Source organism: Oreochromis aureus, linkage group 5, assembly GCF_013358895.1.
Source record: "Oreochromis aureus strain Israel breed Guangdong linkage group 5, ZZ_aureus, whole genome shotgun sequence".
NCBI lineage: Eukaryota > Metazoa > Chordata > Actinopteri > Cichliformes > Cichlidae > Oreochromis > Oreochromis aureus.
Window position 1 is genome coordinate 26,981,028 of NC_052946.1, and position 72,089 is coordinate 27,053,116.

General features: G+C 38.1%; 1 protein-coding gene and 3 long non-coding RNA genes across 7 annotated transcripts; 1 reads left to right on the plus strand and 3 right to left on the minus strand.

The window, feature by feature from the left end:
* Positions 1-5,879: 5,879 nt before the first annotated feature.
* LOC116317138 (tripartite motif-containing protein 35-like) lies at positions 5,880-8,073 on the minus strand. Its single transcript, XM_031735818.2, has 2 exons — positions 6,957-8,073; positions 5,880-5,884 (listed from the first exon to the last, which is right to left on the minus strand). The coding sequence occupies exons 1-2, from the start codon at positions 8,071-8,073 to the stop codon at positions 5,880-5,882; spliced, it is 1,122 nt and encodes a 373-aa protein (XP_031591678.2).
* Positions 8,074-10,380: 2,307 nt separating this feature from the next.
* LOC120440378 lies at positions 10,381-13,076 on the plus strand. Of its 2 annotated transcripts, none has more exons than XR_005613218.1 (4): positions 10,381-10,430; positions 11,576-11,676; positions 12,429-12,586; positions 13,018-13,076. It is a non-coding gene; the product is annotated as an uncharacterized LOC120440378 (long non-coding RNA). The 2 variants fall into 2 exon arrangements; XR_005613219.1 differs by having other exon boundaries at positions 11,576-11,669.
* A 5,908-nt stretch (positions 13,077-18,984) lies between these two features.
* On the minus strand, positions 18,985-23,279 carry LOC120440173. 3 transcript variants are annotated; one of them, XR_005613039.1, is made up of 8 exons: positions 23,260-23,279; positions 21,226-21,420; positions 21,014-21,127; positions 20,654-20,859; positions 20,414-20,536; positions 19,766-19,955; positions 19,561-19,661; positions 18,985-19,419 (listed from the first exon to the last, which is right to left on the minus strand). It is a non-coding gene; the product is annotated as an uncharacterized LOC120440173 (long non-coding RNA). The 3 variants fall into 3 exon arrangements; XR_005613038.1 differs by having other exon boundaries at positions 20,654-21,127; XR_005613040.1 differs by lacking the exon at positions 20,414-20,536 and having other exon boundaries at positions 20,654-21,127.
* Positions 23,280-40,195: 16,916 nt separating this feature from the next.
* On the minus strand, positions 40,196-42,419 carry LOC120440400. The gene is made up of 3 exons (XR_005613235.1): positions 42,402-42,419; positions 41,380-41,600; positions 40,196-40,218 (listed from the first exon to the last, which is right to left on the minus strand). It is a non-coding gene; the product is annotated as an uncharacterized LOC120440400 (long non-coding RNA).
* Positions 42,420-72,089: the final 29,670 nt, after the last annotated feature.

A 72,089-nucleotide genomic window follows, 5' to 3' on the forward strand; every position in this document is an offset into this window, starting at 1 on the left:
CATTAATGGTACTATGTTTTTTTTTAATGGTTTTTGCTTGCAACTAGTTTTCTCTGGTTTTTGTCCCATAAGTCCACAATTTTTAGTTTGAATTTTTGGTGGAAGTTGCTTTTAATATCCACTAGATTTTAAAAACATGCCAAACCAAAAAATATACATGTTTTCATATACCCAGTGTCTCTTGTTTGTTTCTATGGAAATTGATAAATGCTGTAAATGTCAAAGCGACATTTCCTCTGGATCCTGGTGTACAAGCTTAAAAGGAAGTCTAAAATAACCACACACAAAAAACAACACGCACAAAAAAACATGTAATGCACATTATGGATAATGAGTACCAAATGTACTTTTATTGCTCTGAGGCCAGAAAAGTCACTGCCGCTGGATCCTCAGGGGTGTCCTTTGTTTGAAGTTGCGCTGTGTTTTTGTGCTCAGTCCCTGTCATTTGGATCAAAGACAAGATTACTGAGAGCCATTAGCTCATCATTACACTAATGCATGATTTCTTATCTGTAATTTTGTTTTTTTGTCTTTGTATATTCTCTGACAGGCCTGTTTCATATCACTTAATCATATTTTGGCTGACCTGCTCTGTCTTAGAAGTCGTTGTTTTCTCAGGGGTTTTTTTGTTTTTGTTTTTAGTCACCAAAGATTTTCCACCGCTCACATTTTGATATTCACAATATTGCAATATTGATACCTCTTTCATAAATTATGGACTTCACAGAGCTTTGGTTCTAATGTACTATGCCATGTTATGCACATGGGTATATAAGCTGAATTTTTTATAAGTGAGCCCTGAACAGCATTCGTATGCATGTTCATCCGTGACTGTCTATCAGCGCCTGATGTGAGTACTTAATTAGAAAGGGTAGGGCAAAGTGACACCAACTGTTTCTCAAGATAAGTTTTTGTTTGCTTCCAGCACAGCATTATGCAGCTGATATGCTGATGTCTATGTATTTGAAACGATTTGATTCACAGCAATTTTTTTTTTAGCTATGACTTTTCAAAGTTACAGTGTTCTCGAGGCTCTTTGCCATCTGTGCCTGATTGATGGTTGGGTGGATTTAAAGTCACATAAGGTTACCAACAAAGTTACCAATCACAACACAGCCATCTACCTGATCCATCTGAGTGTCAAACATCTCTCACTTTCCGCAGCACTGAATCTATGTTACACACATGTTCCTTAAAGGGAAAGGCTGGGTCAGCAGAAAGGGAATCAGAGCTCATGAGTTAAACATGAGCATCGCGTGCATGTTGTCACATGGATAAATGAAAGCTTGACTAGAGGAATCTTGAGTGATGCTTCAAAGCATCAGTTTTCAACTCTCAGCATGTCAGTCGGTGATATTTAAATGTGTCAGGGGAAGCACGTGTTTCCACTTGTGAGCAGTCTTTAGAAAAAGGTAAGCTAGCGAGTCGCTTCTAAGCTTCACATCCATACAACCGCTCTACCGGCCATATGGGGAAAGGAGTGGTTTTGATCTTCTGTTTGTCCTTTGAGTGCATTGTTACAGCTCTACAGCAGTAAAAAGGAGGTTGGATGGAAAGATTGAGCGTATAGCAAAATCGGATTTGTTTTCACTTAAATGCTTGTACAAATATATACATCCTCATACATACACATGTACCTCATACTTACTCATACCAGTGACTTTACATGACTTTCTGATGATTTATGCAGCCATCAAAGTGGCACAGCACACAGGATCAGTGAATTTATTAACAAGCAGTGTAGACTGAGCTGTGTTAACCACCCAACATCTTGGAAACTCACAAGCAGGTCATTCTGTGTTTGTGACCTTGGTGGATTCTTAATTCAGACGTGTAGAGCAGGCATCAAACTGTCTCCTTCACCTCCCATATCACTGAATAATTAAACTTTGAGCTTTTAGGGATGAACATCATGTGGCAGAGGAGACAGGGAGCAAAGGGAGAGGGGAGAAGTGGCTGGTGGGAAAGGCTTAGATGGCTTCAGGGTGGAGGGGTGGAGATGAATTGAGAAGAGTGTCGCAGTTGTTTCTCAGCTCTAAATTTTTTTTGTTGTTGTTATTTTCCATTAAGAGCATGTTTTTGTTATAATTCTAGTAGGAACATGTTTAATTGGGGAACTAGCATGTTTAAAAGAACATGGGAACATAATGTGAGTCTCCAGCAGAGATTAAACATGTTTTCTCAGTTTCTGTGCAATCCAATGGTTTGTATTAGTCTCGGCAGTTTAACGTTGCACCTGCTGCGGCTTTAGCAGGCCTACCGCGTGCCGGTGCTTCACACCCACCGATTCAGCTGCCATCCATTTCTCCTGAGAAACCAGCCCACGCAGCAATTAACTACACAGCTATAAAAGCTGAGAAGACGAGCTGCCCGGTTTCAGAGTGTGAGTGCCAGTACTGTGGTGATCTTGAGGTGTGTTTCTAAACTACCAGTGAGTAGCTGTGTTTGTTTGCCTGTAGAAAATTCCTCAGTAGTGCGCTTTGCTTTAGTGCTTTGAGCAGCTGTGAGCAGCAGTTACCTCCTGTTAGTAGAAGTGCTTTTCAGTGAACCATTTGTTAACACCTTGGGCTTGCTAATGTTTTGTTTTAGACTGACATAAAACAATACATATATTTGTGTTGCATACAAATGTTCATTATTTGGATCTTAAATTAATTCTTGTTTGGATTCTGGGCCCTTCTGAATTGCAAAGATGCCAACTGACAGATAGATATGTTTTTTTAAATTAACTCTTTACAGTGAAAAAAAAAAGCTGGGATAAACACACTGACACAAATAACCACTTATATCTACATATCTTTACATATGTATTGTAACCCATGTCCAAAAAACATGTAACAGAAATTTGGCAGTGTCCTTGTGCTCTTATAGACTTCCTGCATAGCTTCATCTTCTATTTCTGGGAGTCTTGTTCTGACCACATTTACTAGTTTTCCTTATTTGCACTGTAGCTCTCATTAACAGTGATTGTCCTCGACATTAAGACTGGATCTATTTCCCGTAGAGGTTGATGTTTGCTCTCAGTGCAAGTTTAAAGTTTGAAATGGCAGACGTGTAAGTGCAAGTGGTGACACCAGAAATTCAAGGATCAGAACAGAAGTTCAGGGACACGGTCCTCAAGGCATGCTCAAGACATATTAAATACAAAAGACGACACGCTCCTGTGACACACGGCAGCATTATCTCATCATCTCATCAAGATATGTAAATATTTATATATATTTTATATTTACACAAGATATAAAATCATTGACAGTGTCAATTACCACGATTGGTCCCTACGTATCCACATTTTGGCTCCCATATCTAAAGACCATCTCTTGCTCAAAATCTACTAAACAGTAATTTGCCTATAAAGCAATTTTGTAGTAATTAAATAATGGTGATTTGCAGAAATATTAAATCGACTGGAGTTCAAAACTATAGAGGAAATCCAGCTGTGTCTTGGTCTCCTGCCCACTGATGCACTTTCAACTTGAACCTATTACACCTCCACCCATGTAGGACTGAACAGGTGAGTTTTAAATGTAACACTCACAGAGCAAACTGAAGCTGAGAGCAGAATGAACCACCACTGTGATGTGCTGGTTGTTTCCATTACACGGAGCATTATTGCTGTCACAGTCTATTTGCCTCACCTGTTCATACACATACTCTAACACACACTCTGGCCCTCAGGCCACAGTGCTTATAAAGATTAAAGGCTTAAATGCAACTCACAGACAGAGAAACAGAATGGTTTGATACATAAATACAGAGGATGGACATCATTACTTTGAAATTTTATACCATTTTATCTCAGTAGTAGAATAATCAAAACACCCTCATTTTTTATTCTAATACTGCACATAAATTAACTGCATATATTCTAAAAACACCATGGGGTCTTTAGTTACCATAGTGCTGTTGTTACTGGCTGGTAAACCCATGTATTGTAAATCCATTATAAATCCAATAAGTAATAATTTCTGATTTCTGGGAATTTCTGCTAATAAACTAAAAAAATGTTCTCGATTGTAGTATTTTCTCTAGAGCTCAGAAATGGCAGAAAATCATAGAAAAGAAGAAGCAGGAATCCAATTTCAAAGAAATTTGCATTATTCATCAAAACCTATTGCTAACTGCTGGAGGGATGGCTCCGGGTTTATAACCAACTAATCAGAATATTACTTAAAGAATAATGCAAATTACCATATGCTGCAACTTTTCCAAAGGATAGTGGGCACAGCTTGAGCCAATGAAGTAAAGTCTAAGGTCAGCCTTTCCTTCCTCCCATATCTCCTCCTGACTCAATGTCTTTATAACTACATTATAATTTCTGCATGGATGGAAGAAGTTCGGTGGTTAGCACTTTTGCCTCAGAGCACGAAGCTTCAGAGTCCAGAGAGTACATAGCCTCAGGTTCAGTTTCAGCTGAGATGGGCTCCAACTTCCCATAACCATAGTTAGATAAACAGTTAAGAAAAATGATGGACAGGTGGATGACAGATGTAGAGGGATTTACAGCAACAAATGTTACCGTAGGTTGTAATAACCTCCAGAAGCCTTTGGGGTTCGTTTTTCTCATACGACTGTTAGAGTGCAGAAAGCGTCAGTCACTTTTTTGTAAGCATTTGGGGGAAACTGATGCAAGACAACACTGTTGGCTGAAATCTATATCCCATTAACACAAAAGTTGCTAATATAATACTGTATAAACAGTGGAGACGGGTACATCAGTGAGACAGCTCAGGCTGAGTTGGTTTGGACATGTGAAAAGGAGGAATACTGGATATGTTGGATAAAGGATCTTGAATATGGAGCTGCCAGGAAGGAAGAAAAGAAGAAGACCACAGTGGAGGTTGAAGGATGTAGTGGAGGACGTCATGCAGAGTGTTGCTGTAGGGGCAGGTGATTCACTGAGGTGACCATTAACAGGAGCAGCTGAAAGATATAACTGGTCACTTTTATGAATCATGATTCACAAATACTGAATTTTCTGGTAACTGTTTTCTGCAGTGGATTGTGCAGTGTCAATCACTACACAGAATCAGCCTGATCAAAGCCCAGTTAAGATGGGTTAGGGCGCGGCCAACAGTGGGTGACACAGTGTGTCATAATGCACTAAAACATGGATGCTGCATCTGGGAGGTCACAGTATGGTAGGAGTCATACCTGACTGCTCTCTCAAGTCTGGCATGGTTGACCAGTATGAGCGCAGAGCGCTCTGCCAAACGCCTTTTTTCCTACCACTCACCTACGTACAACTGCATGAATAACGCTGCCAGTGTCTGTTAGGCAGAACTGTGAAATTAAGTAACACAACACAGCCAGTGTCGAACACACCCCTGCAGTTGCCATTGTCTATTTACATTAAAATCTTGTAAGCATGATTGATCAAGGGGCAATATTTAGTCTGTCACATCTCTCAGACATTTAAAGGGATATAATAATTAGATGAGACACAATGATCATTGATACTTTGAATGTCTTGATTACCTTCATGTACTTCATAATATAATGGTATGGAGAGTACACATTCTTTAGGACTCAAGAAAGAAACTGCAATTAGAAACAATGAGAAACATTGCTTTACCCTCTGCTGCATCTTCTCAGAGCTTTCCAAATTTATTTTGCTATGCCCCCTGGGTGGAACGAGTGCTGTAATTGGTGAGAACTGTCCCATTTACACACTTAGGCGCACAGCAGGAAGGAGGAAGCTGCTGTGATGTCGATAGCAATTACAGCTACAGGTTAAATCTCCCGAGCTGCAGATCGACTGAACCCGAAGCTCTCTGCTGGCTGTTGTCACCTTAAATGCAATCCGACAAGAATGAGCAGCAAAGGAGAGAAAGACAAAGTTTCACCATGCAGCTGCCAATGTTTGGTCTCTGCTGCGTCTATGCTAAGAGAATAAAAAATGAAAGGAGTCATGTTCAGACAGTCAGCTGAAATCTGTTTCATCTGCACATCAGGTATTTATTTATTTTTGCATTATACATCATAACCAGATGACTGTTTACTTTGCAGCTTAACACAGACGTAAACAAACCATACAGCACACAGATTGATATTTAGCCATTTTAGGTCAAGGAAGTAAGGTTACTTCCTTTAATGCTTCCTTACATAAATAAAAGAGCAAAAGCATAAAGGGTCATCTTTTTCTGATCACTCTTATTCCCATTAGAAAAAATAATTAACATACAAATAATTATTATGAGCATATCTATAATAATAAAAGCCCCATCTGTATATGAAGATCAACATATGGGTAAAAAAATGAAGCTAAAAAACCTTTTACATGGAACATGACTAATGTACCACTCTGCTGTTACACCCATTTTTAAGAAAGAATGGTTTCCTGCTGTATGTAGCAGACTGCAGTGTGGCATAAGCAGGTGGGGAACACTTTGACCACACATTGGTGGACATACATGCATGTGACCAATAGAAACGCAGAGTGACAGGAGTGGGCATTTATAGCACACATAAAAACCTTAAAAAAAAAAATACAAAAATGACTTTTTTTTGGGTCCCCTCAAACCTAGTGGTCAGTGCAGTGCATGACACTTTTTATTGTGAAAGGGCTTTAATGCTGGCATCTCTTAAACCTGCATTAATGGGTACCAAACAAGTCTTCTTGGTGCGTCAGGAAAATAACCTAAAAAGATGAAAGATTATCGCCAACAACGACCATCACACATGTTACGTAACTACACGGAGAGGACATTGTGATATCTTTAGTGGGTGTGGATTCACCGAGTTAAAATATGGAAACTGTGTCTCAGTAAAAGTGTGTCTGAAGGTGTGTATGTGTGTGTCAGTATCAGGATCAGAGAATGACAGTTTTCCTTTGTCCCAGTCCAGATGAACTCTGATCCTCTGAAATCTCTTTCTTATTGAGAGAACAGTTGGGGGGCCGTCACTGGAGTTTGCTGTGTACTCACCATCACAGAAAACAAGTTTTAATAAGTTACATTTTTTGTCTTCACTGTTGGCAGATCTCAAAAAGACTCCCAGTGCCCAGACTGGACTGTCTCCAACTTCAACATCCCAGCTGTGAATTTCTGAGTTAAAGCCCTCAGAGCCGAGGACAGAAGGATAGAGATAAATCCTTTCGGGGTTTTCGGGAACCTTCTGTTTCCTTGCACGTCTCACACTGGTCAGATTTTCAGACAAGATGAGATCTGGATGAGCAGTGTTTGGATCCAGAATCACAGGAGTATATGAAATAATGTCCTTCATGTTGCTCCAGATGTTGAAGGACAAGTTGCCCAGGTGTTCAGCAACATCAATCAGAGCACCTGAGACCAGTTGAGGAACATCAAGCATGGATAGCTGCTGGACTCTTTTTACTGCAGCTTTGTAGTTTTGTAGGAAAGAGATGTCTTCAGCTCTCACCTCCCTCTCTGTGGCTCTGATTGTGCCTGAAAGATCTGCAATCTTTCTGCTCAGAGTTTCAATCTTTACCTTCATCTTCTGACACTTTTGCTTCTCTTCATCTTTTAGAGCAGTGATCTTGGCATTCTCTTCGTTTTGTAGAAACTGGCGAAGCTTTGTAAACTGCTGCTTAATCTGCTTTTCTGTCTTCTGGGTCTGAACCCTAATGTGTTCTGCAGTTTGAACACATTTCCCTTTAACTTCCTCATAAAGCTTCAGTTTATCCTTTAAAGGCTTCAGACATTCCTGGAGCTCCTGTTTGTGAATGTGCGCAGCTTCATTGATGGGGCTGAATCTGTGGTTGATGTGCACTGCTGAATCTTGACAGACAACACACGCTGGCTCCTGATGGTCCAGACAGAAGAGCCTGAGATTCTCAGAATGCACAGTGCAAAGTGTCTGGGAACCTCTTGAAGCTCTCTGATCTGTGTTCTGTAAATAGGCCTCACATAGGTTCTTCAAAGCCAGGTTACGGGGTGGATTACTCTGTAAAGATATCGTCTTACAAACCGGACACTGCTTTATTGGTTTGTCAAGCCACCATCTCTGCAGACAGGCTTTACAAAAGCTGTGGCTGCATGACAGGATAACAGGATCTTCAAAGATGTCATGGCAGACAGGACAGGAGAGATGGTCCTCTGACTGTGTGGTCATTTTCTCTCTGAAAGAAGCTTTAAGCAGAGCAGATACACAGATAAAAAAAAATCTTAAGGTTCCCTTATCCACCTAATCCTTTTTTCCCCTCAGTGACCTCCACAAACATTCTAGTACTCACAGTATCAGGAGCTCTTTTCTGCAGCTCGTTTCCAGACTTCGTAGTTTTATGCTGAAAGTGAAAGTAATTGTCTGTCAGTGTGTGTCTGTATTCTCTGCACAACAGCTCAAATGAATCTGTGAATTCACATTTATTGGTTGTCTCAGGTCGAGGAAGTCAGCAATGGGGTGGAGTTTTATTTCACCCCGTTGTTCTGGCTTTGTCCTTTTGCTGATGCTTTCACAGATGAGGAAACCCAGCTTTTGTGCTCTGGTACAACTGCAATGTACTTTCAGTTTTGGAAAATAAGTTAATCAGAGTTCATTCATGTTCTCTATGTTATCAAAAAAAGTTATGCTGTGAGTGAACATTTTATCACTCTTTAAGTCTGTGCACACTCTGCCCTATCAAGGAACAGTATTAAAACCATAAAGGTAAAGCACTTCTTATTATGTGTCTTATATATAATATCATATATATTATGTTAGCTGTAACTGATTGCCCAACTTAACTTTAGCACTCTCAAGCTCTCTCTTAACGCTCTCTTAACATAGTGAAATTGGGTCATTCTTTGTGTTTTTTTCCCTGTATTATTATCCACAGGTAGTTATTTTAAGAGTATATTTGTTAAAAAAAAATATCTAGATAGCTATGAAGAGGTCATTTTCATGACTGATGTGTTCTGCAAGAAAACTCTTGCCTTTAGGTAAAGGTGGTGATGTCTCTTGTTGTCTCAGTTGACACTAACCTGTATTTCATGACTGGCCTCAGGTGAGGCAGATGAAAGGAGGATCTTTGTAATGTGCATTAATATTTTCAAATACAGTTTTAACCCTTTAAACCTAAACCATGAACCTGGAATGTCCACTAAACCTTCTGATGAATAAAAAACACAAAAAAACATAGAAAACTAAACATCAGTTCACATATGAGTTTGAATTTGTATCAAATTTCTAGCATTTTTTTTTTATGCAATTTATTGCTTAAAAATGTTTTGTACAATTTATTCATATTTTTAAGGTGGAAAAAAATCCCACTGATGATGCAGAGGTCTCTAAAACGCATAAAATTTCATGTATCAAATGTGTTACACATCACAATAGATAAATGTATGTATAATATTTCTCTGCTATGGTTCTTTCTACTTCCTGATGCAAATATTGCATTTTCCATTTATTTTAAATCTTTGAAAACATATATCTACAAATTTATTGTGCTGCTATATTATAAATAAAGCTGCCCTGCAGTATATAAATAATAAAATGATCCACAGTTATATACAAATTAATTAATTCACATGTTTGATCTGTTGTATTGTATAAGATTATGCATGCTTTTAAGATTCGTTTGCTTTAAGAGTACTTTTACTTTAGGTACGTCAACTCTATTTTGATGCTAAAATATACTTTGACTTTACTACAAATATGAATTTTACTTATATTTATTTATATTTAATTTATAAATAAACTTATAATAAAACTATATGCTTATAAATAAACACTACTGCTGTAATGGAATCTGAAGATTCATGTAAATTCATGCATTGAAACATTACAATTATTCTGACGGACAGTTGTTAGTTAAGAAAGCATGCTGTAATTGTAACTTGTGCATGTTCTGACTTTTCCATTCACTTGTAATTCAAACAAAGAGAACAATGCTCTCTTTACCTTGACTGTAGTCAACACGTTCTCACTCCCAACTCGTCAAATGTGTGACGCATGGTCAGGCTCCCCCTGCTTCACTTATCGACGCGCAGGGTACCCCCCTCGCGTCGAGAATTGACGTGCAGGGTCCTCCTATTGAATACTATGCTGCTCCCTAATCGTTGTTTATCGACGAAAAGAGATTTCCGCGCAAGAGCCTGTTGTTCGTATATTTATATATTTCCGAAATCACATTGTAGTGACGTATACTGAACACAATATATTAAATAATATAAGCAACTACCTGAGAAACAGCAGATACAGCAGATAAATTAATTATAGGCTATTACTTTTGCATTTATGGAGGGAGAGGTGTATGCTGGGTAATGGCACAGCTAGCGACTGGGTGACTTTATTCACCCGCTTCGGCTGTTATCAGTCCATACAATGGGCGTTATTAGCAGAAATCAGTCCCATAGATATGGGCCATCCACCTGCTAGATTGTTCAGAAGGTTGTTATCATCCATCCAGATGGAGGATCAGTAACAGGAGCGTGGAAGACTCCAGAATCCACTCTGGCTGGAATCCGGTGGATACAGCAGTGTTACAGGTAAGACCATTTAAACGGACAGCATTTATAGAATGACTATTAAAAGTCAGCGAGTGTCAATAATGTTAATGTGGTTATGTTAGTAATACACCGAGTGCTAATATAACAGCTTTAAGATACATTTGTAGATATTATTACGTGTTTTACCGTCTTTATGGTGCTAGCTTAAAGTTACGGTGTAAACGTTAGCTTATATTGTAGTAAAGCTGTTACTGTTTAAACGATGTTGGGACAGAAATATTAGCTTCTGTCATGACTGATGAAGTTACTACTTAATTAAGTTTCCAGTAAAGTGATTAATCGCAGCCACAGATTGACAGTAAATATGCCGATTAGCTTCAATGCATCTGTAATAAATATGTGCAAGTTTCAGTGCTTCGTTTAAACTGTATGATACTTATACTGACCCAGGGTCAGTGTAAATACAATCCTAGCTGTGTGAACAAAGCCTGGCTCCTTTAATCCTGCATGACAAACCTCAGGATGCAGGTTATTATGACTCTTTCCTGCTGGCACACCTGTCACACCTGAGAGTCAGCTAGAAGCTTACAGTGACGTGGACATCATGCAAAGACTGCCAGACTCTGTAATACTGTAAATGATCAGTGACTCAGGTTAACACTAAACTTTAAACAGTCCCTCTGTGTCTCTGTGTGTGCTGAACATTTAGAATTGAGTCAGACTGCATTGACTGTGGGACTTTTCTGTGTTAAAAGCAGGTTGAAGACGGCTCAGAAACATTTGAAGATTAAAATTTACATTTATTTATTAATTAATTAATTTATGGCTGCTGGTGATTTGTAAAGCCTCTACTCAGCTGTATTTTTGTTACTAATTTATGTTTGTTGTTGTTTAACAAAGATTTCAGAAGAGCAAAGATGAGGACTCCTACTTCATCCTTAATAGTTTAACCTGATTGGAAATCAAAAAAATCCTGATTCTTCTTCCACAGAAGTTTCATTTGTCAGTGTGGGTCTGCTGAGTCACCTGAAGAAGTCATTTCATTCTCCACGATGTTGATTTACAGAAATGTTTCACAGGAGCTGATTCCTCCCAAAGGGTGAACTAGTGTGTTTCCATAGATTATCTCTGTATGAATGTACTTCTTAAATGAAGGCAAGTGTTTGTCCTGTTTTGTTCCTCAGGTACAGTACGTGATATTAAGGGCAGGCGGTCATCACTGGGGGAAGACAAGAAGCAGACGTACTTTCAAGAGGGAGCTGCAGTGAGGACACTGAGGTCAGAGGTCAGAATCTGAAACGGCTCAGGTTTATATTCTAGGGGTTATAAAAAAATTTGAATGTATTTATAGAGAAACCTTTAAATAATATTTCAAATAATAGTCATAATTATGATTATTATTAGAAATATCAAACATCTAAGTGGATTTTCTGTTACACGTATTGTCTTAGCCCTGCGATAACTAGCAGCCTGTCTTTGTCCTGTATCAGCTGGGATAGGCTTCATCCTCCCGCGACCTTGAATTGGGTACATGAATTTTATTGAATTGTATCCCAATTATGTAATCTGATCTTTTACAAACTCAAGGTATCCAATCAAAATGTAAGTAATAATGATAAAAATGAGAAAGCAGAAATAAGTGTGACATGAATGTAAATGTGTTCGCTGACATAGAGGACAGTTACATGTAGTCTGAAAAACCTTTGTTGTCAAGTTTGTAGGTCTATCAGCACGAGACATTCTTACATAGAAGAGACTGTTAAAGTCTCTAACTCAGTGAAGCATTATTGGTCCTGTCTGTTTGGATAAATATAGTAAGCTGATGTTTGTCCATTTATTGACACATTTTCTTAAGTGCTTATCCAGTTCAGGATCACAGTGGAGCTGCAGTTGGATATGTTCAGTAAAGAAACCTTACAAAAGTTAACATAAACCTGCATCTCTGTACGTTGTTGTCCACAGGATGAGAAAATCAAACTGGAAGACTGTGGAACATGTTAATAAATGTTTGTGTGTTTATGCCTGTGTCTTTCACAGGAGGCGCTGAAAGGTTTCACTAATAGTTCCTGGTGAATCAAAGCAGGACCATAAAGGTTGCTGGACTGCATGATGGCCTTACCCCTGAGCAGTCATCCTGTTAAAGGAGGAACCAGTTAGAAGCTGTTTTCAAAGTAGCTGAGCAGATTTCACCTCAAGTAAGCGATTAACTGTTTGTTCATTTGTTCTGCCACTTAAAGAGCATTTAAGGACGTCTTTTGAGTGTTTAGTTGAATTAATTCTACTGGCTCTCATGGTCATTTGTGATTATGGACATATTTTTCATGTTCATCAACCATTCAGTAAATTCTATCTATTTAGTAATATCTGTCAGCTATAAAATGTAATATAAATATAAAATATCTAAATATCTCCTGCCCTTTATATTTTAATGATGTAAGACCAGACGTCTGTTATCCTGTTACATAAGCATTCCTCACATATCAATGAGATGCTGTACAGTACAATCCTACTGACACAGCAGAGGGATAACGACGGCTATTCAACATCGTTACACGACACATTCGAGCTGCATAATACAGACAAAGTGACTAAATCATCTTTTTGTGGTTTATTGTCTTCAAACCAGCAGACAAAGCCGATGGCAGAAGATGTTTGGAGAAGAACTTCAGGCCGTGTACTGACAAGGTATTTTTTCTTGTTATCAAAAGACATTTGGAGTGGCGACTTCTACAGCTGTGCTGATGTAAAGCTTACAGTCTAAGAAGTCACAGTGTTGATATTCAGCACAAAGTTTGAATTTATTTACAATCATAGTTTTATAAATTCTGACTGTAAACAGCTTTTACAGCTTTGATATTGTTTGACACTCGATATCAGGTGATGGTATTTAATTTAAAGGTTTCTGTGTCCCAATGAGCCATTTACACTGACCAGTGTCAGTTTAACTGTAACACATTCATTATTTAGATCCAACATTTCTAAGAGAAATAACTGAATGTAAAAATGGCAGCCCTCAGGCCAGGTTTAATTGATAGAGATATATGCATGCATTATGAAATTTATGTATCCCAGATCATTTTTATTCATCTAGTCATGGCAGACCCACCCCTTCCTCCCAAGTTAACTGCAACCCAAAAGAACTAGTGGGGCTATTTACACACTCACAACCAGTGTGGGTAGAAAGAGCCACCAAAAACCTGTCAGCCTGCACAGCTACAGATGTGCTAAAAGCTATAAGAGTTAGAAGCTCTGTTTATGGAGAAACCTTCTAAGCCTAACAGGGGACAGGTACTCCTGCCCAATTAACATGATATAACATACAGCCCAGCCATAAGGAGAACCAAGTCATTTGTTTAAAGACAGCATGGGACCAAATGCATGTAACCAGCCTGCACCAACCTGACATTTCTTCCTCCTGAATTAAATGAATGAATGGATGAAAGTTAAATGACTACAAACCTAAAGCCACTAGTTCCCACACTGGAGGTCCCCAACACTGTGTGTTAACCATATTTAGCTTGTATCAACAGTTGTAACAGGCTAAGCTACGTGAGACTGCATTGAGCGATTGTTTCCATCTTATTGGTTTCAGCTCATATGTTCTTTTTCCTTTCTGTAGATCAAAGCAGCTCGTGCTCTGTCTGCTTCCATTTTGATGGCAAGAAGAAGAAGAAGAAGAAGACTTCAGCGAAGTGGCGTTCATGGTCTCAGTGGAAAGTCATGGTCACACACTGCATGTGGTTTTAAAAGCAACATGTCTGTTCACCACAACAATGGAGATGTGTAATATTAGTGCAGCTACGGTTTGTTCTTGAACATCAGTTCTGTTTTCTACTTTGACCACTTAGACCAAAAAGTGTTGTTTTCAGATTCTTTCTTATAAATCTGTAAATCACCTGTTCATTTTTATTACAATTAGTTTCACATAAATGTTAGTGTTTCCTTTATGGTCTTTTAATGCTTACACTAGACTGTACACGTCTACATTAGAGACATTTCTGTTACCTATTTATGAGACTGGGCTGCTTTACTACAATTTGGAAATGGATGCAAAATCGTGCTATTGTTTGTTTTTAATATGATTCAATTCAATTCAATAAAACTTTATTGATCCTGAAGGTTGACCCCGAGGAAATTTGGGTTAAGGCCAACACAGGAGGTGTCTGACTAAGCAAAGATTAATCTGATCCCATTTCTACCTGTCTCTACTGTTTCAACTGTAACTGTCAGGATATATATTTATTCCAGCTCTCACAGGACAAAGGAATGACTCAGACTTGTCAAATGTTCTTTGATTTGATACACAATATGAAGTTCACAATTTTCTTACAAATAAAACTTTAATGACAAACATGAACAGCTGTGCTTATTTATGATTTTTTGAACGTGTTCATATTTAACAGTGTGCATCTGTATGCTGAAACTGTAATGGTGAACCTGAGGTGATGGTCAACAGAAGGCAAATATATATAAATAGAAAACAATATTGAAGTAATGTCTTTACCCTCTGCAGCGTGTGGACGCTGTGCACACAATCACCTTATTCACTGTAGTAAACATGCACCGCTAGCTCACGTGACTGACTGTCTCCATGGTTACATCGTATATTATTAGCTATGCAAACAGCTTCCAAAGATGCCGCCATAGCTCTCTGCAGCTGTAACACTTTCATGCTTTACAAATTATTTCACGTTTTTGATAGTTATGAAGACAGAATATGTTTTTAAAGTCATGCTAGGCGGTTGCTATGGTGGTTACTGTGGACTAGGGTGGACCGCGCGTCCGATTCCTGTTATTAGCTGTCCGCCGTAGGAAGGCTGCGTTCCGTTTAGAAGTAGCGCCAGTCTGCCGTAACTCGAACTCAAACCCCGCTTTGTTCAATTAAAGGCCTTTTACAGCCGTTCATGACACACACGCACACACACATAAAGCACTTTGCCTCACCATGAGAATGCAACTTTACTAAAACCTTTAAAGTATCTGATATAGGATAGAAAAATGAAGCAACCAGAGATTTAGTGATGAAGACTCTGGGTCTCTGTAGTTCACGTTTACAGTCCTGAATGACTCACTGCACATCCATATACTTTATTGAAGAGGAGTTTAGAATGCACTTTACATTTAGACTGTTGCTGTTTAATTTTTTACATTGTTACCGTGTTATGTCATCATAAGGTTCACCTGCTGGCAGGGCTGGACTGGGACAAAAAATCGGCCCGGGCATTTTGACTAGAGACCGGCCCACCAGGATAGAGATTGAAAATGTGAAGTCATTCAGGGGTAAAACCGCAAAGGATTCTGGGAACTTGAGGCAAGAGGTACTAGTGCACGCAGGCTTTCAATTGAACTCAGTCACACAGCGATAAAAAGAAACCCAAAAAATGGCAAGAAGCTGTTGTATTATTAACTGCAATAGCCGGTCGCATGACAGCCACGGGAAGCCGACGGGTAAAGAGATCGTTTTTTTTATTGAATTACATCGTTGAAGAGAAATTTTTTAAGCCATGTTTCTGAAGTAAGAGCAGACGGATGGTCTGGATATACCAAATATAACGTCCCAGAACACTCCAGCTCACATGTTAGTCTGCTCCAAGCATTCCCACAAAGGTCAGTGTTTTGTAGCAGTTAATACGTCATTTTTCTTAACATAATTGGTGATATAGGTTACAATCAAGTCTGTCGCTGAACAGAAATTGTCGCACTATGCTCCTTTATTTATTGTGCATAAATAGTGAATTGTCCTGACACAATATTGCGTTTCGCTTCTGTTATTACCACGGTACATTGACAAAAACATATACTTTTATTCACAGGATAAAACAGTTGATTTGTATCACTAATTGTTGTTATAATTACTAATTACTAATTACTGCTCTGGCGGGAGACAGTATGAGCGTGCAGCGTTTAAAGCGTGGAAGTACTGACCTTACTTTGAGTTTGATTCTGTAAAAAGTGACAAAAACATTAGTGTCCGCTGTTCACTGCATGGGAAGAAAACTTCTTTTTACAGCAAAAAAACCCCTTAACTTCCGAGCAAGCACCGAGTGCGCTGCTACAGAATGGGAAATTCACAGACAAACTCGCGAATTCTTCCACTGACATGCGGCACACCTGCACCAGGGCAAATATCCGCCTGCTATACAGGTGAAAATAGAGTAACGGGACCGCTGAGTCTTTGATTTTATTTATTTTCTGCTGTGTTACACTTGCATTTATTTGAAAGACTGAGTGTAAACACCAAAAAATATTAAATTTTTTGTGCTGGAATGTGCAGAAAATAGGTTTAAATGTTAAACAAATTTCTTCCAGTCAGAGAATGTTGCATATAATTAAATTTTTTGCTTGATGCATAAAGTTAAAAGATTAAAACTAATAAAACAAGTTTTAAAAAGAGACGTTTCCATTTGATTCCATTTAGTATGATGGATTATGCATTGTCCAGTGCGATTACAGCATACAATATTATTGTCACTGCTACATTTCTGTAATGCGTACCAGAAATTATTTCCACTACTAATTAATTACCGTTGAGCTCAAAGGTTATATTAATAAACGGTTAACGAATGTGTATTTATGACGACGATTTGTGAGACTGGTAAACTTACCTTTGTTTGTACGATGGTCTTTCGTTCTACACGGTGCATTTCAAGGTCCTGTACCCATCCGTCGGTAAACTGTACCTGGGCTTGTTGCAGTGACCTGAAGTTACTAAAAACTTCATGAGTGTATGCACTCACTCCAAGAACCGTATAATTATACATCTGAGCGTGGTGAAAGTTGGGCAGCACGCTAATGTCTTTTGTCCACTCTGCGTGCTCATAAGGGTCTGACCCTCTCACTCCTTTGATTTTTTCCTCGTATCTTTTCTTTGCCTTTTCGTCGAGTCTGTCTTTGTACGGACCGGCATTATTCTCCGTAGTTTTGTACATTCCTTTTTTGTACGGCAAAGAAAAACCAAGAAGGTATTGGAACCGGAGAATGAACTTTTTGCGGTGCTGCAAATGCTTGCATTTGATGCGGTACTTGGATTGTTTTGCCTCGAGTTCCCGGCATACAATGCGCGAAATTCACGTGATCTGTCAATCGCTATAGGAAAAACCTTAAATTAAGAACAAGAACACTAGAGGTGAGACATGATCATTAATTAATATTAAAATTAATAAATGACAGATTTAGTGATATTTTCATAAACACCTCCTTTCCTTTTTTTGTTCTCCATTTTCTGTAGTTCGTCTATAAGATTACTAAACAAGGGGGAGGGTGCATCCGGCCTCCTCGGCTGTAATTGGTCCAGCCCAGAGTCGATCATGACCAATTGGCCAATCCAACACCTTTCATTATATATGCCCTTCCTAAAAAAAAAAAAAAAAAAAATCCATCGGCCCATAAAAACAAAAAATCGCCAGCGGCCCACCGGGCAAATGCCCGGTATGCCCGATGGCCAGTCCAGCTCTGCCTGCTGGGGGTTTGATGGATCAGCTGGACAATACAGTCAAAGACAGACTTCATCCATCATATGCAAGAATCCTAGTTGGATTTTTGTTTTCACTCATATTTTAGAACCAAATATTGAAAACAACTGTGACAGACTGGATACCTGGTCAGGGTGTACATTACCTTTCACTCAAGCATCCCAGGACAGAGCCCTGCCCCACCATGAGCCTGGGTGGATACGTGGTTATAATATAAAATGACTGATACTGAATATGAATATTTCATGAAAATCAAATTATAATATGAATTCCTAGGTGTTTGTTATATCCAGTAAGAGATCGATTACATATGTCTGAATTGCTAACCCTAACCCTAGCTCAACAGACCACAATGCCCTGGACTGTCACTATTATTACATGCTGTGAACATAAGTAGCTTTGATCACAGTTCATGTTGTAAAAGAGAAGGAATATTGAAAAAAAGATCAACATTGTGATAATATTTCTTCCAAACTGACCAGAAACATGCTTATCAGACTCTCACAGCACAGGATCAGACTCACTGTGCATGACGGCTCAGGCCAATAATGTTTGTTAGATTGTCAGTTGTTTAGTGCTTCTGTACAGTTAGGGTCACCATCTCTATTTCAGTATAATTAATATGCAGAAAACACTAAAAGTTGATTGTCTTCCAATATTGTAACATAATTAAAAAACTTTGACTTTGTAAGTACATATTGTTACAGTCCTAATGCCAATATGATTCCTCATAACTCCTGCTTTGAAATACTGAACTTTAAAATTGACCTGATGAAAGATAATTTACAGTGGCAGTCTGTCAGGATAATTCTGACTGTAAGATCAGTGTATTAATCTGAATCCTTCTGCAATGTGCTGTGAATGAATGCTGATGCAACTCACTGTGGGAAAGCTGTTAATAAATGAATCTGTGTGTTACATGACACACGCAACACATTCACAGAGGAAGAGGACACAAAGGGAGGACACGCAGAGGCTGTGTTAAAGTCAGAAATCCAAATCTTTAGTCAAAAACAGGCGGCGGTTACAAACAGGAAGACAAGCAGTCCATCAAACAGTCTACAGGGTCAAACATACAGAGAATTCAAACAACAGTAAAAATAACTGAACACTGAAAACTTAAAGCAATGTGAGACGCAATAAAAGGAAGCAGCGCAGTATATTCACTGAATTATCATCAATTACAAAAGAGAAATCTAAGGATTATTTTCTTAATTGCGGGTAGAGTGTGGCTGGTAAAGATGGAAACATACAGAATGTAAACTGTGTGAGTTTGGTGAACTTTGTTAGTAACAAATGAAGTAAAAAAACAGACAAAACACAGAAAGAGGCTCTCAGTATTCATTAATAATTAGAAAGCATCTAAACATTCTGATTTTTACAGTCTTAGTTCCGCTCGCTGTCATCATTATAATCATCATGATCAATGGCGAGGTCATGAGGTGGGCGGGGCCGTCTCTGGTGATGTCACCATGAAGGAACAGCGTCTGGCACGTGTTGGTGAACCATCCCAGTACACTGGTGTAGTTTCCTCTCCAGCTGTTTGACATTTGACACTTCAACATTAAGGGAAGAAGAAGAAATAGCGTTAGGTCAGGTGACCACATGGTTTCTAACATAACTGACAGGAAGTAACCAGGCCGTTAGAAATGGATGGCATGTGTTTATAGTTACTGTAGTTAGGTAACTCTACTTACCAAAAGCAGAGCTGCTGAATGTTGCAAGAACATGCTCATGTGTGGTGGTTATTCAGTGCTGCTCCTGCAGGTTAGACGTCCAAGACTGATATCCTGCCCATCTGAGAGTTTGAAAACACACATGCAAAGATTTAATTGTATTACAGTCAAAGTTGGATGTTCGTTTTTGTCCTTTAAAAATGTTTGTGTATTTGAAAGCACTAACATTTAAGGATGACTCGGATCGTCTCTCTCTAAGAGTATCTCCTTTAAAGGGGAGACAAGTGTATCCACTGATCAACAAGTCAAGGTGGTGAGAAGGACTCGTGCCCTTTGTGACTCTGCTAGTTCTTCTGAGGAAACACCACCGTCTCTCCACACCGTCACCATCTGTGAGCACAAACTGCCGCTCTGCTCTGTCAGCATGTAGGAAATCACATATCACACACACAAGGGTGAAGAAACATTAGAGCTCAACTTTGGATACTTTAGATCAAAACTAGCTCTTAGTTTCAGCAATCAGACAAACAAAGATACCAAACTGATTCTGTATGAATACAATATGGTATTTTCAATACAGGTGTCAAATTAATGTATTAAAACTAATACAGATATATGTATATATATTTTTGATAAATTAGTTTGCTAAATTAGAATATATTTTTATTTATTTTTGATTTAACAATTGCAACTGAAAGAAATTAAATACTGAACCAAAATATATTGTCACATTCTGCATTCTCAAATACAAATTTCACAAAGTAAATTTTTGATTAACAGAAAAAATATAAATTAAAAAAATAATTGTATATTATTAAAATATTATGCAACCGTGACCAAAGTCAGAATCATCATTACAGTATTGTGGACTTACTGCTTGTATAATAGTGATAAACTTCAGGGGAGATCATGATGACAGAAAACTGTAAACAACACTCTGAAGTCAAGCTGCTTTTCTTGTTTCTGTGACCTCAGCATGCTCACAGACCTGAAGTTGCTAAAGATTTTAAAAAGTGATAATTACAGGGAATAAACTTCTCTTTTTCATCACTTTAATCAAACATTTGATGCCTCAGCTGTCTCAGTCCTATAGCATTCTGCAACTACAACTAACCTGAGGAGGCTTGGATTTGGCTGCAGGTGCCCCTGTACATCCTTCTCAGCAGCACACGTGTGGGTACCATTTAATCACACTTCGTCCTGAGCTTTGCTTCATCACAAGACTAAAGGTGGCATCCCGTGTCACAGTCTTATCATCATCCAATTGGAGAAGAAACATTTACGGTCATCCTGGTTTTGTTTTCTGATCCTGCAAAAAGACTGAGAACAACAAAGCCCAGAGAACACGAGATACACAACATCCAACATTCAGACTCAACAGCCTCCATAAATGAAGAGCACCAGGTTGGTCCAGTTATACTAGATATGAGCATAATTCACATTACTGTGTATGAATAATAATCAAGAGACAAACTTTGAAGATGCAGAGCATGGTGTCCCATCATCAGACTGCAAACAAATATCCACCAGGCTTCTTTGTTGGCAGAGGTGAAGATTCTCCCATCAGGGATCAGTAGCGTGTATTAACCTGTGGTATAAGCAGCAGTCACTGAAATGTTACTGTTTCAGATATGAAATCTGCCACATAAAAGCCAGGGTGGGAGGGATCTCTACAAACTGACTTACCTCTGCAAGTGTGAGGCTGTTCCTCCAGCCTCAACAAAAATCTGACTCTCCAGTCACAGACAAACAAAAAACTCCAGCTGGGAGATAGAAAACGCTGCCTGGGTCTTGCTGGATGTTGCTGGTCAGAGTCCACACATTAGCAGAGTGCTGCTTGGTCCCACTGACCCATGTGGACAGCGACTGTGGAGAACTGTTCTGGAAAATGGAAAAGAGAATTAAAATGACAAAAAGCCAAACAGGATTTCCACAAAGACTCTCTTAGAATCAGCAATCAGAACATCATTGGTTCATATTACACCTAAATATGACCAGGCTCCTTAAATGTAAGCAGTTAAGATCTGATTTGATTTACATTCTTCACACAGCACATTTGTCCAGGCTGTCAGGTAAACATAGAATTAATCTCAGGTAACATGACTCATAGTAGAGATTCAGTAAGAAAGATTGCCAGCTCTAATATTATTACCACACCAACAGCTCAGATTTCTAGAAGTATTTAAACAAATGTCAGTCTATCCATTCATTTTCTTCTGAATATTCAATTCAGGTTCACAGTGGGAGGGTGGGGGGGGGCGTTGTGGAATTTTGTAAATAAAATCTGCTGTGATCAAGCTATTTATTACTGCGCGCAGGAGAGCCAACACACATCAAACATCTAAGTTCACAGTCATGTCAGCTCTGCCACAGAAGTGGTGCTCCCACTCCTCTTTGCATTCCAAGAAAGAGGGAGGAAGTTACAAACTGATCATACCACACTTCACGCGTCTCGCTATGAAACCTAACAGATCAATGGTTAAGCTGTTTTGTGCCCTTGGCCTTATCAGCACCTGTAAAGGGAGTTGTTTTCTCAAACTGCTGATGCTGAAGTAAGTTCATCTAGTTTTAGAAACTTTCACTGAACAGTCTATAACAGTGTCACAACTAAGCATATGCATAAGCACTTAAATACTTTAAATGAGAATAATAGAAAATTTCTATTAGAGCCTGTCCCAGTAGTCATAGGTAGAGCACACCTGGACAGGTACCAGTCTGTCAGAGGACTAACAGAGAGACAGACATCAGAGTAACAAATCTATTTAAAATTAATGTAAGCTTGCTACAGCTGTATGTATGAACATGTGTTTCTGTGCTCACAGTCCACCTCTCAGGAACCTGCAGTTCATTTTAAGTCTACTTTAAACAGACCTCACAAAAGGCTGATGTGGCTGGATCAGTAGTCTGATTTAAGTACGATACCTTTGGCCAGGGATTAATCTGGTACATCGCTTCACTGTAATCTTACGTATTTTCCCCACACCTGAATAAAAAATATTGATATTTACAAATAACAGATTCAGCTGATGTAGCCTGACTCAATCTGATTCCAGATGTTCAGCACACACAGAGACACAGAGGTACCGTTTAAAGTTTAGTGTTAACCTGAGTCACTGATCATTTACAGTATTACAGAGTCTGGCAGTCTTTGCATGATGTCCACGTCACTGTAAGCTTCTAGCTGACTCTCAGGTGTGGGAGGTGTGCCAGCAGGAAAGAGTAATAATAACCTGCATCCTGAGGTTTGTCATGCAGGATTAAAGGAGCCAGGCTTTGTTCACACAGCTAGGATTGTATTTTACACTGACCCTGGGTCAGTATAAGTATCATACAGTTTAAACGAAGCACTGAAACTTGCACATATTTATTACAGATGCATTGAAGCTAATCGGGATATTTACTGTCAATCTGTGGCTGCGATTAATCACTTTACTGGAAACTTTATTAAGTAGTAACTTCATCAGTCATGACAGAAGCTAATATTTCTGTGCTAACATCGTTTAAACAGTAACAGCTTTACTACAATATAAGCTAACGTTTACACCGTAACTTTAAGCTAGCACCATAAAGACGGTAAAACACGTAATAATATTTAGAAATGCATCTTAAAGCTGTTATATTAGCACTCGCTGTATTACTAACATAACCACATTAACATTATTGACACTCGCTGACTTTTAATAGTCATTCTATAAATGCTGTCCGTTTAAATGGTCTTACCTGTAACACTGCTGTATCCACGGATTCCAGCCAGAGTGGATTCTGGAGTCTTCCACGCTCCTGTTACTGATCCTCCATCTGGATGGATGATAACAACCTTCTGAACAATCTAGCAGGTGGATGGCCCATATCTATGGGACTGATTTCTGCTAATAACGCCCATTGTATGGACTGATAACAGCCGAAGCGGGTGAATAAAGTCACCCAGTCGCTAGCTGTGCCATTACCCAGCATACACCTCTCCCTCCATAAATGCAAAAGTAATAGCCTATAATTAATTTATCTGCTGTATCTGCTGTTTCTCAGGTAGTTGCTTACATTATATAATATATTGTGTTCAGTATACGTCACTACAATGTGATTTCGGAAATATATAAATATACGAACAACAGGCTCTTGCGCGGAAATCTCTTTTCGTCGATAAACAACGATTAGGGAGCAGCATAGTATTCAATAGGAGGACCCTGCACGTCAATTCTCGACGCGAGGGGGGTACCCTGCGCGTCCATAAGTGAAGCAGAGGGAGCCTGACCATGCGTCACACATTTGACGAGTTGGGAGTGAGAACGTGTTGCTGTAGTAGATAAATGGCAATGATTTGTCAGTTCATCAGTTAGGGCTTGGTTACTGGTTACTCGGGACCAGCTGCCAACTCTATTCTTTTAAGCTTTGCCTCTAGAGCATCTGTTATTTTACAGGCAGATTTACAAACTGAAACTATGTCCACAAGACCTGTTGACACCTTGTAATACAAAACATAACATAGATAAGAAAAATATAATTAATCTGTCACAGACCGAGACCTTTTTGAAATTCATTCTGGCTATAAAAAGTTACAAACACACTGCTCATTAGTTTTTAATAGGAAAGCATGCACACCATAAACAACAACAGAATCTTGATTCTCTGCAGGGGCAAACTGAGTGTTCAATATCGTATTATAAATGACAATAATTCAAACAAATACAATCACCAAAGTGCCAACCCGCAGGTTTCATACAATACACGTCCTGTAGAGTCTTTCAGGGGTCACTTTTACACTTTTACAGCAGCAACACAGCTAAAATTTAGCCTGACTATTGTTTGCTCTAGACCTTCACTTAGGAGAAATGCTGTCATCAGTTAATAAGAAATAGCTGCATTTCTGCAATAATGACTCTAATCCTCAGTACATGGGACAACTTCTCAATCAGGTGAGCTATAATGGCAGCCAGCTGCTGATATTGTTGAAGGATTAAATGGCCTTTTATTATTTAGGGTTAATTTGAATAATAACTGTCACAGTCCTGGGTCTGTGACCCGGTGTTTTGAGTTTTGTACTATTATTGATCTTTGATTTCATCATAAGTTTTCACTGCTAGTGTCTTGGTTTCAGTTTTCAGTATTAGTCTAGCTCCCTCGTTCTTTACTATATCATGATTTCTAGTCTTTAGGTTTTGATTTGGCGCTATATAAATAAAATTGAATTGAATTGATTATGTGCCTCCCCTGTGTTCTGTGTTATGTCTACTCTGGGCCTTCCTGCCCCACGTTTCAGGTCTTTGTGTTCTGTCTTCATTGTCATCCTTGCCTCTGTGTTTGTGTGTTTCCTGCTTTACTTTGAAGGTCCAGGTCCTATGTCAGTGTAATCTGTTTTGCTTCCTCCCGGTCTCGTCTCGTCTGATTAGTGTCAGGTGTGTCTCCCTCCTGTGTGCCATTTCCTCGTTTCCCTCTGTGTGTATATACTGTGCGTGTTCACCTCTGTTCCTCTTCGGATCGTCTGCGTTATCTCTGCAGCAGCCATGTGAAAGCTGGGAAGAAAACCCAGTTTAATATGATCCTTATTTATCTCAGACTGCTTCTTGTTTCAGGCCTTCAGTTCATCATTTTTCTGGAAAAATGGTGTTACCATGAAATAGACGATCTTAACTACTGAGATTCTGGATTATAAAATATACAGGAAGTGTTAAATTTAATACATAGAAAGTATCAAATGGAGAATTGTAGTCACCACCAAGGTTATTATTGTTAACGAAAACTAACAAAATAACGAAAACTAGAAGTGAAAAAAACATTTTCGTTAACGGAAATAAAAATAAAAACGAGACTTTGCGAAAAAAGGAAAACTAACTAAAACTGTAATGAGTGTTCCCAAAACTAACTAAAATTAACTGAATTTATAGCAAAAATGCATTTAGTTTTTGTTGATGTGTGCGTGTCATACAATAGTCAAGGCCCTCATCCCCAGAAACACCAGGCAAGGCAGTGTGATGCATCCCGAGACAACAGGACTGGGATATCTACACAACTGTGTGAGTCAATTGCCTTCAAAAAGTTTATCAATTCACATGAACCAAAAATACGACCAGCAGTGCTGCAAGAGTTAATAGTCTCATTGGGGCCAAGATATACCTTTTATAGTTGCCTGGTATCAATGGTTGTTCATCTGCCCTAATTTATTTATTTATTTTTTTAAAGAACCCATAGGTGGGAATGTGAGTTGTCTGTCTCTGCGTGTTAGCCCTGCGACAGACAGGCGACCTGTCCAGGGTGCAGGGTATGGTAACTGGAATAGCAACATACCCAAGGATAAGCAGAAGAGCATGGCTGATATGATGAAACTGGGATTTTGTTACACTTAATTACTGCAAACACAACTACAACTATAACTGAAACTAATCAAAACTAAACTGAAACTAAGGATTTTCAAAAAAATAAAAACTAAACTAAACTAGCAAACAATTGGTAAAAACTAATTAAAACTGATGTAACATTGAAAATCTGAAGTCAAAACTAAATCAAAATAAAAACTAATGAAAATTGCAAAACTATTAAAACCCTGGTCACCACTGATTGTTTTTGGTCCTACATACTAAACTGAATGGGAAAATCAGTCATTTCTCCCACTGAGAGTGTAGTGACAAAAGAGATTGTATGAGTGAGAATGTAAAAAGAGATGAAAGGTGAAATTGTCTAATTACTGTGAGATAAAACCGGCATGTTTGATAAAATCAAACATGCATGTGTGGTATTATAACAGAATCAAGGCAAGTATATATTTTCTCTTTGTATTGCAGTGGATGACTTGCAGTCACATACGTTTATATTTCATATTGATCCACACTTATTCAAAGTTCTTTTAAAATTTTACATTAAGCTCACGCCATATGGAAGATACCAGTCCCATTGTGCTAAAAACCCCCAACAATAACACAGTGGAAATCTGTGATCAATACATGGTGCCTTAAACTGTTATTACAGTGTTACTGTTCAAAGAAACCGTCTGCTGAGAAACCTTCATTTCTTGGCTTGTATTATTATATTTCTCGTCCTCTGCTTATCTGTAAATAAAATGGAACGTTAATAGTGAAACAGAGAATTCAGACATTTTTTTTTTTTGCTTTCCCTTAACCGCAACCAGGTGAGGCAGATGGCTGCCCTTCCTGATGTTTTTGAGTGGGATTTTTTTTAGGCTTTTTTTCCCATCAGTACTGCCTGACGGGTGCTTATAGAGGCTGGTTCGGCTTCTGTCTTTAATATTGTCAGGTCTATACTCACAATATTAAGTGCCCCAAGGACGACTGTAGTAATCTAGTGCTATAAAAATGTAAGTGAATTACATACATAGTTATTAATCACACAGCATATGGACAGTGGGAGATTTGTGATGGGACAGGTTGACCAAAAAATAAAATAAATTCACGTCCTGAAAAACACAACGACATTCTTTCTGATGCTTTGATTCTCTCTACTATATTTTTCTGAAACTTCAACAAAGATAAGAAGGTTTACTTTGGAATTTTGACATAACAAATGATTGTGTGAACTATGTTGTCCTCATATTTTTCTTTGGATTTCATTTCAAGTTGAAAAGCTTGAGAGTAAATTTCAAGAGCAACATTGTTGGAAATCTTGTGTATATCATGTAAACATTCATTCCTTATTAGCATGTTAGGACTGTTTGATAACTACCTGCACTTTACCCATCACCAGTGGCGTGGTGTATGAAAGAAGTCTTTGGGAAGTGACTTCTGCCACATGCAGTGCTGCAGGTCTTGCTTATAAAAACAGTAATGTAAAGCGAACGTACATTTCAACAGTATTTCAACAACACTTATTCATATTTCTCACAATAAACTGGAGTTTTTTTTTCTAATAATAACACAGTAATAAATAAAATAAGGTTAGCATTCAAAAATAAAAAGAGCTTTTGAAAAGTTGTCTTGAAAAGTTGCTCCCCCTTTTCTTCTTTTTTTTCTTAGCTACATTTCACATGTAAACCATTTCAGCTTTAACCCTCATTTTTTCTCTGTCTGTTTCCCTGACTTACTTCTTTGAACTTCTGCATCTGGTCTCCTCGCAGAGTTTTCTGTTTTCAGACACGCTCTAAACAAATTATTTAATTGGCTGAGTAGCATCGTACGAGGTGAGTTCCAAAGCACAGAATTGGATTGTGTGTTTACTGTGACTGCTATAAATACAAAGGACAGATTAAACCTTGTTGTATTTACACTAAAAGTCGCATCAAAATCTAGTAATAGGTCTGGATGGACCACAGTCCACCTGTTGGTGACCTAGGGTCTACGCTACACTGTAAAAAAAATCCGTAAAAATACAGTACAATCTACCGTATAAACGTGAAGGAATTTTCCGTATTAGTCATTTACAGGTATTTTTCCGTATTTCTCAACTACTGCAATGCATTGTGGGAAAAAGGACCCAAAAAAGGAGGGAAAAGTCAGAGCAAGAGCAGCCATTAGACTTCTTTCAGGCTTCATCTGGATTTTGGACTCTGGAGTTGGAGAAACTGCCTTCAAATTTCCGTGGTAAGTATTAAAACAAATGTTTTCTTTTATTAAAATAATTTTTTTCAAAAGACTCCGCATTTTTATTTAGAAAGAATTGTTAATTTATTTGTTATCTGGTTTCGGCTGTCTCCAGACAAGTCAGGAATATTTTGCTGACTCATTTTTTAAATAATCGTTATTTAGGTTTAAAAATTTTCATTTTAGTTAATGTTAAAAATAATTTTTACTGTGATACCACCAGTTCTGCCCTTCAGTGGCTGAACCAGTTTTCATAAATATTATAGTTAGCTGTCTGTGTCTTTCTGGGTATTACACAGCTGTGACTGCTAACTAGCTAATTAGCGAAAGTCAGCGATGTAGATAACTGGAAAAGGGAGAACTTCATGGTATGTATAGAGAGGAACAAATTATTATAGGAGTCTAATAAGTACTATATCAATACCTGTGTTTTACAGTTGGCTCTACTGTACACTTTAAAGGGTTTCGGGCAAAATTACACTAACCCTAGTTTAAGCCTCAGACCTTCCTGGCTGACGCTAGCAAATGCTAATGTTAGCCTCTGATTTGGGCTGCTAAAGTAAAGACTTTTAGCTAGCTGACCAGCATAGATTATTTCGGTGGTTAACAGACTGTAGTGGTAATATTGTTGAAAGTATAGTTTCACCTCATTACATTTACAATTATGTCTATTTTGTAGCACATAGAAATGTTTAGTTAATATTTGCAGACAGACACATTTTCCTGTAACTGTGTTTTTACTCCAACATTTGTTGAAAATGTAATTTATGAAATGCTGAGCAGCATTTCTAGTATGTGGAATATTTTGTCACCCCACTGTGCTAATGTGATTAAATAGTAATAATTATTACTAAAAAATTCAATAATTAATCAATAATAACTATATCTTGATTGAATTATATTGTAAGCGCAGTGCTGGTGTGCAGGAGCTTTATATGCCTTGTGGGGATGCTGACATATTATAAACTGTTATGTCTATATCAAGCTTTTAGCCAAATATAAGCAGAGATATTTGTGTCTTTCTTAAAAATTCAGATCCTTAAAGATTATTTGAGAAATGGATCAACAGCTATTACTACTTGAAGTACTCTAAATCCTGCAGTGGAAAAATATCCCTTATTTCACCTTTGATCACACACTTTGGTTTTCCAGTGCAGAGCAATGGCCAAGCAAAGGAAAGACTTCCCAGTGAAAAAGAAGATGAAGATACAAGCTGGTGATGATCCAGAGCAGCTGGTCTCAGGAAATGAAAAAAACCCTGATCACCTTTTCCACAGAAACAAGGTGAGTTTAATGTTGTGGTTGATTTAGTTTTTCAAGGTATGTATGTTACTTCAATTATAAACTGCTTTTGTTGCAACAGAATGTTGTTATGTGTATGCAACTCTACGTGAATTATAATCATTTGTAGGGCTGTGTGATATGACCAAAATCTCGCATCCCAATATAAGACATATCTCTCCTGATAACGATATATATCACAAAATAGTGCATTTTCTGTAAATTCTGTGATTCTCGGCAACCTCGACTTATGTGAAGTGTTTTCAGTTTGGCGTCGTGTACCTGGAGTCGAGTGCTTTGACCGATGCATGAAACTATACATTTTAGACATGAGTTTAAATGGCCGCCATTTTCTTTCTGAGTATTTGTTACACGCCGTGCTGCGAGGAAAAGCCTGTTCTAATGTTTGAGTCTAAGGATTATCTTGAGCACTTGACGGCTCTTTTTGCTTTTCATTCGTAAACTCTCTCGAAACTCTTTCACGTGATTCTTGTGTGGGTGGTTAAAGAGGTTTGTCGTGTTTGAGTGGTGGTGGGGACCAGTTTGTGGCATAATTTGCATAGTACAGTTTTCTGGTCCGTGTCAGACTTTTCATAACCAAACCATGTCCATGTTACAGAGGTAGTCCCTCGTTTAACAATAAGGTCCTCGATTTGTTTTGACTGGTCCATCTGCTTGGAGCTAGCTGGTTCTGCCTCATCCTTGCTGGCCATGCTGGTATTCTCTGTGCCTTCATCTGCGTGGTGACTGTAAGCGCCATTTATAGTTACTTGATGTTCTTATTTGAGGTCATTTGTTTGATGCATATTCTGAAATTTTATGTTTGAGAATAATGTATATCATTTCAGTTCATTTTAAAAAGTCTCAACAGAAACTTGAGCTTTATTGTGAAAGGTTTATGTGGAAGTCCGTCCATAGTGTGGTTATTTTAAGTATAAGAGAAGGAGAGAACTTTAAGAAATAATATAGCCACTACAGTGACCATCACAACCACACGAAAAAATATTGCCGTAAACAGTTTATTTTGCAACACCACAAAACAAATGATGGCGTATAGCGATAGACATTTTATATCGTCATCTGATATATATCGTCATATCGCACCATCCTAATCCTTTTTTGTTTCTGTTGTTTATGTTCAAGGTAAAAAAAAATCATAAAAATACAAACTTTTTAAAAATGTCTTGTTGTTTCTCTTTTTTTCCTCAGAATAAATTGCGACTAGTCTCAATGGCTGAGATGGAGGAGCAACACAGCGACACGTCAACCTGACTGCTGCAGTTCCTGTATGAACTGAGCAACTCTAAAAATCCAAGGAAAAGCTGAGTGTATTTTATTTAAAGCTCAGCTGGACCTTGCTGCATTCAGGACTTTGTCACACTGGTATATGAAGAGTGGTAACAAGAGAAATTGTGCACACACAACGTGTCACTTTATGCTTGCTCTTCTCCAGCCTCTGGTGTCACTTTGTAGTAATTAGTCTTACTATTGTCTTATTTGTTGTGATTTAGGGTGTGTGCGCACAAGCAGAGGTTTTTGTTCGTAACCGTAACCTCGTTTTCAGAGCCTTGTCTAACATTTAATGGTCGTGAAATATGTCAGACTTTTTCCTCTACTTAAACAGCTAAGAGCATTTGAACACAGTGGAGAAAAAGGTGTGCATTAAGGATTTTGAACTATGATGTTTAAGTGTTGTCACTGCTGAGGATCCTTATTCACTACGCTGCTGTTTACAGTTTAACTTTTCATCAGAACAAGCACTTCTAATTGTACTTTGCTCCTCACTGACAAAACAAGTCCAGTAAATGCACTTTTATCTTCAAGTTTGGGACAGTAATCTGTCTTAATTTATTTTGTGCTTTAGTTATCATATGGGGAAAAGTTCTGTGGTTATCTATCCATCCTGTTTGCATAAACCCAAAGTTCAGGAACATCTTCTTTAGATCTGTTCAGTTTTATTCATGTGGCACGACTTAAACAGTCAAGTATGTTATATTGTAAGCTAAAGACCCCAAAGAGTTAATCTCGGACAAATGTTCACACAAATGTGAGTTACATTCACTTCATTAATGAAGTAAATGCAATTCAGTAATCAAATGTGTTTGGCTATAACTGACTACATGTGTATACTGTACCATAAGTGGACAGACATGGATGTAAACCACACCTTAACCATTTGGCTGAGGCAAAACTACCACAAGGCAGTGATTCTAACTAAAAGGTACTCTGGATATTATTAAATGTGAACATATCGTTAAATATGACTTAACTATATTTTTGTTTGTCAGGTGTCCTGTTTGAAGAAAACACTTGGTAGCCACTTGAATGAATGTAAATAAACACATTTACATGAGGACAACCTGATTTCAAGGAAATAAAAATGCTTAAATTTGAAAGTTTGTGAGTTAATTTGTTCATGTATCAGCTGTTTAGTCGTTTTATGACAAGATGGATGCTGTCGTTATATTTTAGTATAGTGTTTGAGTTAAGGAGAATAAAAGAATACTTAACATTAATTGTACCAATGTTGTTGTGTATGAAGCACAAATTAATTTAAAAAGTTTTAATTTATGAATTTTTGAGCATATGGTGTACTAGGTTGTAATTGCATAGAAATGTACATTTAAGAATATAAAGAACTATATTTAATGAGTTACAGTGAAAAGAAGTGCTTGGAAATAGTAATATAAACAGAAATTTCAATTTTTCTATTAACGGAAAATATCAGTTAATGATACAGAAAATATACTGTGAATAAACGGAATTTTCCGTTTTATAGCTGAAGGAAATGTCCGTAAATAGTACAGAGAGTATACTGTAAATCTACAGAATTTTCCGTTTTATTATTTACAGAAAAGTCCGTCAAACTTCCGTAAAAAAACAGAAAATGTACTGGCAGAAAATTACCAGGACATTTTCCGTTTTTCTACGGAATCTTTTTTTACAGTGTATCTACCCTGGTAGTGGGAAAATCTGGGAATTGTGTAGATAAACATCCACTGTTTGCAATTACCATGTACAAATATGATGCTATACTACACAATATGATATGTCTTTTTCCTAGATCCTAATTACAGGGGAAGAAGAGCAAAGGTGCTCAGACCGCTCTGTCTCTAGTCAGTCCCTTTAACTCTTCTTGGTGAATATTGAGGCTTTTCCAAGCCAGCTGAGAGACATTATCTCTATAATAAGTACGGATTCCCGAAATACCTCATCAGGAAGCATCCGAGTCAGACAAATGTACCCCATCAGTAGGCCCCTCAACAGGAGCTCTAGTCTGAGCCCCTTCTGAGTAACTAAGCTCCTCATCCTATCTTTAAGTGTGAGACAAGACACCTGCTCTGATAATTCGGTCAGTATCCACAGCGCATGGCCGTCTGTGAGGTTAGGAAAGAACATCAACCAGTAAATCAACAGCACATGCCTTCAAGCTCAGCTTTCTCTGCACCATAACAGACTGTATATTATACAGTATCTGCACTGCTGGATGCTGCACCAATCAATCTGCCAAGCTTTCACTTTTCCCTCACTCGTTAACAAGACCCTGAAGTACGTGCTTCCTCCTGGGGCAGCAACCTGGACTCCACTCCTGCACTCCCCCTACTAAGAACCATGGCCTCGGACTCAAAGGTGGTAACATTCATCCCACACATTATATTATATTATATTATATTATATTATATTATATTATATTATATTATATTATATTATATTATATTATATTATATTATATTATATTTGGGCTCATGTATCCATATCTTATGGCAATTGTATGGTGGCCCAGAGAGTTCAAGTGCACTGCATCTTAAAAAAAAACTACACAAAACAAGACACCAGACACAAAATCTCACAAAACACAATGCAAGTTTTGGGGAGACAATAACATGATGAATAATGAATAATGTCATCTACAAAATGACAAACTAAAAAATGCAAAGGACTGCGCTGAGATACACTTAAAAGAAGCAGAGGCTTTTTCTGTGCCTTGAGGATGACAAAGATGCAAAGTAATATGTGTTTTATCGCATTTTTCATGTAATACTGTAGATACACTTTGCAATTAGCCACTTACTGTTAGCTTGTCACTTCTGCAGCTGTTCTGTGACATTATTGTCTCCTCCAAAACAATTGCGTTATTCTTTATTAAACTTCCATGTGTTTTGTATGCTTTTGCAGCATTTTTTCTACTTGGTGTTGTTTTCTTAAGTTGCAGTATATTTGACCTCTCAAGGCCACTGTATATTTGTGTAAAAAGGCCTTTTCAAAGCTTACATTAGACATTTATCAGGAAGTACACACTCACATCTTAACCGAGTCTTTATTCTTCAAATCTTTAAAATGACATTGCAGACATTTAGCATTTACAGTTGGCCAAATTGGTTTTGAATCAAAAGAGTACAATACTACAAAAGAAAAAAAGAAGTTTCAAAATGTTACATTTTTCCTGTCGTTCAGAAGTATGTTCAAATGTGACCTAGATTAATTATAGTTATCCAGCTTTAAGGTGTGATTATAAACACAAAACAATATCCTGACAGAAAACGTTGTTTATTTCAAACACATTCTCAGTACTTCTTCATGCAAAGAATAGAGTGGATCCAGACACTTGTTGTACACCTTTAATTTTTTCATGATTCTTGGATCATAGATCAATGATTATTATTAATAATAATAAATGTAAGTAATAAGTATCCTTTACGTGCAATCTAAACAAATACTATGGTGTCTTTAAGCTGTGAGTGGGTGTCTCCAACATTGATAAATATGTGCACATCAAACAGACTTTATGTTTACCATATGTGCAGGCTGAATCAGCCGAAAGGCTAATAAAGGAGATGTCTATGTAAAGTTTGTGCACCAAACTTGCAGGTTCCTCTTGAAATGTAAACCTTTAGAAATGGCAAACAAACAAACAAACTATTTTCGTCTAAAAGAGCTTGGTGCTTTGGTTTAGTTTTAGCAAAGTTGCTGGACCATTTTAAGCTGTGTAGTGATAAACATTTGATACTTTATGGTGAGTATTTAGAGTATATATTAGAAAAGGTGAGGCTAGCCTTTAGTTTTTGCACTTCTAACGCTATTGTGTCCTCTTCTTTTTTACCTCTTTGTGGCACGTTCTTTGCTCTCCATCTTGTCCGCAGCCATTTCTGCATGTAGATAAATGCAGCCATCCCCATCCCTGACTGCTCAGTTGAATAATTTTCTTCTCCTTGGCCTTTATGTTGAGAGGGAGCTGTTACTCAGAACAAATGACATTTTAGGTCTCTGTCTCTCAGGATGAAGAAATGAGTAGCAACTGGCTCTGTGAAACGAGATGGATCGCACAAGTCGATCAGTCAATCTGCTGGGTTCTGTTAACGAAAGAAAAATCCAATGCAAAATTTATTATAAATTTATTATTTAAATTATGTTAAGAAGAAACATGAATAATGAGTTTGTCTCAAAATAAACACGGAAGATTAAAATGTCTTTGTGTGTGTGTGTGTGTGTGTGTGTGTGTGTGTGTGTGTGTGTGTGTGTGTGTGTGTGAGAGAAAGAGAGACCGATTACCTGGAAGCTCTTACAGACAGAGGTGAAATAGAGGGCAGAATGCCTTTCTGGAACAACTAAAGAAAAGATGTAAAATGAGAAAGGATTTGACAGACAGACACAAAGAAAGAGACGAGAGAGACCAGATTAAAAAAAGAGACAAGAGAGAAGATTTTAAAAAAGCCATAGCATGAAAGAAAACAAGTGTCAAGGTGAAGAGAAGAGAGCAGACAGCCTGCCAATGACATTCACATCCAAGGCAACTGCTGCTTGCCCTTTTCAACAAGGCACACACACACACACACGCACACACACACACACACACGCTGTGAAGATGTCTCAAATATGAAGGTTGACAATATGACATCCATCATATATGGAAAGCCATATGTGGTGGCTGTTGAGTAGCTATCTTCAAAAGTCAGGTGAGAAGTCCGTCACCAGTATCTGGTTGTCATATTTATGAGCAGCGAGTTGATTGTGACACTGCCCCCTGGTGATAGTAAACACCTGCACAGCTATGTGTAGGCTCTGATGCCAGTCCCTTAGTTACAAATTTTTCAGCCAGGAGTCTGTAGCTTGTGTACCATTGTACACACTATTTGACTTTCTATTAAGGACTCCTTTTTAAGGTTAAAGAAATGATTGATTGCACCAAATCACCTTATAAATATGAATCCTTCTTGTGACAAATATTTATCCCAGCTTGAAAAGGATGACAAGCTGTTCTTTACAAGCGTCCATATGAGACCAGCTGGGATTGACAGACCCATCTCACAACTGTCATAATGTGCTGCATCACAGGACCAACTCCAAAGGACACCTTATACCTTTCACCTTTGTGAAACAGCAGGGGCATGGGTAATGTGGCAGTCTTTGCTGCTCTGGGAATAGGAACAGATTGGCTTCATATGAGATAAAATTCTGATTGGGGACCACAGACCGTTTATAAAAGATGTCGTCTCCTTTCCAGAAGACATAAAAGGTTGGTGCAGTTTACTTTTCTGTGTAGAGTTTGCATGTTTGGTTTCTTCTGAGTACTTGGGTAAAGTAAATAAGTAGTAAATAAGTCAAAGTAAATAAGTAAAAGGTATCATGCAGCTTGTAGTATAAAGTGCTTACATGGTTTGGAAGACCAAATATGTGCCATATAAATGCCAGTTCCTAAAAGGAAACCAGTGCAAGAAGAGGCATGGTGAATTAAACCAGAGAAAACAAAATTGCAGTGAAAAAAACGAAAGAAAATTAGAGCTATAACAGAGTAGTGTAACTAAAGATGTTGCAAACCTCCAAACTTATTTTTTGGGTCAGAGATTATAAACAGCCTTATTTCCTGCTCTTTGTTTTGAATTTAATCTGATCATAAGATGGTCAAACCTTGGTCTTCACCAATTCTTTGTCTTTTAAATCCCTTCCAGACATTGCTGGCAATTACATACGCAGTTTCTGCCAAGTTGGAAAACAAAACCTCGGATGTATAAGATCTTTATTTATTTTCATGGATCTATTTAATTTTACTTATGAAGCCAACTTATAATACTGGGGTGGCCTTAAAGTTCTTCTTCACAGAACAGAAGACATAAAGTCAGATTAAAAGTGAATGTAATAGAAAACAACTTAGAACAAACTGCAGGAAATGAGGTCACTGTGTGTGTCTGTGTGTGTTTGTGCAAGAAACATTACATTTATTTTCTGACCTCTTTATTCTGTATCCTCGGGGCTAATGTCAGTATTCAGATCACACAAAGCCGTGAAATAGATTCAAACTTAAACACTACATCTTAATCCACCATTTGTTTACCCAACTGGAAATGTGGAGCGTTTTCTACATTTCATACACACTAGACACACATGGTGAATACAGAAATGATAAAGACATTGCACTCAGTTGTGTGATGGAACAGAGACCTTCAGGTCAGTTATTCAGCCACCCAAGATAAACTTTGCACAAAGCACAGTATGTATATGTGTGAAAAACTACGGGGATATATATTGTGATTGTTCTGTGGTCTCAAAGGTGCCTACAGGACTACATTTATATTAAAAGCAATTTATAGATTTTAACGCTGGTCCACCAATGAATTAATGCATGCAGAAGTTGCATTACCAGCAAAAAACAGCAAAAAACATATGAAGTGCACTCCAGGGTCCCTAATCGCTAGAAACAAGCTCGTCGGCTAATAAATATTTACATATAAATGTGTTAATAATTTCTGTTTAAACGCTTTCCTGTGATTATTTTCAGGTTGGCTTAAAATATTTCCCTCTGCTGTTACTGCAGCTTACTGCAACTTTTGCATATGTGTCCATACGAGGCAAAGTGCGAAATGGACGTGGTCGACGGCGTGTCTATTACACGCTTTTACCATGCAATATGCAACAAAAGTACAATGGACTCTATGTTCTGACACCTTTCTATCAGAACCAGCACGAACACTTCTAGCAATTTGAGTTCCAATAGTTCACCCTTACCTGCCAATGACCCCTTCGCCCTTCATTGGACCACTTTTATAGATATTGACTAATACAGACCAGGAACACCACACAAGAACTGCAGTTTTGGAGATGTCTAGCCATCTTAACTTGGCCCTTGTCAGTGTTGTTCAAATCCATACACTTTCCCATTTTCCTGCTTCTAACACATCAACTTTGAGCACAAAAACTAACAAGTGCCATGATAAAGAGGAAGAGATAATCAGAGTTATTCACCTCATGTCTATAATATGACATACCCCTCTTAATGGTACATCTCTACTGTGGCGACCTCCCACACCAGATACATGTATTCTGACACCCCCTAATAACTAGGAATGGATTGAGAACACAACAGAAAGCTGACGGCACTATCCTGACCTCCAGCCTCACAAAATCCAATCTGATAGAGCATCTGCACGAAGTCTAATCTATGGACCTGATTTCACAGCCGTTACAGCTCGCTCAAAAGACCACAACACAGAGGGACACAACTGATTTAGAGCCAAAGAAACGGCATTAACTAACAAAAGACAAAATAAAGGAATAAAAAAAATGTAATGTTTGAGGAATGAGGAGAGGCAGGGGAAAGGAATGAGAGACTAAGTACAGGAAGAACCAACTTACCAAATCTTTACAGGTTTCCTGTGTCTGTTAGAGATCATACACAAACCAACCAACCAACAGCAGAAGGCACAGTGACACAAGGGAATTGGAAGTTTTTCCTACCTAAGTTTGTGGTTAGATTCATTTTGTAGCTTTGCCCACAGTAACAATATCAAATTAAATATAAAAATCATGCTACTTCTGGGACATTTTTCTTACCACTTTGAGCTTCTTCCATGAAACAATGCCTGCATGACTATTCCTGGGACAAGTTAAGGTAAAATGGCTTGGGATTATAAAGTGCCTGGTTATGGGATATGGTTGAGGGGGGTGTTAGGGCATCATTCATCTCTGCACCATGTAAGTCAGCAGAAATGGCATGACAAGGAAAAACAAAAAAAAAAGTGATAACATGTAAAATTACTTTGCATGTCAGTCATGCAACATTTCATGATAGCCGGCTGGCTTTGAATTCTCTTGTACCCTGCCTCTGAGCATATCTTGGCGTATTACCTTTAATATTTAAAAGGTAAGGGGAACATTACACTCTTCATGTTTTTTTCTCTTTGTCAGCTCCATTCTGCCTCAGGCTCATCGAGTCACACTTACTTGCAGTGGGAGCTTTTGGGTACGGCTACACAGCAGCTTGAGATTAAACTCATTATTTACTCCCCCTCATGTCAAAAGAGTCAGTTAACAACATAACAACCTCAAAACAACCTCAAAAAAGTAAAACATTCAAAAACAATTTTACACAGAAAAAAGAAAAATGTGTGTTTTGTGATGGATTTTGTGTGTGTGACTGGTGTACCTTGCACCTCCATTGTTGACAGGACAACCTCTAGCTTTACACCTTAAGAACTTTTGGCCTTTTCCCAGCTTTCACATGGCTGCTTGAGGATAGTGTCTTTGTTTTAGACTAAAATTTGCCCTTTCATAAACTTGTGGTTGGGTCCTCACAGTTACTCAATAAACATAAATGTGTATTAGTATCCCATGATAATATTTTATTGTTATCTGAGTCTGATTCTTTCAAATAAACGCTTGAATAGCTTGAGGGAAGGAAACAATCCATCTGTGATGAGGTCTGGGACTGTACCAATGAACATCACACTTAAAAATAAAGGGGGGCTCTTAATAAGCTCTTTTCCACAAAACATAATCAAAGACATTATTTTTCAATCAGAGTACATCAGAAGTTAATTAAACTTCTGGGCACTGATCTAGTCAGTTAAGAGGTAGAGGGGGTTGTTTGGTTGATACATTTCATTTTCATCAAACGTGTGGCATCCTTTCATTCTTAACACATTACCCAGTCACATCAGTATAGATATCCAGCATATTTTTTCTTTTTCACACTTAGATCTGATGTGTATTCAAAGTGTCCCTTTAGGAGTCTATGTTAGTCATACTGTTCATTTTGCAAGGGTGTCTCCCCCAAAGAACTAGACACAGAATGTGCTTCTCTCCTTTGATGGCATGCTGGGGCTCTGCTTCAGATTTGTTATTTTGGCTCAACATATGTTGAACATGTGAAACTAAATAAGTTACATATGTAAGTGATGCAATGTTTGGCTTAAAGAACTTTACCTTTATGGAGAAACATAAAAGTAAGGTGACGGGGGAGGGAGTGGGTAAAAGAGTAAAACTGTAGAATACTACTACTACTACCCATCACCCCTCCCAGGGTATGGGCTGCCAAAAGTAGATCTCCAGTTTTCTGTCCTGGGCCATTCTTTATAGATGGGTCCAGGTGTAGCCCATCTTTTTTGCTTCTGCCTCGAGGTCTCGTCGGCAGGTGTTTCTTGGGTGGCCTCTCTTTCGCTTGCCTTGGGGGTTCCACCTGAAAGCCTGCCTGGTGATGGTGGCTGGCGGTTTGTGTAAAGCGTGCCCTTCTCTTCCAGCACCTTCTCTTCTCTTCCTGATTTCTTCCTCTACTGGGAGTTGACAGATTATTTCCCATAGTTTGATGTTACTGATTGTGTCTGGGCAGCGAATGTGGAGAATCCTTCTGAGACAGGAATGTCTGGATTTTTCTGTTTGAGGTTTCATTTGTCTTCCAGGTTTCAGCTCCGTACAGCAGTACTGACTTCATGTTGGAGTTGAACAGTCGGATCTTGGTAGTCAGGGTCAGCTCTCCGAATGACTTGAATGAATGTTCTTGAGCTGGATGAAGGCGACTCTTGCTTTGCCAATCCTTGCCTTGCAAAGTAGAATGACTTAGTAAACATCAAGGCTAGCTGGGTGGGTATCTAGTTGGAGAAAGCTTAAAAGAAAAGCACAGCAAATTGATTAATGCATTGCATTTCCTATAGCCCCTTAAAAATAAAAGCCTCCCACTGGTTTGTGAGTAGCAAGCTTTGGACGTGAAGCTGGAAAAAATCTTTGTTGTGCTTCAGCAGTGAATTCACATAAGCTCTGATAGACTTACAGTGGCATGGTGATCTGTTTTTGTGGATTTCCTCCGGATTCTCTGGCTTCCTGCATGTTAGGTTAACTGGTGATTGTAAATATGCTGTAGGTGTGGATGCTGCTACACTGAATAAAAAGCTGTATGAATATATGAATCTGAATTGCAGTGTGGCGTGGTGTGAATAATCAATAAGACTACAAAATCTCTATATACAGATATATATAATATCTGCTACCAGACATGAGAAGAACAGTCTGGGCTACACACAGTACTGCAACATATTCCTCTTTAAACAAAGTGTTTTTATTAAAAAAAAAAAAAAAAAAAAGTAACACTACATCTGGTTTTCTTCACACGCCAGTCAAAAACATCCTTGTTCTTTTAAAATTATTTGAGATTAAGAAAACTCCAAAACAAAACTAAAAAAACAAAAACAAAAAACAAGTAAGAAATAAAACAAGTAAAAAGAGAAATCCCAGAGATAGTTAGTTAATGGTGCTAATAACACATTTACTCACCATTCGTCTGCTCCTAATTTATGCTCATTTTTTTATGTCTCTATGATCGATTGCAGCTCGTCCTTTGATAGCTGCATTCTTTTCAAGAGCCAGTGTTTTTTAGACCTCAGTTTCAAATCTTACACTGGCATACTGCATCTTTTATTCAGCCAACACATTTATTTTCTCTCACTTTTTCGTTTCTCTTGAGTACCTTGTAGATGAGCACAGAAAACACATTCAGAAATGTGCTTGTATTTTCAGAAAAAAGGTATGGGCATCATTTGCTATATTTTAACATCTTAACTTTATTTTCCCCAGTTTACACAAAGGTTCTCCCTAGCATTAATTTTTGTACCTAAAGGCAATCATGTCCAAAAATGTAGATATGAGGGAGCCTGTGTTTGTCAAAAAACAAAATGAGAAAGGTGGAGAAAATAATTATTATTTAAAGTTTTACCATTTTATTATTCATTAAAACTAAATCAAAAACATATAATATCTCCTGACAACTTACATTCTGCATCTGTCTTCTACATTGAAGGCACAGTGATGATGTACAGACAACCCAAATGTGGGAGACTTCAGGCAGATTTTGTAGGAAAAGATGAGACTTTTATTTGGACAGAGTCAGAAGTTAACAAAAGGCCATCCAGCCATCTGCCTTCTTCCTTTTATCTAATTCAGGATCTCAGGTTTGGGAGCAGCTGGAGCCAGCTTTGAGAAGTGGGGTTTACCCTGGACAGGTTGCCAGTATGTCAAGAAACAAAAACAACTAGTCACACTTATGGCATAAATTAGAAAACACACTATTAAATAACATGTATATGGTCTGGTCTGTGCTGCTTCTCAGTTTGGTGATAATGTGAAGTGTGCTTATTCATGCACTTTTTTACAAATGTGTATTGTTTGTATTGTTACTTTAAGGTGCACATTTGTGACCAGAATTAATGACTGAGCTCTATAAGGTAGAAACTAAAAGGGTAAAAACACCCCCCTGTAAAAAGTCTACACGTTTTTCCTGCAAAGGTACCATGAGGTGCTTTTCTGAAAGCTAACCTTCTGATATGTATATTAGTACCACGTGAATGCATGGCTGCTATTAATCAGGATGTGAGCTGTCAGGCCAGAGCAGGCAGAGGTTAAACTTTTAATCAGGACTCACATGATCTGATTGACTAGTGAGCTCATTCTGTCATTTGTCATATGTGAATATCAAACTGATGTTTGACATAATGACCCAATTATCCTCTGAAAACAAATCCCGTGATTGCTACTTAGAGACTTTTCTGCTTTTACATGTGTGATGGCATGCCACACATGGTAAGCTCCACACCTCACCACCAGTTGATTCACTTTAGTTTAATTTACAGTCACTACTTTAATATATTCTACTTATTGTTCAATATTGTTTCTTTATTAAATGTATTTATTTTTCCATCACACCTTCCAATGTTTATATGGCGTGCACACATATTAACACTGCAAGGTCAAAGTTCTGTTTTGTTATATTAATACATCTTTCTTTGTTTGAGTTACCTGGGGTTTGGCTTCTCCTCCTGTCTGGCAAAAGGTGTGGCAAAGGGCTGGGAGAGCTGAAGTACCACTGACAGCCTAATTGGACGAAACCACATGCTTCATTGCCTGGGGGGTGTTTCATGTTTGTTTAATTGTTTTGTATTAGTTGGTTATATGGCAGCCATTTTGTTTCCCCCCGTGTGTGTCATTTGGTTTAGCTAAACCAGTATTTAAGTTCCCCCATGTGTCATTTCAGGAGGTCAGTTTGTCTTATGTTTGGTTTGAAGTTTTGTTAATTGTTATCTTGAGTTTAGTCTATTGAGTTGACCTCTTTTATTGGTCTGCCTGTTTAAGTTTTGGCTTTGTTAAATATTCTTTTCATACTTTTGGGTCAATAAAACCCCTTTCTTGAATTAAACACCTGTGTCCTTTATGCCTTACTGCTTGGTCCCTGACAACATGGAACACTGCTTTAGATGATTACTGTCTGAAAACAAGAAAGAAGAAAAACTAAGTAAAAATGTTCTAGTAGCAATGTCAGAAAATTAATCAGAGTTATAGAATTACAGTCATTTCCACTTTTTATCAAAGAGCAGATTAAAATGCTCATGGACACTGCCCAATATAAAACTGACAGATGAAATCTTTTGCATCAGCGTTAGTTTTCAGAAGTTTCTCAAACTAAAGTCAACAAGATCATACACCATGTGTTATTATGCTTTAAAAAGCATGGAAAAGCTTGTGCAGGCGAAATCAATTTCCCTGCTGTGGAATCATTAGACCAAACACTTTGGAAAGTAATAACTGATGCTTATGGTTTGATGTTTTTAATTTTGAAACTCAGCACGACAGCACGACGACACTGGAGACAGCAAGTGAAGTGTCAGCAGCTCAGGCCTCTAAATTACAGCACTGTCACGGTAACTCGATGACATGTTCTGTACCATGAAAATTGTATTAAATCATATTTATTAAATTCCATATAAGATTTTTTTGTAGTTTGGTCAGATATTTCTGTATCTGGAAGGCAGTGAGAGTAGTAAGTTAATATCTAGATATTGCACTGCATGCTGAGCTGATATTTCTCACATAAAGAAACCATTTTTCTCAAATTATTATTCTCTTACTCATGGAAATGGGTTTGGTTAAGCATAAATGCTTAAAATGCATCAACTATTTTCAAAATATGACACCAATTGAGGTGATTTTAGATAGAAACAGACAAACTGGAAATACTCAGTGTAGTTTAGACAGGAGACAGAGCACATAAAACCTACTCCTTTGTTATAAATGCACTGGATTAATACCGTCACTATTCTCACATGCACAAGAAACATTACACAGATTTTCTATTAAGAAGTTGTTGTTTTAAAGACCATTTAATATTCAAGCCAATATTTGCATTCTCAGATGCACTTTTACTAGTTCACGCCTAGAAAAGTTCAGAGCTACATGGGATGTTTGAAAATAGGTCATGATCTCATCCATAGAGTTTATAATCTGTGCATAGTGATGGGAATCTAATGAATTTGGAAGTTGATGAGATGCTATCTTTGGAAGCTCCCCAAAAAGCTGGTAAGTGCCAAGGTTATTATAGCTAACTAAAACTAAACTAAAACTAGGGGGGGAAAAAAAAAAAAAAAAAAAAAAAAAAAAAAAGGAAAACAGATTTTCCTAAATCTTGCCTCTGACATATGCCCTCCATGATTAAAAAGGCTAAAGCTAACACTGAAGCTAAGAAAAACTAAAGTAAAAGTAAGGATTGGAAACAGAAACTAAACTGAATTTTTAAAAAAAAAAGTCAAAAAATATGCAATTATAATAACTCTGCTAAATGAACCTGGACTTGCAATTGGTGTGTTACTCATGTTTGGAAAGTAAGGCAAAATTGCCTAAAAGCCATCACAGAGCAGAAGTGTGTAAATGTATGTTTAAAAAAAAATAATAAAAAAAAAATTCCCCTCTCGCCAGTCTGTCCTTCAAGCTTGGGTCCTCTACCTGAGGCCTGGGAGCTTGAGGGTCCTGCGTAGTATCTTAGCTGTTCCTAGGACTGCACTCTTCTGCACAGAGATCTCACATGTTGTTCCTGGGAGTCACTGCACCTAGTGCTCCGACATCCTATTCATGTAACCCTTCCCGCTGGGGTTACTTGCGTAGTAGCATTCCAACAACGCCCTGTTTTCATCTCTTGTCCACCGATGCCTTCTTGTTCCAGTAGCCAACTTCTCATCAGAGTGCCCTGGTTCCTCAACACCTGACGTGGACCTTGTTGATCCAGGCGACGTCCGAGCCGGCATGACTTCATATTTCTCTCTCTCGCTCATGTCTGTGGTAGGCTCGCTTACCATGGGGGGGGGGGGTAGCCTTAGGACCCTTCCTGGATACAGACGCCCCAGGCGTGTGTATGTGTCATTGGCAAGTTACAGCTGCTGATGAATGCTTCTGAGCATGTGAGAAAGCTTTGAAAAAAAATGAAACAAAAACCTTCAAGCAAATCTTAAGTGTTTATTTTGGGTTGAAAAGGTAAGAGCTGCGTAATACAAACAGCACAAAGCTGTCTTGTTATACTGGCAGCAAACACAAAGGTATTCTTCATAATTTGTATCTGACATGTTTGCTCAATAATCATCAACTTTTCTCCTGTTTCTTTTAAAAGTCTTCCAATCGTCTTTCCATTTTGCACTTTGCTTTACTTTCTGAATAAAACCTGAAAACCAGAAACAGCCAGTACCTTGTTGTTTTGCATTACCGCCTCATACTGTACATATTCACATTCACAATCACCAATCTGAAAACGAGCTATCTGGATTCATGATACTTTTCATAGCCCACCAAATATGTTCCATCATTCTCTGGTGTCTACTGTAGATTGGAAACTGAGGTAAGTCATGCCTCTTCAAATAGCAGAATACACACACACACACACACACAATAATGCAGAGTTACCAAGAAGCCTAGGAAGGAAGAGCCTGTTTAACACACTTACAAAGCAGAAGGTTGAGACTGGAATGCAGAAGCTGGTCTTTTATACTGTGGCTGATGAGGCTGATGACGCACAGGTGGTCTGGCTGAAGACCAGCCTACAAACCAGTCCTGTCAGTTAGTTAGTGTTTAAGCATTAAAATAAATTTGGTGAATCCAGCCTTCACAGAGATTGCCACAGCAATTTTACTTTAGAAACAGGTATGGGTATAAATAGATGCTACAAAGCTACATGCCTGACTGCTCATCTTTACTTTTGTTAAATCAAGTCCTGGCTTAACAAAATAGAATAGTTCTTTATTGAAACAATGAAACAAAACAAAACAAACTAAAAAAACTAACAAAACAAAAAACAAGACTGCGCTGTGCATTTGATAGTAGTTTTGTGTTACAGCATCATACCTATTATAACATGTGTTGGCAGCAGTAATTTTGAGCCTACAACCTGTCTACCAACAACAACCTAATTCACATTTCAGTCACTTAAGTCACTTTCAATGTTCTGATGCTTGATTTGGACTTCATCAAGTTGTCTTGACCATGTCTACAGTATATGGTAGATGCATTAAGTTAATGTTGTGGTTGACTGGTTAGATATGAAATAAATAAAGCTCACCATTTTATGATGAACTCTGCATCACTGGGGTCCAAGTTTATCCTTGCTGACTCACAGATGCAGAATCAAAGCTTAAAGACCCACTGATCCCCCCGCCCCCCTAAAAAAAAGTTACTTTATGGTGTGAACTATCAGTGCTGCTTCCCTAAGAAGTTCTTAACTACATGTGGTAGAACTACCTAAAACTGATTTCTCATTGTCTATAGTAACATGTGCACACAAACATCAAAACAAACACACACACCTTTTGGACGCTGTCATTAATTCTATCAGTCTCTCGCTGACACACATGCAGACTTGCAAATGTATCTCTGTCACACACACTAAATGGGAAAGATAATTTCCCTGCTTCCTTCATTAATCCTCCCATCATGACACACACACATGCCCAAGCGAGTTGTGTTGGTGTTGAAGGAAGTCTGAGCTTCCTGAATGTTCCGGAGGGACCACTCCATTAGATTGTCTGCTAGCAATTAGCATGAGTGCTAATGACAGGACAGTGACTGATGGTGCATGCACATTGTGTAAACACAAAATACACACTGCTATCCATATGCACACCACACACAGACACACACTCTCTTTCTCTCTCTCTCTCTCACTCGCACACACACACACACACACACACACACATGCACTGTATTAGTCCTTCATCATTCATCAGCACTGATGCTAGCAATTAGCATTACTGCTAACAACAGCAAAATTATGGAATGTGCATGTGCGCGCATCCACACACACACAAAATGTACTTCATTATTTCCTCTGTAGGTAATTAGCATTGGAAGTACTGGGCGCTCACGCATACACACACACACACACACAGACATGTTTCCAGGACTGTAGAGGAGAAGTAAAATTAGTCTAACATTAACCACAATCACAACTTTTCTGTCTGTAAAAATCTCTTCACCTTAACTTTTATTTATTTATCTATTTATTTGTCTACCTCCATAAGGAAAACATAATATGTAAACTGTGTAAACACGTTTAGGATCCCACTGCATGAGTAATACAGTTCTTCTCAGAACTTTACCATTGATTACACAGCGATCAGTAACGCTGCATATATCACTGATTAGAACGAGGCTCTGAGTGTGACTAAATAACAGATTCAGTTCCCTCTAGACCGCAATGTTAAAGGGCAATCCACAACAATGATTTTATAAGCTTTAGAGACATCCTTCTTTTTCTGTCTCACTTAACAGATGAACCTTTATTTCTACATTAATTTCTGTGCAGTTCACACCAACATTGAGAGAAGCAAGCAAGTCACACTTGGTTACTCACACTCAGAGGAATGAAAATAAACTAATTTGTTATTTATTTTCAAAGCTGATATAAATCTTTCCATCTGTGTCTTAAATAAAGAGCTGGAGCATGGAAGTAATCAGTTTAGTTTTGCATAACGCCTGGCAGGAGGCTCCTTTCAAAGTTAAAAATTGGACTCAACAACCCCGACAAAATTCATTATTTATATTCTGGGTGACAGAGCATTTCTGCTGGAGAAACATAGTGTCTTGGCAATGCAGATGCATTACTGAGCATTTAGCTTCTTTTTTTTTTTTTTGCAACTATGAGTATAATTATGATAAATACTCTAGATGTGGAAACATTCAGCAGTGCAGAGGGATGACAAGAATAATCATCTGTCTGTTCTAATGGATCCTTCCATCCATCCAGTGCTTTTTATTTAAGTCCAACTTAAACTGTAAATAAAAGTGTAAATAAGTCAGTTTCTTCAACTGAACACGTGTCAAAAAATCCTGCAAACATTGCATTAGTAAGAAATTTAACATTGCATAACTTTTATTTAAAAGCACAATTTAGTGAGCATTGTTTTTTGTTTTGTTTTCTATTTTGTCGAAAGAGGAGGTTAATCCGTTAGTCGGTCTAAACAGCCAATTTTGATAAGTTATTGTACACTACCAGTCCAAAAACACAACCAGCTTATTCATAACATGTGTACAGTTATGTGTATAACATAACACATGCAACATACATGTGTATAATGGCAATTCTATTCTATTCTATTCTATAACACAAAGACAGACACAGCTGACTCATGTTTATGGAAATGGGGGTGAATAACAAGTTAGTTAAACTTTTATTTTGTTGAAAACCAGTTGTAACTCATTTATTGTACTTTATTTAATGTTGCTTTTATTATAGTCTGGTCACATATACTGGTACATTTATTGTTATGAAAGTGCATAAATGGATAGACAGTAGACCAAAACAACAAAAGATGCACACCAATATTCCCCGATTGTGCGGGGACCAGAGAGAATTCTTCTCAGCAAAGTAAATGAGGTTAACTAACTCACTGACAGATACAGTGATCAGTGTGTGTCGGTGTGTGCGCACTCTGTCACCTTGACTCTAATTACAGGCAGACATTGTAATAGAGTTCGAGTATGTGCGTGTGCAAGATGTATTGCAGGCTTTTCTGTTCATCAGTGCATGTGTGTATGTTCGGGCGTGTGGCCAGCATGCGTGTGTGTGTGCGTGTGAGTGTATGTCTATGTCTATGTGTAACACCACTTAGCATTGCAATTACTGCAAAGCTAAATCACGGCCTGTAAAAAACAATGTTGGGTATTTCCTGTTGTTGACGTTCTCCTTTATTTTAGATCTACCAGATTGAAACATCGAATACTTTGTATTTGCTGTAAAAAGCTGTGTATTAGAAAAAATATATATATATATATTTTTTTAATGCAACGCTTTTTTGTTGTAATGACATCTACATACACTTAATGAGAAAGTACATTGTACAGAATAATCTCTAAGTTTAAACTTAGAGACAAACAATGATGTTGATGTTGTATATTGTCGCATTTCCAATAGAACGAATTAATTTTTTTTATTATTGCCTCACAATAAATGACTACAATAATAATCTTGTCATTTAGATCATTATTAGGGTGCGATCAAAGATGTGATCAGTGTATTTAGTCAAACTTCCACTTAGCTTGGTGATTCCTAGCAAATGCTGGACGAAGCACCCAACAAACCATACTGAGTCTAGTCTGCTAACTGAGAGCAGGGGACAATGTGATTGGCCAGTTTGGGTTTTCTATGTTTTTAGAGATGGGACCAGTAGTTTTTTGTTTTTGGCTGTATTGGGTCAGCAAACAAAAAGGTTGTCTTATACTTACTGATGCTATACAGTGCAAAGCTAAATTAGACATTAGGCACAAATTGCTTACATGCATACAGTCTTCTGTTGGTCAGTGTTGCTCAGAAGACAAACTGTTCCTTGTCTGGAGTCTGGATATTCTCATATCTGCAAAGATTATCATCTATTTATATGTCAAATCTACATAAATATTATGAATAATAACACTCACAAGAAACTGGAACTCATCAGCTCACTCAGCCTTCTTAGCATATCCAGCTATTGTATCAATGTCAGCCCATCAGAGCAATTACTGATTAGATGGTGTTAATGAACTCTAGGTCTGAATAGAGTCTAATTGTAGTGATCTTTTTTGCTATTGTGAAGATTTAGTTTTGACTAATTAGAGCCTTCTTGAATACATACTAAATATCTGTGGCTAGATACAACACAGGGCAAACAAATCATTATAAATTGTACTATTGTTGGGAAATGTGTGTGACGGGACTTACAGTCTGTTTTTTATTGATTTTTTTAGAACATTTTCTGGAAGCATTGTGTGGTGTTTCTCAGCTGCAGAGGGAGAGGTGGAGCAGATTGGTTCAGGGAGCAGTGCTCCTTGGAGTTGATTAGCACAGCTGCTGTGCATTAGGCAGTCTTTTCCCTTTCTCTTTAAGCAGCATGGTCGGTGCTGTCATGAGATGGACAGTCCTCACTGGAGCATGGCATTTGTGTTTATTGTAATGTGTTTTCAACTAAAGTCTGTCTCACAGTGAGCGTATGGTTAACTGGATCCTGTTTTCCAAAAATCAGTCATCTTAAATGGATTATTATAAAATCAGAGCAATGCTTCTTTGTGCTTTACTGTTTGTTTGTTTTTTGTGTACATTTTTTTTCTTGGAGATAGTTAAGGGAAATTTAACATGAAATCTAAAGGCAGCTCTCTTCCTGAGAATAAATTAGGCTTTGACGTGCCTGCTGGAGCTGATTGCTCCCACTCAAGACAATGCTTATTATTCTACCAGACGAGCTGTATTTTAGAGATTGTGCTACTAGAAGTGTTTGTCTGCCCAGTTTCACTAATAAATAGTGCCAGGTCCATTTTTCATGGAAGATACCTTAAACAGTACAGATGAGATTATGAGGGCAGGAAGTCAGACACAGGAATAGTATACACAATCCATTCAAATTTCAAAACCAATAATTATGTACAGACTGAAGTGTATTTTTTTTACTTCTGGGTTGCAATTTAACAGCACAAAATCTAAGCAACTTTGAGTTTGGTTGATTATTTCTTTGTTGTTATTTATTGCTTATTGGCAATAAATCTTGTACCGTTGGAAAACCTGTTTATTTCCCCTTATTTGAGGCCATATTTATGGGGAAAATGCATTCATAGGTTGAGCAGCAGTGTTAAGTATGTGCGTTTTACCCATGAAAAAATTACCAATGCAAAACAGCTTATTCTGCTATTGACTCTGGTTTTGTACACTGGATTGGATGATTGAAGTCTGAAGAAACAAGACACATTGGTAGTTATAGCAAACTGGGGCCTTGTGAAAGAACCATTAACAGCCTGGCATCTCCTCCTCATGCTGGTCACCAGCTTGGTCACAAAACTTTTCACTGGGGTTGAGGTCAGAACTGCAGACAGGCCATTCCATCCTCTCCCAAATTCTGGATGTAGAGTCCCTCTGTGGGGGCGAGTGTTGTCATTTTGGAAAATAGAGTTCAGTCCCAGACTGTGGAGCAACACTATGGGATTGTCACTAATACAAGGTCCATGCTCACAGCTTATGCTAAACAGGCGCCAATTAGTCAACTGATTGATTGAGAATTGAGAATGAGAATATTTGATTTCTATTGTAGAAAGAATGCCACAAGTTTGTTCAGCTGTTATGTCTGGTGGCTACTTCGAAGAGTCAATAGTTTAGAATTCCTTTTAAATTGATTCCATGATTTCTTTTTAACTCTAATTGCTTATTTGTACTATGCTTTCATTTCAGAGTGTGATGAGACATTAAACTGTATAATTTTCAATAAAAAACTGGAAAAGTTGGGTTGTTCTAAAACTTTTGTTGTTTTATTAAGAAATTATTAACAACTTATTTTATTAACGCAGTTTCTCCGGTGGATTCCTTAATTAGTCATGTTGAGGATAAAAAAAACAATGAATTTGTATCAAATGCTTATAAGGTGTACATCCCCAGCATTTTGGAACACACTAAGGCTTTAAAGCACAAACATGCTGCACAAAGTCTTCTCAGTTCTTTCTGTTCAGTCTGACCTCCAACCTCTGGTGTCCCCTTTAGACTCTTCCATCCTTCAAAACTGCTCAGCAGACACAGAGAGGACTATGTGCAAACTGAATGTTTCACTTTGCAGTGCAGAGGCTTCCCATCAGTTTTTTGTAACGTGGCGAGGTCAGATGACCCTTATTGTATTTTCATGCTTTGCTCTGGGCACTTCAGTGGAAAATGTTTTGACACACTCCCCCTGACACACTCGTAGACAGGAATTTGTATTTGTTTGTGTATGTGAATCATTTTCCATGTTGCTGTGGGTGTATGTGTGTTCACCCCAGGCGACAGTTAATAAGATGAAGTATTAATTAACAGTGACGTATTTGGGAACATTGGTTGATTTCTGAAAGAAGCCTTACTGGTAAACACTTGACTAATCAGAAGCTAACTACTTTAGCTTCTAATAGTAAAATGATAATCAGCTCTGTGGCTGAACAGACACATTTACTTTTTTGGTTATGCTGAAGCTATGGTGTTACATTACATTTAAAAAATATCTGTACATTCTTGTTGATGCTATCATGTTATGTATGGAACTTGATTATTTGTGACATAATGCAGTATAAAGCTTCCCTTTATACTGCATATACTGCTTTATGTCACAACTTCAAAGATTTTCAAATCCATGAAAGTATAATGTGGTTAACAAAGAAATCTCTCCTAGTTACACATTTCCAGATTCAATAGCAGCTTTGCTCTGTTCTTCTGCCAGGAAATATTGCAGCCAACAGAAGCCAGTACTTAAAAAAGTTCTCACCTGAGCCTGCCTTGTATATTACACTGAAACGATTACATCCTTGAACATTCAGAGAAACTGATTTCCTTTTTGTGGCTAAATGAAAAAATATGTTTTTTTATGCTCAGCTTTACTATGTTTACTACACTGATGACTTTTCAGTGGAAAAAACATACAGTCAGAAAAAGTGAAATTGAAAAAGAATTACATTTGATGTCAACAACATATTTGAGAAAAAACACATTGCATTTTGTGTTTATTAAAGAGTTGAAGCTCAGTCAATTAATCAAAGGTTGTAAGCCTCATTCGGCGCGATGTCCGGATGATCTATTGTGTAAGTGACTTTGAGCTATAGAAGGTTAAAACTGCAATACACGCCTACAAAACACATATAATACATATAATCTAGAAACAGGCTTGAGCAAAGGCCTGAACGTATTCAGTTTCTTGTTGCATTTGAGTTTGCTTAGTAACAGGTGACAGAAGATGTACCAAAAGAGGAGGACAAGTCCACGGGGACCTTCAGGGCCTGAGATCATCGCCATATTTGGAAGAAGATGCTGGAAAGAGGAACTTCAGCATCTGCATTTAGCTCTTAAAATTGATCATTGTCTGTAAAAGATGCAAATAATGTTCTTAAGATACAAATAATGGTTAACGCCCCTTATACCGCGAGAAGGGGCGTTAACCCTGACATTATAAAAGCAACTGTTTGTGTATTTTTGGACGAAGAAGTGCACTGATGTGATGCTGTGTGCTTCCTCCCACGCGTGTGTTCTTAATAAAGTCTTCATCTGATTGCACTCTACTGGGCCTCCATTGGTTTGTTTTTGTGCCACATTTTCGAATTCAGGACAATGTGCATGACTGATTTAAAAAGACCACCCAAGAGAGGCTGAGCCTTAAGGAATGGAAGACAGTCTTTCACCACTATGTGAAAGATTGTGTGCGCAAACAGATACACTAAGAATAATATTTCTCAATGTAAAATTGGCAAGAGATTGGAGAGGATTTGGGTGATCACACATCCCTAAAGGACCCGTGATCAGAGATGCCACTGTTTACACTGACATATTGCAATGTTTTCATTAAAACCATAAAACACCATTTAATTATAAAGGGATTGCCACTAACACAGCAAATGAGTCTCAAGAGTGCTTAATGCTGAAGTAAAATCATTGAAACTACTGCATGCTTTGGTATCTCTGGTGATAAAATGATTGCTGCTAAAAACTGCATTTGTTCAAACATTATATTTTCAGTTATGAATCACTGTAAACATTTTCACTGAGCATCTTCTTCTTAGCTTAGTGTACACTCACCAGCCACTTTCTTCTTAGGTACAGCTGTTCAACTGCTCGTTAATATAAATAGCTACATTTGCAGAAACAGCTGATATACTGGGATTTTTCCCCACTAGTTTTTACAAAGATTGGTCTAAAAAAAGGAAATTTCCAGTGACCAGCAGTTCTCTGGGTGTCTGGATGCCAGAGGTCATAGGACAATGGTCAGAATACTTTGAACTGATAGGAAGGCAACAGTAACTCCAATAACCACTTATTACAATGACACATAACAATGAGTTAACTGTACTCAAATTGTCATCTTGAATGCAACCCATAAATCTGCAGTAAATGCATGAAGCTACTCTACAATATGGTCCAAATCTCTGAGGAACGTTTCCAGCACTTTGTTGAATCTACGAAGAAAGAGTTAAGATGATAAATACAAGAAAGTATTAAGACAGTTCTGAAGACATAACATGAGGTGGAAACAGTTATTTGCTGCAGTTATTTGGATGTTTACCTAAATTACAGACTGGGCTTGAGGACCAACAGTAACGTTGTGCACATAAGGGGATGAGCAGACTCTTCTTTCAAAGAAATCTCTGATCTTTTAATGCAGTGGCGTCAAACATAAGGAGAGTTTCACTGGTCTGGTCCACTCAAGATCAAAGTGAGCTGTAAGTGGTCTACTATGTACTATGAATTTAGCATCCCTGATTTAATATGTGCAGGAAAATGTTGGAGATCTTCTACCAATCTGTACACCAGGCTATAGACACCTTCTACAGTACTTTGCTGTTGTCTGCTGGGAGGCAGCATCAGTGCTAGAGATGCCAGCAGGATCAACAAACCAATTCCCAAAGCTAGAACCATCAGTGGCCAGAATCTGGAGGCATTTGAGTCAGTGAGGGACAAGAGGTCACTGAACAAACTGCTCTCCATCACAGACAATCCATCTCGGCTCCACTCGCCACTCCACACTACTGAGGCAGCAGAGCTCATTCTCCCTCAGACTTCTTCAACCCTGCTGCCATAAAGAAGCTTCAGGAAATCATTTGACTGTTCTCTGTGAAACTGTACAATAACTCTTCTCTCTGTGACAGGTGGACACACCTGTCAAGCATAGCACTCCATAGCATTCCTCTGGAGTATAACCTCTTGTAGCAGTTTCTTAGATTTACAGTGTACATATTATTTATTAATCTAGTTTGTGCTACTCTCTTGCATAATCTCTGTGTTACTCTTTACTCTTATTCACTTTGGTATATATTTATATATACAATTTTCATATTCACAGTATAGGCCCTCATTATATGCCAGTTGCACTTTTACTCTAAGTATGATATTTTATCATAGACTGTACTGTTTTTATTCTTTATACTGTTGCTTTAACCTTTCTGTCAAAAAGCCTCTTGGCTAATTTAGCTTGTTTATTAATGCGGATTGCGGTTTTATCACTGTCTCTTTTTTCCAAGCATTTTGTGTAATCATGTATAGCTTGTTGTTAGCATGAAGACCAGTCAGGCTGAACTCAGAGGGCTAAGAAGCTGGCTCATGCAGTGATCAGTTTAAGTGTAGTCGACCTGCCACTTACATGTAAGCCCCACTCACATACTCAGAGACGTTATAGCTGTCAGTGTGGAGCAGAGGGACTGGTATTGTGTTAGCTGCATGTTAACATCTCCACCTTTTATCTGTCAAATTAGCCATGAAGTCAGAGCGGCAGAGATCATCCCAAAGGAGAGGATGGAGCAGTGAGCTACCAGGACGTCAGGTTCTGCACAAATGTTCATGTCAAACAAGTAATTTCATCTTTTCCCAAATTACTGCAGGTGGAAATGTGGAGATAAGCACAGAGAGAATTCACAGAGCCCAGCTGTCACTGAAGATAAATGGGAGAATTTAAAATCATTTAAAGGTGCTGCGTGGATCATTTTTCACCACAAGTATATAATTGTCTAATTAGTACTCAGTACTTGGTGCAATTAACTTGAGCAAATTAGATCACGGCATTGATGACTAGCCACCTCTCACTACCTTAAGTGTTGATGCCTGATGTTTCTCCAAACCACACCATTTTTCATGAAACACTACTCCTCTTTCCAGCCTTCCTTAAAAAAAAAAAGAGAAACATGTGTGTATCTTCTCACTTTCATTGTTTCAATTAAATCATCACAGAGGACTTTTAATTTTGACCCAGTGATAATGAATGCATGTGTCTTTATTAGAATTTGTAGTTTAGGAAACGACTCTCTTCATTTTGTTGTTAACATTTCAGCCAAGAGCAAGATACGCTATAATGGTAATGAATATGCAGACACTTATTTCACATCCAGTGTAAAGTTTCTTTCTATGGCTTGGGCCAGTTTTCTCACAGTATGGTGGAACATTTAGATTTTTGTTGACTAAAACTATGATATTTTAGACAGGGCTTTAGTGTGCTTCCAGCGTGTCAGCATGTCGCTTCCCATACAGTAGTAGTAGTTGATGGTAGAAGTAGTGGCACATTTTACTTGAGCCACCTCATCTAACACTTACTCATTATGTGTATGATTATCCAGCGATCATGTTTCAAATACATTTGGTGTTAAAGATCATGATCCTTGCCTTAGTTTTCTCTCTCTCCTCTCTCATCTATCTGTATTTGTTTGTAGTAGTCTGTGTTCATGGGTGGGACTCATCTCGGGTTCCCACCTCTGGTCTGTTACTCTTTGCTGGATTGTTGAACTACACAGTTTGTGAAACCCTGGCTCCTTCTGCTCTGTGTGTTTGTGCGGCTTCTGGATTCTCTTCTCCCAGTGTTGGGTGAGCCAACCCTGAGTTGAGAGAGTGTGTTTTGTGGCTTATTAGATGTGTAGATTCCCTTCCTCCCTGGAGCACTTTTCTCCTTTTTTGTATTGTGTTATTGTGTAATTATTTCACTGTAAATGCTCTGAACTTTGACTTTCTGAGTCCTGTGCTTGAGTCTAACCTGCTTACCGGCTGCAAAAAAATCCTTTGTCTGTTTCATCTGTGTAGCATCACCATCAAAAGAGATTTTGTTGAAAAGATTAATGTAGAGTGTTCAGGTACAAAAGTCTCGACCTATACAAAAGATTTTCAACTTTAATGCCATTCACTGAGATCTCATGGGTGGTTTAGTTATTTCCCTTAATGTTTTGAGTGGTGTATTTCTAAAAATACTCACCTGATATTTATGAATCCCATATATTGGAGATTAGCACCTTAGAACACAAAACTATCATGACAACATTAATTATTTAGTTATTACATAATTTTCCCAGCTGTATAGCAATCGTCACCGAGACCTTGCTAGATCACAAAATTTCTAATGCAGCTGTGGCACTAGAAGGGTACTCCATGTTTTGTGTTGACACCAGTAAGAGTAAAGGCAGAGGATTGTGAGTATACCTATATAACATTTATTGCACTAATACAAATACTATTGGAACACGACTCTGCCCAACTTTGGGAGTATCTGGCAGTAAAATGCAGATAAATTAGCACTTGAGGAACTGTACTGTAAGACTGACAGCCAGCTGAATGCAAATCCAGAGGGAGCTGTGATCATTGCTTGAGACTTTAATTATGTTAATTTATGTCAAAATTTCAAAAGTATATTAACTTTCCAACCAGGGACAATAAAATTCTGAACCATGTTTACATGAACATTTGTGGGACAAATTAAGCTGTCACTGCGGCAGTGCATGAGTCTACTGGGGCAGCTCTGTCTGTTTTCTGGCCAGTGTTGCTCGGCCACTGGCATGGGTATGGATGTAGATATGCATGTATTGCCAGTAGTCTGCTTGGCTGTCCAGGACTGGTCAACTTTGGAGTCAGCTGCTAGCGCTGTGGTGTTTGTGGTGATGTGGCGTTGCTGGGGAGCCGTTACCAGTGATTGGCAAGGACCTGCTGTGATGGAGGTTGAGGACCAGGTGTTATAGGTGAATGTGGCTTTGGTGAAACAAAGTTTTTGACTGTATTTCCAAACACAAAATTCTAAAATGAAAACAGTGAGTTAAAAAACTTTGCTAGTCCTATTGATGTTCCTGGGCATTGAATTATGGTGTTTATAGACTCCTCCAATAATCCTGTTATATAATTTTATATATATATATATATATATATATATATATATATATATATATATATATATATATATATATATATTCCCCACTTGCCCCAACTGACAGCGTGCTCAGTGAATACCTCAGGCAGCAGAAACCCAAGAAAGAGGAGGAAGGCGAGGAACCATCATGGAAGGACAGGCCCCTGCACGGTATGTACCACCGGCAGATAGAGGAGGTGGCTGATATCCAGAAATCCTACCAGTGGCTGGACAAAGCTGGACTGAAAGACAGCACAGAGGCACTAATCATGGCAGCACAAGAACAAGCTCTGAGTACAAGATCCATAGAGGCTGGGGTCTATCACACCAGGCAAGACCCCAGGTGCAGGCTGTGTAAAGATGCCCCAGAGACAATCCAGCACATAACAGCAGGGTGCAAGATGCTAGCAGGCAAGGCATACATGGAGCGCCATAACCAAGTGGCCGGCATAGTGTACAGGAACATCTGTGCCGAGTATAACCTGGAAGTCCCGAGGTCAAAACGGGAGATGCCCCCAAGGGTGATGGAGAATGACCGAGCTAAGATCCTGTGGGACTTCCAGATGCAGACGGACAAAATGGTGGTGGCTAACCAACCGGACATAGTGGTGGTAGACAAACAGAAGAAGACGGCTGTAGTGATCGATGTAGCGGTTCGAATGACAGCAATATCAGGAAGAAGGAACACGAGAAGCTGGAGAAATACCAAGGGCTCAGAGAAGAGCTCGAGAGGATGTGGAGGGTGAAGGTAACGGTGGTCCCCGTGGTAATCGGAGCACTAGGTGCGGTGACTCCCAAGCTAGGCGAGTGGCTCCAGCAGATCCCGGGAACAACATCGGAGATCTCTGTCCAGAAGAGCGCAGTCCTGGGAACAGCTAAGATACTGCGCAGGACCCTCAAGCTCCCAGGCCTCTGGTAGAGGACCCGAGCTTGAAGGATAAACCGCCCGCAGGGGCGTGCTGGGTGTTTTTTTTTTTTTTATATATATATATATATAAAATATATATATAATCCTAGATTATTTTATGTCCTATCATCCTGGAGGATGATAGGATATAAATCTGAAGCTGTAATTAGGGTGCCTTAGCATTGACTGGTCAAAAAACAAAAAAAGAAAGAGAAAAATCTTAAAATGTAAATGACAAAGTTTGATTTTAATCATATTATAAAAAGTGATAAAAGATATTAACTGTGGTTTCTATTTATGGCGTTGTTTACTGTTAAACCCAGGTTGTAAGGTCCTTATGCTGAATGTTTACATTTACTGGCAGCTACTGAAACTGTGCTTTGATACCTTCATTTAATGACAGAATTTACTTTATGATTCATGTTTACACTAAGATGAATCCTATTGATTCAGTGAGTCAGTGAGCTGTTTTGTTAAAGCTACATCCAGACTTCCATGGTAGCATTTACAACAGCTTTCAAGTAGCTGTGTTTTGTTACAGCGTGGTTTTTATTCTTGCATGTCATTACTTAAAACCTTGAACTTAACTGTGGAGATGAGCAAGGACAGTGAAATCACAGCAGTGACACTGAGCAGTAAGATGCTTCAAAAACATTACAAACAAAACAAGAGTTTTATTGAAATGAGGTACACCTCTTTAACTGAAGGTCATAATCATGTAGTGTCTCTAATGTTACATTACATGAATAAAAGCAGCCCATACTCATTTTCTGAGTGTGATGTAATGCTGTTTTTTCAAAGTCAATAGTTAATTCACAAGGTGCCCTTTGGCCCTGGTTTGCGACACACCTGCTTATTGTATCAGTGAGGAGCAGTTGTCGTTAGCAACTTGTCATTTTTGAATTTGCAGGATGGCTTTTGTGAAGGGGCAAGACACAATTTTCTCCTGATCATAAGCAAGTAGTCTGTAGGATCTAAGCCCCACCAGTATATGAAACCAAATAAAAATCATACAAATTAACAACTCAGGGAAATGAAAGGTAGACACTTCAAACGGGACATTAACCACAGTGTTGGTCCATCACTACCCGTCCTGGCTCATGATCCAGTGTGTAAAGGGGGCCATTATCTCTTGACGGCCAACATTGCCTCGCTCGATGAATAAAGGCACTGATGCCAGAAGGCTCTATGTGTGTAAAGTGAGACACAAGTGGTATCTGACAATCTGGAATTATGTGATGACCCAGGATGAGAATGTGCTGCATAATCTAGAGAAGCAACTAATATCAGCGTGTCAGCTAATATCAGCTAATAATCAGTGTTACAGGTTTTGAAACCACCTTGCAAGTTCTTCTCAGTTAACATTTAAATGATGAATAAATTCAAAATCCAGTTAACTAGCCTGGTGTTTACCGTGTACTGCCATTCAGATCTTACTTTTTGGTTTGTTTTTAACGTTTAGTGGTTGCTGAGGTATGAAAATAATCTGTGCTGCTGCACCTTCTATTATGTAATCATTTTCGTGGCACTGTTTAATGATCGTAGCTGCAGCAGATGCATAAAGATGATGACAATTCTTAAAGTTACGTCCAACGTTCTGATTGGTTGACTGACTGACTTTCACAAAATGTTTGAACTTCTATAGATCTGAAAACTGCAAATGAAACTGTATTCAACTATATTTAAGATGTGAGACTTTTACCGAGGTTATTACAGCCCTTTAATTACAAAGACCCTAATAGATCCTGATGATGCACCTTCTTCCATTTGTCAAATTCAGTGTCTGCCTTGCTAACACACAGCTTTGGTGCTGTGAGACTTGACTGTGTGGATAATTAGAAACTTGGAAAGGTGAGAATAAATAATCTGGCACTCCAGTGACTGTTAGTGTGATGGATGAATGGCTAGATGGCAAATGGAAGGAGACAAGATTAAAAAAAGAGTGAAGAATATAGATTATAAATGCTTTAGGAGAGTGCTGGTGGTGAAGGGGACTAATAACTGTATGGATTATAGAGAAATATTAAACACATTGGTATAATATATTGTAAGAACCTTATAAACCTGTCAAAAATGCCCCAAAAATGTTATTGGAAAAGATAGCAAGAAAGGACCAAATGTCCAAATTGCAATCTCTGCAATGAAGCCCTCATCTCCAGACAGTAAGAAACAATAAGAAAACTGTCGGATTTGTCTTGCAGGCTGAAAGCATTTGGAACCTCCTGCTAAGTGCAACCTGGGGAAACTGACAAGAACAGTGACAAGAAACTCAAACACAGCATGACAAAACCAACAAAGGCTTCTGAGAACTTATCAGGATGCAGGAGCTGTTTGAGTGGGCATCAGGGTACAGGATGTCACTCCTCCAAACCATGCATTTAGAGTTGACAATAAGATATTACCAAACACAATGACCCAGAAAACGAAACAGTGACCCTTTTTAATATTGCAACAGAGATATGCATAAATTTTTAGACAAATGACCCTTCTGAATATTCAGCTTATAATCCTGTTTCCACTTCTGCCTCTGAATCACAAGCTGTTATTTGCTTTCTTTGATGTATCTTCTGAGCCTTGTCCATACAAGATGTGGCTGGTTTGCAGCCACTGGTCTCCAGGGTCCCGTCTGGCTTCATCTGACAGTTGGAAAGATGAGGATAAGCACTGAGGGCCCTCAAGAGCCTGTCAATCTGACACCTTTGTCAACAAACTGTTATATTAGCTACAATGATATGCACATATTGTGTGAGTTCATGCGAATATAAATGTTATAGGTTTTTAGGCCATGCGTTTTGATGGATTTTTAAAATTATTTTTGGACTTGAAAAAATTTAGGTTCTGCTACTAACACTTAGTCTTCATAGTGAAATGCCATGTTCTTTGTGATAGTGTTAGTCCCTTCTTGCATCACCTGTACCATGTCTTGCCTCTGTGAGTAGTCAGCCTTTGTCTCTGCATGTGTTTACCTTTGACCTTTGTCTAGTTGATAGTTTCATGTCAAGATCATAGTGTGCATCTGTTTATCTTCTTAGTTATGTCTCTTTGTTTGATACTCTCTTCCTGCGGCAAGTTTATGTGTCTTGAGTCTGGGTCTCTGTCTCTGTTTATTTTTCCTGTCTTATTTTGATAGTCCATTTTCTCACATGTGTTATGTTTAGTTTTGCCTCCTGTGCTTTGCCAGTTAGATTCTGTTCAGCCATGTTTATATCATCTGATTCGCCTACTGGTCTTCATCAAATGCTAAGTTGTTGATGTAGCAGAACAGTAGTCGGTCCTGCAAGAGTTGGGGTTGTACTTAGTTTTTTGCAGGACTGTATAGGATCCCATGTTAATAATATGAGCCTGTGTGGAGTTTGCATGGGTTCTATTTTATCCATGCATTTGCACATGCACATTAGCATTACAATGCTGATTCCTGCTCCCACATTAATTCACTGACCAACAGCTGATGGTGTAAATGTAACAGGAATGTGCTCAAACAGTGCAGGGAAGATGACTGTAGAAATGCAACAGTATTAATCTGTTCAGCTTTCAAAATGTTCATGAGGGAGAATGGATACACCATTTTGTTTGCTTGTGATTTCCCGGCGAGAACAGATTGCACGAATATCATCTAAAATCTGTCATGATCCTGTTTCTTATTTATGAATATACATCAGTGTAAACAGATGCAGACTGTAAACAACTTGTAGCTCATATGTACAGCAGATAACTTACTGAACATAGGGTGGACATATATTTATTATTTACTTTTGTAGTTCAGGTTAAATTCATATTAATTTTAAATTGATTTATGGACAAAAAAAAATGATGTCAAACAGAATATAAAAAATGATGGTGCAATTGAGCATGCTGGGGGTTGAGGAAATGAGAAGCAAGAGTCTGCCAGTTAAATCAAATGCATACAAGATAAGCACACTAATAGGCTCAGTGAGGTTCAGAGGACTATATGTCAGCTGTCTCTCTGTACATCATGATGTGTTAGTGTTGATCACTGGAGGCCAAATGCCTCAGGTGTAATGAGAGCAGGTTTCCAGTTTATAGTGTTTTCAGCAGCTCAGTGTGGTTGTTCAGACACAGAATGATGTACATCTGTTCCCATGTTTCTGCTAAATTAAAACAATATACAAAAAGCAAATATGAATTAAAGTAAGTCATGCTCACGCAATATTTTCCAATTGTGGACAATGGGAACTTTACAAATAAACTATTAACTGCCACAGTGTAAGTCAAGAGACGCTTTACAATGTCATCACCTTTGGCAGATTATTAATAATTACTGAATAAATACTGCTGTTTCCTTTATTTATTACATTTTCTTATAAAGTGCACAAAGAGCTGTATCATTACAGAGGCTAAATAGCCATATAATTTGCTCTTCTTATTCAACAGCAACCTTCATACATTTCTACTTTTTTATTCAGTGGGAACTATTACAAAATAGAAAATACACTGTATTGTTACACCCACGTCCTCCTGCTTGACACAGTCAGTCAAACTTAAGAATGATCTCACTAGAGGACATTTGGCCTCCAGTGGTAGGGATCAACATTACTGTGTGTGCACAGAGTTCTGACTGACATACCATGTTTTAATAAAATGTATATTTATCCAGGCTTTCTGACTCCCACACAGGAATCACAACATATAGACACATAAATGAATGGGAAATATAATAAAGCATTTTATGATCATGTACAACAGTAAGACAGCAATAAAAGCAACGGTAATGTTATAAACTCTAATGTGAAGAAAACCAAAATAAAATGGAAAGTCAATATTAATCGTTGAACTACACGTGTACAACTATCCAGCACAACAAAGTCCCTTAGTTGTAACAGGAGCACTTTTTCCTAAAGCTTTTGTTCTTTTAGAAGCTTCAATTAAATTAACTCATGTAACTTTGTTTTTTAATGAGAACATAAAAAGGACACACTGTCTGATAAAGAGGCCAAGAACTAAATAAACAAAGAATACAGCCACACAACAACACGTGAGAACATGGGAGCAAAGTAGTAAGATATTTAGCAGCGATAATGCTGCAGGAGGTATATTAATAAATCTAATTACCTTGTTCTTTTAAGTTACCACTGCTTCTTTTAAATACACAATCTCCCCAATCTCTGTGTTAATTAAGATTATTGTGACTTGGCGGTCTGGGACTCAAAACACTTGACTAAGAATTTAATGATTGTAGAGGACAACATAATTATTTGTAGCATTACTAAGACGAGGCTGTGGTGCTATGGCTGGCTGGGAGTCAGAGTTAAGAGTTGGCTTTATTTCCTTCGTTTTCAAGCTTTACATCCATCAAAATTGGGTTTTTTTGCTGAGCTCCATGCAGGGCTGCTCAGTTTATGGGAGTGCTGGTGTCTAACTGGGTAAGAGGAAACTGTTACAAATAAAAAGAGAATAATTTATTTCAACACAGTGACACTGGCAGTGTTTTCTACTGCCAGTGTCACTGTGATTTCTAAAGAGATCTCTGGGCTTTAACAAATCTTTATCGGTGAAGGATATCTTTAGCATAGTGAGACACTTTTGATCCACTATATAATTATGATGTTCCTCGTTATTATGCCGAACAGCAGGGGGAAAAGATGAACCATAGGGCTCCAGAATGTCAGTTAAGGCTACAGCTGTCAACCTTAGAAGTGTGAAAGCAAAGGAAGAAATGGTTGTTAAAGCAGTCTTTTTCTTTATTTAATGAGTCATTTAGAAAACTGGTGTTATTGGTATTACATGTTATATCACTCTGGTTTTGAAAACTTTACATTAGAACACTAGACTAACAATGAAGAAACAATGTTTATATTTATGAGTTGTGATGACAAAATCTAGCAACCATCTTCAGTCCGTTGATACATCCTGCAGCCAGACCTGGTCAAGAGACCTATTCGCAAATGTCTAGTAGCCATGCCTCAACCCACATGAGTCTTGTGTGGTGGGTCCACTTAATGGGTGGCAATTTTTACAGGAAGAGCTCCAGCACTCACTTCATATGATACAATATAAGTGATTAAAACAAAATAAGCAGTCCATCTTCTTCTGTATTCTGTGTGAACATGTGTGCTGAGTTTGTTCTGTAATTTGATGATAACTCTTAAAGCGAGATTATTCACACTTTAAATCACAACTAACCTGTAATACTGGAGACAGACCTACTCTCAAAGCCTGAAACACTCAAAGGCATCACACTGCTTTTTTTAATGATCACAGTCATTAATTCTGTGAGTAAAATGCTGATATCCACACACACACACACACACACACACACACAAACCCAAAACTCATAAACACACAGTCACATAATGGATGTATAAGTCAGTCAGACATAAAAGTAAACAAACAGCACAGCTTTAAGCTCTCTGCCACTAATGGCCCTATCAGTCACACATAAGCTCAAAAATGCACTGCATGGGAGTGCCGCTGAACTTCAGAGTCAATGATTAATATACTCTAACTTTATTCTTGATTTTCTACAGTGGAAAAAACCCTGTCTAGTTTTAAGCTTCCCAGTGTTTGAATTAATGACTCGAATGCACAACTTAGAGCTTTTGTTTGTTAACGGAAAATTTGTTGCACAGTTTTTGGCTCAGTCCAGTTTGTTTTTTCACAACTTCACTACACAACTCTCATTTCAGCCAGCAGGTGTCCTCAGACTTTTTACACGGTCCTTTTGCCTAACGCCACAGTCCTACCTGCTCACCTTTCTTTCAATGTGAAAGTGCCATGGTTTCTAAGTTGAATAAAAAGTGTCCTTGGAGCTGTGTGCACCAGGCTCTGGGACAATTTTCTCATTTAGTGTCAAAGTCAAAATGTTACTCAGTTCTCCCATATGGGAGAGGCTGGGCACAAGTCAGCTGCAACAGGTGCAAACCAAACCAAACGGGTTTGGATTCCCATCCATCAATCACCCATGGCACGGCACCATCAGCATAAAAACACTTTGTTTCTTTTCTTTTAATAAGTGCGCATCAGCTCTAGTGTAAATGATCTTTAAGTGATGATAATATAATTACTTATACATTCAGCTATATGCTTAAAATGTTTCCTTTTGTGGACAGCTACAGTAATCATGACTCTATATAAGAGCATTATTAATATACTGTAGTTGAAAACTGAAGCAGGCTGGCCTGTCTACCACAAACTGTCCCCACATCTGGCCTCATTTGGAGACAAGAATCCAGATTTTTTGTGACATGAGCAGATGCAGACATGGCATAAGTAAGGCATGTCCATGTGCATGTCAATACTGTGCTGGTTTTTCAAACTCCTGTTAAGAATTAATTCAATCTGGAACTAACACTGTAATTTTGTATTCTCTTTTATTTTATATGAGCTTGTTTTTGTTTTCTTGTTTTTTTTATTGGTTTCCATCCTTTGAAGTCATTTTCAAATCTGTGTTTTGTATTCTTTCTTTTTACATGCCTTATGTTTCCTGAACAGGATTTTCCTTGTTGGAAGGTGACATAAAAATTAACTTACATTGCCTTGGGACGCAGGTTCCAAGAGGAAAAATGGTAAATGTTACATGACATACAGTACACAAAACCCCAAAGGATTCTACTCCCCCATACATGCAAGAATGATTCAAAGAAAATTGATATTTTCCCAGTCCATGTCAGACTTCACAGGATAAAACAAGAGCCTGTCTAATTTTTTTTTTTAACACCAGTGCCTCCTTCTCATAGAAGAACCTGGCATGCAAACGCAAGATATCTAAAGCCGTCACATTGTGTTCCTTTTTTTATTGTAATTCCTTCTTGAAGTCAGCCTTCTAGTAATTGCTACAAATGAAACTGTTACAAATGAAACATTTAAGCAGGTATGAATTAAACTCTGTGCACTTGTGGTGAGGTGTGTTTATGTTGTTTGTGTCCAGCAGTTGGTGAAATAGTCATGTAAATTTGTAAATAGTTAAATATTTGCAAATCTATTTTGTGTCAAAGCAGCCTCTCAGTCGTCCTGTGCTGGCTCACCACTTTTCTATCTCTCTTTCTCTGTCTTAATGCACAGGATTGTCCTTGTTTAGAGAGTATCGATTGCAATAAAGCAATTATAGACATTTACGTCAGTTGCATTAAAATTAAACTTCATGTAAATGCTCAATGCTTCATGTAATTTTTTTGTTTTTGTTTTAATTTGTGTCTAACGGTTCAGTTGGATACACTTAAATGTCCAAATATGGGGACATAAATTGTAAAGTTTAAAGTGAAACTCTAAACATGTCACCCCTACATTCAATGTGAATGTCAGCATTGTTATGCAGACCTTAAATTAGAGCACAAACTAAACACTTATATGGCCACATTTATACATGCACTGCAGTTTTCTATTACCCAACAGAAGTATTTGTTAAAATGAAAAGTTGTAATCTGCTGTGTGATACGCAATTGTGCCAATGTGGGGATAGTTGCAAGATTCTACAATCATTGCTAAAGGATTTCCAGTAGCATCTCCTGCCTATTAGCTGAGAAAGGACAACTTTGTGCTGTGTTTGGACCAGTTTCTCATCAGTTGTAAAAGTTGAAGTGTAAAAATGCAGCACTACGGCCATTAAATGAGATAAGAACCCACTGAGCTTACTTCGAGGTGCAGCAGGTTGTCCACTAGCGATACCTATTGGATTTATAACATGCTAAAAAAGAAAAATACTTCAACCTCCTTCAACAGAAACTCTAAATCAAAATTAAAGAAAGAGAACTGCAAATAGTTTTCCTAGCAATGAAAATTTTAAAGAAGACCCTAGAAAGGCAGCAAACTCATCAGTTTTGGCATGAACCCTTGTCTCAATAGAAAACGGCTTTTCATAGCACCTCTTGGTTACACACACACGCACCCCAAAGCCTCTCCTTAATCCACCCTGCTGCTTCCTTTTCTTTCTTGCAGAACATCTCTTGTTCTCCTCTCGCGACTCATGTAACACCCAAGCTTCATGATTCTTTCTTTGCTTTCCATCATTAATAATCTTTTTTCACCCACTTGGTCTCGAGAGCCTGAGGACTTCTGCTGACACTGTCACATTTCTTTTTAATCCACGTGGAGGCAATTGGATAATCTTGAATAATGTGAAACTTTAGCACTGTGGCTTTGACCAATTTTTATTAAACCCGACTGTTGTAACAAAGTGATTTTTCAGTTTGAAATTAGAAAACAAAATGATAAAGGCACACACTGTGCAAATTGAACACTTGTCTGGGTTTGTGTTATTTTTGCGGCAATTTCCTTTATATTGGGTTTTATTTTCCAATTAGCCCAGCTGTGTGCTTGCATTACATTTGCATTGATTTGATTGTTGGATTTGCATTAGCACCATTCCAACCAAACCAGACTGTCCTGGGTCATAATCAAAGTACGAGTGATATGAAAGTAGTGAAAAATATATATAACAATATGATGCCATATTGTGAGCATTTATTCTACTTTCATAATTTATCTAGTTTTTGTGCAGTTTGCTTTTGAGCATCTGTGCATTACTGTAAGGCCTGTCATCTGTTAATTACAGTCTGCCACAGTTGTCAACATAAAACAAATGTACTATTTTTCTGTTTGGTCAGCTGCTGGGGGGAAAAAACTGCTAGCCAAACAAAGCAGGCTGAGAAATGATGCAGATGTTACAGTGCAAGAAATTAGGAAAGTGGCATAATTGGCAGATTAACGTTTGATGTTATTTTTGAGTACATCTTACTGAGTAAAGTTAATAGTCACTTAACTTTTATCAACTGTCACTGAAGCGTTTTCCTTTGTACTAGCATTACATGAAATGACTAGTAAAAAAATGCATCTTTATGCATCAAATGGTGTTTTTTTTAATTCTTCAGCCTTTTTTTTTTTTTAGCTCAGAATGTGTCAGTACCACAAAAAGCTGTTCCAATTGGGAACCAGTTAAATTCCTTGGAATTGTTAGTCTGATTGTCTATCAATCACACTCATTGATTCCACTTTCACTTGACAATCAGATGATTTCAGTTTGTGTGCGGGAGGAGGACTTTTATTTTATTTTACCATCGCACTCTCGACAGAAACAATTGCATTATGCTGCTCACACAACTTTGGAGCTTTGCAAGAATGCTAACGCTAAGTTAGCCAAGAGCCCAGAGTGAAAGGTGAGCGAATGTCGTCTCTGACCCAACAACCAGACCCTGAACTTTGTAAGAATATATTTTTATATTTAAGGCTATATACCTCATAATTTGCACCACACATCTGTTTTATCCTTTACTGCACACAAATAAGTATTGTAGAATAGTTTTGGATGTAGACTGTTACACTCTGATACTAACAGACACAAGAATATGACCACCTCTCAGGAATGTGGGTGGTGGTTGTGATACCTACAAGAACACAGGGCCATAGATTCTGGTGTTAGGGAATGCTCTTTTGCCCCTTCTCGAACTCTACATGCCTGACCGGAGGACAAGAGGTGGTTGTCATGGTGATGGAAGTGTTGCCTGCAAAAGTATCATCTACACATAAAGAGATGCCCAGAAAGGTTCAGAATGAGAAATGTTAAAAAAGGGAAACTGTGGCTTCCCTCCAACTTTTGACCAATCATGTTAACATGTCTGCTTCTGTGACCCACAATAAAAGTGTTTACTGCCTGGGTGCGGCAGCCTTTGTCTCTGAGCCAGAGAGATGGAGGTCCATGGCACCATGTAAAACTAATTTGAAATGCTAACTGTTTCATAGTAAATTGTGAAAACTTATAATTTGAGCATATTTGTCTTCTCGCTCGTTAAAAAAAAAAACAACAAAAAACCCCCTGAAAACTTCAACATGTTTCTACAGGAGAATCACTGTGGCGATCGCTGTGAAGTCTCTCTGTGCTGGTTTTCATCTTTCCTTTTTGCCGTCGGCTTTGTGTTCATACCTAAATATTAGGAGAAAGATAATATGTGTGTCCTCATTAACTGGTAATTAATGACAATGGTTTTCAGGTAATTTTCCACAGAAACGCAAAAATAATATAGTGATTAATAAAATGAATTACTTTCTTCTTGAAGTAATTAAGTAACGTGCTACATTACTTTGTTCTGTTCTGTGTAATACATTACTTTTTTGGGGTAATGACCCCAATACTAATCACAACAAAGAGGGCAAATACCTCCAGTATAAAAATATGACCAGCCAGCATGCAATAACTTTCCATGAATGTAAAGTCTTTAAAATGCTACTTAGCAACGGTTGCGAATCCTAAAGCGGAGCCAGTGAGAACTTAATGAGAATCAAATACTTATGTATTTATGACGTTATTTTTTTAAAATCAACATAGCATTGTAGCACCAGTAACTGTAAATCTGTCATGGTCTCCGAGTCGTCTAGCGCTGGGCTATCTTCTCTCTTCGTGTCCCTCGTCTTTGTCTTGTTCTCTCGTCCCTGTCGTGTATGCGTGTGTTTGCAGCTCCTCCTGGTTCCTACACCTTCCTGCTAGCTGTTTACCTGTCGGAGATCAGCTGACCAGACTGCAGATCGTTGGATAATCAGGCTTACCTGTAAGGCTGGTAACATACTTGGCCTCAGTCTTGTCATGCTTTTCAGTCCGTCCTTTCCTTGGAATAATCTGTTTCTGTTCAGACCTTTGTGTTTTCTGAGCTCTGTGAGCAATTACGATAGGGTGTGTGTATGTGTCCAATACCTTTGCCACCTCGCCTGGATCTCAATGCATCACTGTATTATATCTGTATTCTCTAACTACCCTGCAAATAAACTTGTTCAACTTCCTTCTGTGCTCTTTTTGTCAGTTCATGACAAAATCTCTGTAGTGAGCTTTTTTTTTTTTTTTTTTTTCCAAATAACTTTTCCTTTTTCTGTATGTAAAAACCCCAACAACACACACAAAACCATGCATGTAAGGTAAGTTCTTACTATTCTGGATCAACAATCTACAATTATTGATTTTAACTATAAAGATAGTTGGATAAGGTAGTTATTAGAAACTAGCTAATTCAGCTGGACTGCTAAATGTTGAATAAAAGTTTTCAAAGGCCTTTTTGAAGATGAAAAGTGCAACTCAACAGGAACAACAGTTCCTCTCTGGTTTAATCAAAAGGCATTACTCAGCAGGTGGCTGCTCCCTTTGTGAGTGTCCCTTCACGAAATGTTACTCCGACTCTCTCCTCCCTGGTAAGGAAAGTTTTTTTTTTCTTCCTGCAGAGCTTTACAACCAGACTGGAGTGAAGCCACCAAATCCTTCCTCCAACAATTCTTCCACCTGCCACCTTCCTGACTCCCCAGCAGCTTTCTCTCCGTGAAGAGGAGGGGGTGGATTTGAATCAATATGGCTCATTCTCTCGTTTCCTTTATCTAAGGCATTTCTCCTTTTTAAATTTCTTGTCTTGTTCCAACTTCCCATCATCCTGTCCTCCCTTTATTATCTACTGTTTCTGATCTTCGCTTTTTTCTACTCTTAACTCTGTATTTAACAGCCTGTCATTCGACCCTCTACATTTTTCAGACCATTCTTTCCCTTTTTCACCTTACCTTTCACCCTTCTCAACTCTAACTTTTCCTTGAATATTTTTATCATCATGTTTTCTCACTTCCACTGCCTTTTTTCACCTTCTACTTTTCTATAAATTAATGATTTCTAGTCCTTACTTTTCTGCTCAAATTATCCACTCATTTATACGTTTCTTTTACATCTTTCTTCTTTAAAGCTAGCCACAATATTTCCTGTGTAATTTTTCATTGTCTCATTGTAATTATACCATCAATTTTACCTGTACATGTCACATAAAAAAGACATGTAAAAATAACATGCAAAAACCCAATTGTTTTCAAATATAAATAGTCACAGAAATGCACAATACGTGACCTTAATGTCGAGAACACCGACCTTAAGCAGCAAAAAAGAGCTCATAAATGAGAACAAAATTCTCCAAAAAAACATTGATGTCCTTTTCAAACAAAGTGGGTTCTCTAAAAACAAGACCTGCAACTAAATAACAAAACATTTCACTTCAAAATTAAAGACCTGGAATATTGGAACCAAATTATAAAGGATTTAAAGAGCTTCAAAACCAAAGAGATTCAGCAACAGAAAGAGGTGATGCAGAAAATGGAGGCCGAAATCAGAGAGTTGCAAAGCGGCGAGGCAGGCTTGGTTATAAAAGTGAAAGGCATGGAAAAGGGCATTGTGAACATTTTATTTGTACTGTATAATCTGCAGAATCTTACAGAAATTTCCAACTATCCTTTGAAGCACCGCTCCGCTCTAAAACAGCAATAAGGATAATTATTAGGCCATTTGTAAATAACAAAATGACTTTATAACTTAAAGCAAAATTGGGAAACGTAAAGTTCGAAACAAGTCTTTATATTAAGGGCCATCAGTTAAACAATAAAACAAACAGAGCGTGTTGTGTGTGATGTCTTCTTTTGCGCATGCGGGCCGCTTTGAGGGTTCACACTAGAGCGCGTTTGCTGTCACATTTTATTTGTAGTGTGAACAAGCAGACAAAAAAAATCGGATTTGATCAAAGAATCGGAATTGAGCATTAGGACCTGCAGTGTGAACGTAGCCATAGTAAGTTTTAGTCTTTTAGTTTGCATGATCAATTTTGATTATTGTTCATTTTAATTGCCATGTCAACATGTTTTAGAGCAACGTTTTCTCATTTTGAACTCTTTTAGGTGTAAGTCATCGTC

Bases quoted from the DNA above. Each gene is read 5' to 3' on its own strand.
- LOC116317138 (XM_031735818.2), bottom strand. From the start codon at position 8,073: ATGACCACACAGTCAGAGGACCATCTCTCCTGTCCTGTCTGCCATGAC.